General features: G+C 39.2%; 1 protein-coding gene across 1 annotated transcript; it reads right to left on the reverse strand.

The window, feature by feature from the left end:
• Window positions 1-18,626: 18,626 nt before the first annotated feature.
• On the reverse strand, window positions 18,627-21,817 carry LOC141620679 (protein neprosin-like). Its single transcript, XM_074437487.1, has 5 exons — window positions 21,602-21,817; window positions 20,784-20,954; window positions 20,528-20,581; window positions 20,249-20,395; window positions 18,627-19,079 (listed from the first exon to the last, which is right to left on the reverse strand). Exons 1-5 carry the CDS (start codon window positions 21,815-21,817, stop codon window positions 18,690-18,692), a joined length of 978 nt encoding a protein of 325 aa, XP_074293588.1. The 3' UTR covers window positions 18,627-18,689.
• Between the last annotated feature and the right edge of the window lie 50,272 nt (window positions 21,818-72,089).

The raw sequence follows: 72,089 nt of genomic DNA on the forward strand, positions 1-72,089 counted from the left end.
ATGCGCTTAATTACTCTCTTAATTGCTTGACTTTTATTACCAGATCTTCTCCATTAATGCTCCAATTATTATCCGAATATTGACAATAATATTATCTTTGAATTGGTCAAATATTGTCCTTATATTTTGACCGTTGTCCTCTCCTTGGTTGGCGCCTGTCTTTTGGTATCCTGATGTCCTGACACCCTGATGGTCAGGCCATGGTGAAATATTATCCTGAAATATGTGCGAATTTCCAGGCCTAACAGAGATCAACTCCCATTTCCATTCCGACACCTCAAGTGACTGAATCTTACCTTGTGTTCTTCATTGTTCTCCCTTTACCCTTTGACACGTTAAACACCTAGCCACGAACTCAGCAACATCTTTCTTAATATTAGGCCACCAAAAATTTTCTTTAAGTCCTTATAGAGTTTGCCACAACCCGGATGTACTGAATAAGGAGTGCAATGAGCCTCCGTCATGATTAACTTCTTCAAGTCAACGTCACTAGGTACACACCATCTCCCATCAAAACGAACACTTCCATCTGTGTGGATAGAAAACCTCAAAACTGTGCCACTCTCAACCCTTGACTTCCACTCCTGAATCTTGGGATCAAGTTTCTGTTTCCTCTTTATGTCGTCATATAAATCAGGCTCAATAGTCAAGTCACCGATGGCATCGCCATTTAGAATCATATGGACCCCCATCTTAGTCATCTCATCCCTCATTTTTATCAAAGACATAGCAGTGCACAACGAATGCACACTCTTTCTACTCAAAGCATCTGCCACCACATTAGGCTTCCCCTCATGATAGATGATTTCCATATCGTAGTTTCCAATCAACTCCATCCATCACCTTTGACGCATGTTCAACTCTTTCTGTGTATATATGTACTTCAAGCTCTTATGATCCGAAAACACCTTAAAGGTCGCCCCATAGAGATAGTGCCTCCAAATCTTTAGAGCAAAAACCACGTCACTCAATTCCAAATCATGAGTAGGATAGTTCTCCTCGTACGGCTTCAGCTGCCTTGAAGCATAAGCGATAACTTTCCTATTCTGCAGCAAGACACAACCCAACCCATTCTTCGAAGCATCGGTATATACCTCAAAGTTCTCACTTCCCTTAGGTAGAGCTAGAACGGGAGCTGTGGTCAAATACTCTTTTAATTTTTGGAACGCCGTTTCACAACTCTCATCCCAACGAAATCTGGTCTCCTTCCTCATCAAAGCTGTCATAGGTCCAACGCTCTTAGAGAAGTCTTTCACAAACCTCTTGTAGTAGCCAGCTAAACTCAAGAAACTCCGGATCTCAGCAACATTCTTCTGCTCTTCCCAGTTTGACACTGCCTCAATCTTACTAGGATCCACAGACACTCCATCTCTTGAGACCACATGTCCCAGAAAAGCCACTTTCTCTAACCAGAACTCACACTTAGATAGCTTGGCATACAACTGATTATCTCGCAAGGTCTACAGTACTAACCTTAGGTGCTCCTCGTGCTCTTCCTTAGTCTTAGAGTAGACCAAGATATCGTCAATAAAGACGACCACAAACCTATCCAAGATCGGAATGAAGATCCGGTTCATAAGATCCATGAATACTGCTGGTGCATTAGTCAACCCAAAAGGCATCACCACATACTCATAGTGACCATACCGTGACCAAAAAGCTGTCTTTGAAATATCCTCATCTGTTATCCTCAATTGGTGATAACCCGACCTCAAATCGATCTTAGAAAACACTCATGCGCCACTCAGCTGGTCGAAAAGATCATCAATCCTTGGCAAAGGATACCTGTTCTTCACGATGACATGGTTCAACTCCCTATAGTTGATGCATAGCCTCATACTCCCGTCTTTCTTTTTCACAAACAAAACTGGTGCACCCCAAGGTGATACACTAGGTCGAATATACCCCTTGTCTAGCAACTCATTCATCTGATTTTTCAACTCTTCCAACTCTTTAAGTCCCATTCGGTACAATTCGTTAGATATAGGCCCCGTCCCCGGTTTGAGTTCAACACTAAAATCGATGTCCCTTTTAGAAGATAACCCCGGTATCTTATCTGGAAAAACGTTACCAAACTGCCCAACCACTGATATGTCAGATGCTGATGGCTCCTCTACTCGCATATCCCTCACATGATAAAGGATTAAAGGACACTTATTTCTCAAACATGACTTTAAAGTCATTGCCTCGATCAGCTTCATCTTAGGCTTTACCACGAACCCCCTATATGACACTTTGACTCCCTTTGGTCTCTTTAAAGACATTCTCTTTTGACGACAATCTATCTTAGCCTCATACTTGCCCAACCAGTCTATCCCGACTATAACCTCAAACCCATCCATATGAAACTCTAACAGATTGACCGGTAAGTCCACTTGCCCAACCATCATGGATACCCCTCTATATAACTTGGAACATGACATTGACTCTCCTGAAGGTATAAACACGTTATCTTTTACCAACTCATATTCTCTCAAACCCATAGCTAAGGCATGACTCTTAGACACAAAAGAGTGGGTTGCCCCTGAATCAAACATAACAAAAGACGGTGTGTTATGAATAAGGAAAGTACCAGTAATAACATGAGCATCATCCTCAGCTTCCTGCTTGCCCATCATAAAAAGCTTCCCACTATTCTTCTGGCCTGCACCCTGAACAGTTGTTGCTGAAGTGGTAGGCTTGGCAGCCGAGTTCTGCATCACACTATTGTTTGGACGCTGGTATGACCCTCCATTATTGCGGTTGTCGCCGCCATTGTTGTTGCTTTGGCCTCCATGGTTACTCCACGACCCAGCTCGCCTATTACTAGCCAAATTCTGACTTGGAGCATGCGAAAAGTTCCCGGTATGAACTCGGAAAACTTCCTCATCCTCCTCTTGAAGCGCTTGTACACTCATACCTCTTGTGACCCGTAACACCGTAGTTGAAACACGTAAAGTTGGAGTTATCACTAGTACTCCGACTGCCTTCTCTTCCTAGGTTTGAGAACCCCCTCTATAGTTAGAGCCTCCAGAAAAGGTCCTAGCTTGATTATAGTTGTTCTTCTTGTGGGCCGACTGATTGCCACCCTCACTCTCAGCATTTCTCTTTCCAGCTCCCTTTTCTTTAGCCTCCTTGTCCAAACCACTAGTCTCTCAGCGTGCCCCACCCTTTCATAAACCTCTTTCAGATATGTGAGTACCTCAGCCGGTAGTCTATACATGATCCTCGGTGCTAACCCCTTCTCGAAACGAAGAGCCAAGCTCCATTGACTCAGTTGCATATCCTCCGCGTACCGTGATAGCTCGATAAACCGATGATAGTACTCGGTGACAGTCATACTATCAGCCATGGAAAAGGAATCAAAGTCGGCTCTCAACTTATGGCGAATGTGCTACGACACAAAGTGATCCCTTATAGCACTCTTGAATCCCGCCCATGGAATAACAGTTTGACCCAAATTCATGTAGTAAGCGCGAGCCTCATTCCTCTCATCCTGCCACCATACCCCGACCTCACCCCTTAGGTAGAACGCAACCTGCTCTACCACCATCTCTTCCGGACACGTAACTACCTTTAACACACTCTCCATCTCCCGATGCCAAATATCGAGCAACTTTGGCTCACCAGTGCTCTCATATGTAGTGGGATTGAAGCGAGAAATAGTGGTGCTCAGCCGGGATGCACCCACCGGTTTCTCTTCCCATTTCCCCACATTCTTGAGTGCCTCCATGAGCGCATCTTGCTGCTCAACCATTCTGGCAACCTCATCCAGCGTCATCTCAGATGCCTGAATGTACGCGGATGATCTCTTTGGAGGCATTTTGAGCTGATATAACCAAGATAAACGTAAGCGCATAGCCTATGACTCAAAATAAACAGAACACCCGCCAAAGAAGTACTCGACCGAGTACCTAGACTACTCGATCGAGTACTGAGACTACTAGGCCGAGTATCCTACTCCAGTAGCTGACCTCCAAAACACATAAAGCATACATGGTCGAGTACAAAAAGTACTCGGTCGAGTACGCCCCACTCGGTCGAGTGGTCATGACCAGTAGCTACTGTTCAAAACCCACGCACTCACACTCGGTCGAGTGCTTGGCTACTCGTCCGAGTATTCCCTACTTGGTCGAGTACCCGCCCTGCTCGGCCAAATCATGCCAAACGATTTACCCTTCGACTTTAACATTACATATACCTCTACTTACCCATTCGTAATCATGTTACTATCAATCAAAGCCAAGTAATTAACATTTAAACATGCTTCATATCATCCACAATACTCTCTAATCATGCAATCATAGACTTTCAATCCATCAAACAATCTCACAAGAAACATATATAACACATGTAACTGAAGAGTTTATGGATTCAAGTACCTAAGAGATGGATGGGGTGAATTAGGTACTATTTTAAAATTTCAACTTAAAATTTATTGGATTAAAGTAAGTTGTTTGATAATGTGGAGAAGTTGTGAATACATCGATTAATATTGACGAATTAAACGAGTATTGAAAAGTAACTACTTGCTGAACTGTGAGGGTAACAATGGTTCTGACTGTTGCTATTCGTCTCTTAGCATATGAAGTACAAGCTACAGAATAAATCTGACAGTATGTAGAACTGTTATTTCAAAGTAAAGCAAACAAAGAAGCTTGATAAGAATAAATGCAGCGGAATAAAAGTAAGCAAAGATAGTACACAAGATTTTTGAATTGGTTCGGCTAATACTCAAAAGCCTACGTCCAATCTACTTTTTATTGAATATTTTAGTGATCTACTCCGACTACTAAAAACTCGTACAATAAAAAGTCCAACAACCTACTCCGGTTGCGACACAAGTTCAAGGACTACCCCGTCCTAGAACTATACACTCTTACTTAGAACGTTTTACAAGGATCAAGTTTCCACGGACTGATTCTTAACAAGAATTGATATGGACAACTTACAAGATCAAACGGTTCATAAGTGAAAGAGTTCAATACTTAAAGTAACAGTTGTGGTGACGGTAACACTTGAAGACTTTGAAAGCTTTTGCAAAATGTTTAAAATGATTTTAAACTTGAAACCAATTTTGCAAACTCAAGAAAATTCTCAGGAAAGTCTTGCTTTCAAAGTGAGGAGTGGCGCTCCTTTTATATAGAAGGGACAAGAGGATGTAAGCTAGGGTTTCTGGTCAAGTTCTTTGGTCACGAGACAAGAGAAGTTGACCTTCCCAAACTAGCACCAAAAGGGCTTACTTCTAAGGAGCAAAAGAGAGAAAAGAGAGTTTGTATTTAGCCTCAAAATATCCGTGGCTTTTCAGAAACAAAGAGGAGATGCCATTAGCAAGAAGACAATTCATTGATAAACAAGGAAAGAGCCAAACAAGGTTTATGGAAAGTTAAGAAAAAGTTGTTTCATGGAAAGGGAAATCTTTTGAACTAGTCTCTACAAACTCTTTTTAACATACCAACTTTTCAAATATTTTAGAATGCCAAAACTGATTTGAGAGAGCCTATTCGTAAAATATTTGAAATAAAAATTTTGCTTCAAGTGTGACGGGTCAAACTAGTTAGTCAAGAACACCATTACCCATTACAGGTAACGGTATGTCAGACTGTCACTATTATAAGTATTCTACTCTTCTAACTTGTACATAATATGACCGGTACAAGACCAAATGACTCTATGTCTTGGTAGCAATTACTTGACAATCCTTAAATGATTAGAATAAGCAAATTGATCGATTAAGCCTGAAATAATAAACTAAAAAAACACAAGTTAAAATGGGTATGTCATCATCAATTAAGAGAACCCAACAAATTCCCCCTTTGATGATGACAAGCCCAAACAAAACGAATGCAAATCAAAAGTTTAAAATTTCCCCCTTTCATGTATAGTCAAGTATCACCATGAGCATGTAGATTAGAGAGAGTTAACCATATGAAAGCAAACACCTAAAGCAAGATAGACTAGATATAAGAACACAAACCATATATCAAGGATTAATCGAGAAATTTAGAGCAAGGCACGGGTTAATCAATTAGTTCTAAAAGATATGGCATGAGTTTTACCTTTTCCCCCTCTTGACATCATCAAAAGGGCAATGATGCTACTGTTCAATCATGGGAAAACACATGTTAGAAAACACAATCGTGAAAGGATAACAAAGTCAACACAAAGCAAAGTTTAAACATAGTTCAAACGTTGTTCACCATGGCAAGATCAAGTTTAAAGGGTACACCACCAAAACCAATAATACGAAGAAGGGAAGGGGTGTAACAAAAGAGGCAAAATAGGTTGAGAGGATAAGGGTTAGGTCTAGGATGAGGACTCATCATCAGAATTTCCCTCGGAGGGACCATCTTCCTTTTCTTGGAGGAGAGTAGAGATAATATCAACTTCACCTTTCAACCCATCTACAATCTTCTCAAGACGACCAATCCCAGCCAAGGCGTCCTCCACACGAGCCATAATAACATCCTTCTTTTCTGAATCCGCCTTAACCCATGCACCAAGTTCTTGGATTGCTTTGAGAATCGTTCCCAAAGATGGACCCGAACCTTTGCTAGATGAAGCAGATTCAAGACCCTTTCCCCGAGACTTAATTGGGTGCAACCCATCATCACCAATTCGAATCAACATCTTGCCAAACTGCCCATCACTCATCACATCATAACAGTTTACACAACCCACATTTGTCGAGAGTAGCACACCCTTAGCTTTCAAAACTTTGGAAACCCACATACAATAAGGTAGACGGATAACACTAGAATCTTTGGGGTCGTAAAGTTTTATGGCCATGGCCGAGAAACGGCGAAACATCAGACCAAGGAGGTTTATTTTGCGGTGAGTGTCAATGTGGTAAATGATGTATTGTTGGGCAATTGAAAGTTTGGTGCGGTCTCTTGAAGGGTAAAGGGTACAACAAAGCATTTTGAAAACTAAACGGAGAGGGGGAGGGATTTGAGTGTTCCCGACGCCACCACAAGTAATGGCCTTAGGAAAAACAGTTTTGGCAATGGTCACGGGTGAGGCATAATCAAGGGCAGGCCAGGTTTCAGAGGGTAGGTTGTCATAGCCTTCGTTGGGTATGTTAAGGATTTCAGAAAAATCAGATTGAGAAAGTTCTATGGGCTTACCATTAACTTTGGCAGTGAGGGTTTTTCCGGTTTCATCAACTCGTAAGGAAGCATAGAATTGAACAACCTCACAAGCATACACTGGTTCCCTAAGCTCGATTAAGCTTTCCCACTATTGAGCAGCTATCATTTCTCGGACCTTGGTGAAAGCGAGTCGGTCAAGCCAAGTTTTCTCATAGACACGGGTTGAGTGGATAACATCCTTAGAAATTAATCTCTTGCAATAACGATAGATTGAGGGAGGAAGATCCAAAGCTTCGATTTGAGCCCATAAAGTGTCCTCGTCCCATTTTGAAGTCAAGGGGACGAAATCATTTGGATCAATGAATAAAGGTTTCCTCGGTTCTTCCACTGTCATGGGTTTCCCTCGTTTCTTTGGAACCCCTTTTGAAGTCTTCCTCTATTTTTCTTAGGCTCCACACCCTTGTCTCCCTCATCAAGATCCGACTCCTTACCTTTCCCCTTATCAGATTTTGTTGGTGACCCGGTTTTATCCGGATTTTCTTTATCCAAAAAAGTATCCTCCTTTTCAACATTCACATCATCACCCTCGGCTTCTTCATTAATGTCGGGGAGATCAAGTTGTCTCTTTCTTTTACCCCCTCGTTGAGACTTAGCCGGAACATCTTCTTTTTTTCCTTTGATCCACTTCCTCCTCGAATTGTTCATCATTTTCCTCATCCAAAATAGTGACAGTAGCAGATGAAGATCCCACTGAGGTAGAGTTTTTGTGTTGTGAGTCTCAGGTTCTTATGCCAATCATAGAGGAGATCGGCGATTCAGGTGGTAAAGGCTGGTCAGGAGGGAGGGTGGCAATAGGTGGTGGTTCAAGGGGAGTTTCGGGTTCAGTGGTGTTAGTGGGATCAAGAGTGATTGGGAATGCATGTGATCCCTTTCGTTTAGCCATGACGGATTGAGAGAGTGAAGGGTCGTTGGTAGGGTTGGTACGGTTGGATGTTTGATTTGACATATGGGTAGGTTTTAGTTTAGTGTTGAATGAGGTTTTTACCATAGTAAAATGGTAAGGGTAAGTAGGGATGTGGATAGTTGGTAGGTGAGATTGGGTGGATTTTGGGAAGTTGGAAGGAGATGGACGGATGTTTTGAGGATATGGGTTTGAGTCATTGAAGGTGAACGAAAATGACGAGGTGAAATGGCCCAATAAATGTTGGATGGTGAGGGTAGGTTGGGCCAATTTAATGAAATGTAAAAAATTCATATTAAGATTTCAAAGTGGTGTATGTAAACATGGACCTTGATATGAGGTTGAGTGATTACCAATTCACAAAGACGATATCAATTTATGATTAACGAACAATATGCAAAACACGAGAAAGAACAATAACATATTAACATGTCCCTAATTAGTCAATCATTTAGGAGAAAAAATATAGTCATAGTCATGAATTTAGTAACAATTAATTAAGCCTATGTAAAGTCTAAGTTTCTCAAATTGTTTCCGTTCAAGTGGCTTCGTAAATATATCGGCTATTTGGTCTTCGGTTTTGCAAAAGATAAGTTTAACGTTCCCTTTTTCTACATGGTCTCGAATGAAATGATGACAAATCTCAATATATTTAGTCTTAGAATGTTGAATAGGATTTTTAGAAATATTTATTGCACTCGTATTATCAAACATTATGGGAACGGAGTCATAAATAATTCCAAAGTCAAGAAGTTGTTGTTTTACCCAAAGAAGTTGAGAGCAACAATGAGCGGTGCTAACGTACTCACTCTCGGCCGTTGAAAGAGCAATCGTGTTTTGTTTTCTTGAGCCCCACGAAATCAAGCAAGGCCCCAAGAACGTGGCAATTCCGGAAGTGCTCTTTCGGTCAACGCTACACCCGGCATAGTCCGCATCTGAATAACCTATAAGATCGAAAGGACAATGTAAGGGGTACCATAAATAAAGTTCTTGTGTTCCAATCAAATATCGAAGAATACGTTTAACCGCTTTGAAATGGGATTCTTTCAGATTTGATTAGAATCTAGCACATAAACAAACACTAAAAAGAATGTCGGGACGACTTGCGGTCAAATAGAGAAGTGATCCAATCATACCTCTATACACCTTATCACTAATACTCTTACCATTCTCATCTTTGTCCAATTTGGACTTAGATATCATAGGTGTAGGAAGTGAGCTCCCATTAATCATCCCAAATTTCTTAAGCATTTACTTAATATACTTTTGTTGATGGATCATAATTCCTTTTTTGGATTGTTTAATTTGGAGTCCAAGGAAAAATCCTAGCTCACCCATCATGCTCATTTCAAATTCCGATTTCATTAGTTCCGAAAAATAAGCATAGAGTACATCATTTGTTGCACCAAAAATAATATCGTCCACATAAACTTGGACAACCAACAGTTCATCTGTCTGTTGCTTCAAAAATAATGTTTTGTCAATTGAACCTCTTCTAAAACCATTTTCAATTAGAAATTTAGACAATCTATCATACCAACACCTAGGTGCTTGTTTTAAACCATAAAGAGCGTTGTCTAATTTGAAAACATGGTTAGGCAAATCATTGTTTAGGAAGCCCGTAGGTTGCTCTACAAAGACATCTTCTTCTAAATATCCATTTAGAAAAGCGGTTTTGACATCCATTTGGAAGAGCTTGATGCCCTTGTGAGCCGCAAAAGCAATAAGTAATCGTATGGCCTCAAGTCTAGCTATCGGTGCATAGGTTTCGTCATAATCAATACCCTCTTGTTGGTTATAACCTTGCACCACTAGTCTAGCCTTGTTCCTAACGATTTCTCCGGAATCATTAAGCTTATTGCGAAAGACCCACCTAGTACCAATGATGGTACGGTTAGGCGGTCTAGGGACTAGGTGCCATACCTTGTTCCTTTTGAATTGATTGAGTTCTTCTTGCATGGCAATTAACCGATCTGCATCGATCGTAGAGCGATGCATCACATTGCGCAGTTCAATTTGAGAAAGAAAGGCATTGTGGGCACAATACTCATCAAGATGAGCAAGATTGTTGAGAGATGATATTGTTCGAATTTCAGAGTTAATATCACTTGTGAGTTTGAGAGGGGATGAGAGCTTTGATATTTCCACTTCTTTGGAACGATGGTTTCTTGTTCCCCCTCAGCAGTGTCAGTCTCAGTGACTGATTCCTTCTGTGTGGAATGGTCATCATCAACACTGCCATGAGTTGCTTCATTTCTGGAAGTGGAGGCAATAGTCATTGGGTCTGTTGCGTTCTGAGAGGAAGCAGTGGCAGAGATACCACATGTTCCCCCTGAAATGTTGCTTTCCTTTGGAGGTGACAGTGCCTGAGACTGTTGTTGATCAGCGTCATTGTTCATTGCTTCATCCTCCTCAAACACAAAGTCCTTTTGAACAAGACCTATTTCGAACTCATCATCATCATCGTCTTCTTCCACATTTTGTACCTGTCCAAGCATACTAGATTCATTAAAAATGACATGGACACTTTATTCAATTAACATGGTTCATTTATTGTAGACTTTATAAGCCTTGCTATGGTCGGAGTAGCCAATAAACACCCCTTCATCACTACGTGGATCAAACTTACCCAAGTTGTTTTCACCATTGTTGTGAACAAAGCATTTGCTCCCAAAGCATCTAAAATATGAAATGTTGGGCTTTCTTCCACGTAGTAATTCGTAGGGAGTTTTATTGATTATACTCCTTATCATGACACGATTATGAATATAGCAAGCGGTGTTTACCGCTTCGGCCCAAAAGTTCTTAGGCAACTTAATACACAATAACATGGTTCTAGCCATACTTTCAAGGGTCCTATTAATCCTTTCAACCACTCCATTTTGTTGTGGGGTTCTAGGAGCCGAGAAATTATGGTCTACACCATTGTCATCACAATAAGCACCAAATGATGAGTTTTTAAATTCGGTTCCATGATCGGTTCTTATGGAAACAAGTTTTAAATTGAGTTTGTTTTGAATCTTTCTTAACTAAATTAGAAACTCATCAAATGCCTTATTCTTAGAGCCTAAGAAGAGTGCCCAAACGAACCTAGAATAATCATCAACGATGACACACATATAACGACTACCACCTCTACTCCTAGTCCTCATTGGTCCACATAAGTTGATATGTAAAAGTTGCAATGGTCGAAGTGTGCTCACAATTCTTTTAGGTTTAAAGGAACTTCTAACATGTTTACCTCTAGCACATTCATCACATACTTTGTCAAAGTCAAATTTTATGTTAGGAAAACCTTCAACCAAGTCAAGTTTTCTAAGGGTGTTAAGAGTTTTAGCACTAACATGTCCAAACCTTTTATGCCACAACCAAGGATCACTATTCATTACACTCATGCAAGACATGGTATGATTGGATAAAGTGTTCAAGTTGGTTAAGTACACATATTTGACACGTCTACCTTCGAGAATTAATTCATGAGTAATGACATCAAATATTCGACACAAATTAGCACTAAATTTGACAATATTACCCTTATCACATAGTTGAGAAATGCTAAGGAGATTATGCTTCAAACCTTTGACAAGCCGCACGTTGTCGACACAAAGAGATGGTAACTTACCGACCTTTCCAATGCCAATTACTTCACCCTTTTTGTTGTCACCAAACCTTACCGTGCCACCATTATACGCCTTTAGTGAGAGGAATTGGCTTCTATCACCCATCATGTGATGAGAGCATCCACTATCCAAGTACCAATTATGGCCGCCTCTCACCAAGCCCTACACAAGATTAGACTTTGAGTTTAGGAACCCAAACAAACTTGGGTCCCCTTTTGTGATCAACATATCTTACGGTGTCCTTCCTAATCCACATTTGTTTTACAACTTTAATGTTCTTGTTAATGTCATTGAATATTTTCTTGCAAGCATTAAGGACATGACCATTCTTACCACAATAATTGCAAATAATATATTCGGGAAGACCAACGTATTTTCTTCTCCTAAAGTTGGTCTTAGGCTTCTGGATGTAACAGTCTGTCTGACTGTTCCATTTAAAGCCCAAACCGGCAACCTTGTCATATCTCTTGGATTGACTAGTGAGGAAGTTTAACACGGTTTGACTTCCTTCCCATTTTTCAGTGACATTTTTGGCATTCACAAGTTCTTTAGTCAATTCATTGACTTTGGTGAGAAGATGCATGTTCTTTTCCTTTTCTCGTTTAAGTTCATCATTCTTCTCAACTTATATTGACAACCTTTTTTCAACTATGAAGTCATGAGTGTGAGCATTGAGTTTAGACACAAGATATCCAATTCTTTTCTTAGACTCCTCATACTTAGATGTCATTTCATCAAGACGCTTGTTTAGATCAACGAATTCTTCGGATCTTTGGTGAAGTATGGATCTAGAAGTACTACATTCGGGCATATCCTTTTGAAGGAAGGTAAGCCTTTCGTGAAGGACTCCTATTTCTTTCTTTAGATTAGCTACTTCACCCTTTAGACGCTCGTTTTCACTGACCAAATATTTGACGTTTTCATTTGACTTGTCTAGGTCTTTGTTGGATGCAACAGTTTCAGACACTGTTTCTCTCAAGTCTACTATTTCAACCATAAGGTCATATACTTCATTTTCGAGAGCATCTTTGTCCTTTAAAAGATCATCACGCTCCTTGGTTAGCGAGGAGACTTGCATCACAAAGGTGGTGTTGACATTTTCAAGGTCAGAGACGTCCGTGGGGGTCATCTTAAGACGCTCTAGTTCCTTAGTCAACTATTTGTTTAGTTTGTTGACTCTTTTTGCTTCCTCGTAAGCCTCAGAGGTGACAGTGACGCTGTCTGTTGCTTTTAGTTCGTTCTTAAGGTTAAAGTTCTCTTGAGCAATTTCCTCAATCTCACTTTGCATGTCATCAAGTTTATCATTTTGAAACCGACACTTATCAAAAAGTTGGTCAAGAAGCTTACATACTTTCTCTTTGGAGTAAGTTCTAGCCTTGGCCTTTAGATGATTTACCTCATTGTCGGAATCGGATTGGAGTCATCGGGATTAGCCATGAGGCATCTAAGGTGTTCGATTTTTGAAGTTTTTGAAACTTTGTCCTTGAGATGACTTGTAAGACACATTTTAGCCTCTAGTTCCTCCTCGATGAGTTCCTCATCTTCCTCGGAGTCGGACATTCCTCAAATAGCACTCATGACTCTATGTTTGTAGTCCTTTTTAACTTTATCTCGTTTTTCCTTAGATTTGATTTCATCCCACTTGGGACATTCTTTAATTTGGTGAGTTTTATCACCACACTTAAAGCATCCTACGGTGGAACTAGGTCGTTTCTTAGGAAAGCGTTTTTTCGATTGATTATTATTGAACATTTTACTACCTTGACCATTGACTAACCCGACTAAATTCCTAGAGAACATAGCAAAATCGTCTTCCTCCTCGTCTTCTCCATCACTTGGAGAGGACGCGAGGGCGAGACTCTTTCCCTTTGAAGACTCACTAGAATGCTTGTTGAGATTGAACTCGTGAGCCATTATTGATCCCATTAGTTCATGAAGAGATAGGGTTGACAAATCTTTGGCTTCCTCTATGGCGGTAACTTCGGGTTGCCATTTAGAGGTTAGACTACGAAGGATTTTTCGAATGATGTCCTCGGACTCGAAATTCCTTCCTAGACTCTTTAGCTCATTAATAATACAAGAAAAGCAAGAAGAAAAGCTATTTATGGACTCTTCCTTTGACATTCTAAACATCTCATATTGTTGCATGAGAAGGTCAATACGGTGTTTTCTAACTTGGGAGGTCCCCTCATAAGCAAGTACGAGAGAATCCCAAATAGATTTTGCCGTAGGACATCCAGAGATTCGACTAACTTCCCCCTCACCAACACAACGTTGAAGAATCGACATTGCTTTGGATTTCTTTTCGGCAAGTTTGAAGTCATTTTCATTGTAATCTTTTTCCTCTTTGGTTTTGGTGAAACCGTTTAGTATGTCGGTTTCCTCAATAACGAGAGGTCCATTTTGGATGATGTTCCAACATTGATAATCGATACTTTTGATGTAATGTTCCATTTTGAGTTTCCACCATCCAAAATTCGCACCGGTAAAGACCGGGATCTTGGAGTGTTTCTCGGAATCCATTACCCACGAATAAAACTCTAAGGCGATTAGCCTCGATCAAGAGCACGAGGCTCTGATACCAATTGAAGAGTTTATGGATTCAAATACCTAAGAGAGGGATGGGGTGAATTAGGTAATATTTTAAAATTTCAACTTAAACTTTATTGGATGAAAGTAAGTTGTTTGATAATGTGGAGAAGTTGTGATTACATTGATTAATATTGACGAATTAAACGAGTATTGAAAAGTAACTACTTGCTGAACTGTGAGGGTAACAATGATTCTGACTGTTGCTATTCATCTCTTAGCATATGAATTACAAGCTACAGAACGAATGTGACAGTATGTAGAACTGTTACTTCAAAGTAATGCAAACAAAGAAGCTTGATAAGAATAAATGCAGCGGAATAAAAGTAAGCAAAGATAGAACACAAGATTTTTGAATTGGTTCGGCTAATACTCAAAAGCCTACGTCCAATCTACTTTTTATTGAATATTTTAGTGATCTACTCCGACTACTAAAAACCCGTACAATAAAAAGACCAACAACCTACTCCGGTTGCGACACCAACAACCTACTCCGGTTGCGACACAAGTTCAAGGACTACTCCGTCCTAGAACTATACACTCTTACTTAGAACGTTTTACAAGGATCAAGTTTCCACGGACTGATTCTTAACAAGAATTGATATGGATAACTTACAAGATCAAACGGTTCATAAGTGAAAGAGTTCAATACTTAAAGTAACAGTTGTGGTGACTGCAACACTTGAAGACTTTGAAAGCTTTTGCAAAATGTTAAAAATGATTTTAAACTTGAAACCAATTTTGCAAACTCAAGAAAATTCTCAGGAAATTCTTTCTTTCAAAGTGAGGAGTGGTGCTCCTTTTATAGAGAAGGGACGAGAGGATGTAAGCTAGGGTTTGTGGTCAAGTTCTTTGGTCACGAGACAAGAGAAGTTGACCTTCCCAAACTAGCACCAAAAGGGCTTACTTCTAAGGAGCAAAAGAGAGAAAAGAGAGTTTGTATTTAGCCTCAAAATATCCGTGGCTTTTCAGAAACAAAGAGGAGATGCCATTAGCACGAAGACAATTCATTGATAAACAAGGAAAGAGCCAAACAAGGTTTATGGAAAGTTAAGAAAAAGTTGTTTCATGAAAAGGGAAATCTTTTGAACTAGTCTCTACAAACTCTTTTTAACATACCACCTTTTCAAATATTTTAGAATGCCAAAACTGATTTGAGAGAGCCTATTCGTAAAATATTTGAAATAAAAAGTTTGCTTCAAGTGTGACGGGTCAAAATAGATAGTCAAGAACACCATTACCCGTTACAGGTAACGGTATGTCAGACTGTCACTGTTATAAGTATTCTACTCTTCCAACTTGTACATAATATGACCGGTACCAGACCAAACGACTCTATGTCTTGGGTAGCAATTACTTGACGGTCCTTGAATGATTATAATAAGCAAATTGATCGATTAAGCCTGAAATAATAAACTAAGAAAACACAAGTTAAAATGGGTATGTCATCATCAATTAAGAGAACCCAACAGTAACGACTACCCAAGACACCCCATAGTGATCGACTCAAAGTTGTAAGGGCCAAGATGCGGCTTTAGGACGTCTCCCAAGCCTTTGCGGTAGCTCCAAACAACTCCTACCTGGGTTCATTTTAATTAGACACCCTATGTTTATTTTGTTTATTGGTTTTAGGTTCCGAAATAGTCGCTCTGATACCACTTTGTAATACCCCCACATACCAAGGTGCCTTACCAAGGACCACCCCAGCATATAAAGGTGCTACCATCTCGATTACCCGAGGCAAGTATATCAATAGGGACCATCAAAGAACAATTATTAAAGTATAAAGTTAACTTATTACATGTCTCAAAACCCAAAACCAAAGTGCAAAGCAATATAGATGGGATACAACTCAAAAAGTATCAAAAGACTCATGACAGGGGAAGCTAAGACTCTAGGTGATGACACTCCCATCCTCGATCCCGCATCTAGCATAAGCTAATCACCTGGAAATATCTTCTCACCATCCCCGAATGGATCACCACAGTTTTATAAAACAATAAACGGGGTCAGTTCACTGAATAATCGAAATAAGAAATCACAAATACAACCAATACAATCTAATTCAATTGTAGAACCATCCTCCAAACTCCATTAGTTACCAGTAACCGACTACGCACCTAAGTGTGTAGCCTTACCAGGTTACCTATCGCAACAGGTAACCCTCACCGCCAATGGGGGACCGCAGCCTTGCCCACCTAAGCCCCGCTCATCGCAACGAGCGAATAACCCAAGTCCATTAATGTGCACATCCTCCTTATGACAGGAACCACAAGGGGCGAATCAAGGGCGTGAAGCCATTCCCGATGATGACTCCGTGAAAAAATGAGCTCAATAATTTCCTTATAAAGATAACATGATTAACCTTAAATCAGTTTCTAAGTTAGTCATAGATGAGAAATTACTGAACAAGGTTTACTTGATATCATCCAATTACTAGAATGGACTAAGGATCCAAAATCCCTAGAGTGTCCATCCAATTCCAGACTTAAATGATTGTCATGAGACTCATGATAGTCTAAACCTTATCTTAAGATGAGATTGTCTTGAGCGTAATGTAGATAAACCCTCACCCTCAACTACAAAACACCAAAACGCCAAGATAAGAGGGGTTAGTTCCATGGCTCCTCATTACTTTAAATATTATTGCAACAAAACCGAATTAGCCATGTTTCATGACATCCTCATATATCATTCGTTTGCAAAACATTCTTTGTTTAAGGAAGCAAACACAATACATATGACCATATAACAAAGCATACCTCAATAGTCTTACTCTAAATTTTTTTTATTGTTAACACATCAAGGTGACAACTCCAAAATAGACCATCCAAAGGATAGTAAGTGGAGATTCTTCACAAAATAAAGCGTGTGTTTCAAGAATTCAAGCAGATTCAACTCTCTGAGGTTATATGGTAGTCCAGTAATAATTTCTTCAGCTAATCCTTGTCTACCATAAGCTATAAATTCCAACATAAAAAAAATTATCCATTTTTCTGAGAAATTATACATTCGTACTACCCTTGAATTAGACTGATCGAGTACTACTAGCAATAAGCAACTATTTTTGACATTTAGACAAAGAATACTTAACCAACATAAATCAAACGCGAAATCGTGGAGACAACATATGTGACGAGAGTCGCAATAAGACAGATCTATCACCAAACATTTAAAAATGTTTGTTTTCTTCGGAAATGTCTTGAGCATAACAACCCACAAAGTGTTGACTGATTCCACCCGTATGGACAGAAGTGAGCATCATAATAATCTAGTGGATTGAACAAAGATACATCATAGTTATACCAAAATTTGAGCAAGTTTGGAGCATTAATTCAATTGAAGCTCTCGCCAATTCTAGGCCTTCTATAATGAAAAACGTATTCAATGTAATGCTTGAGATCTTTATGCATAGCAACATGAAATGAGCACAAAACTTTGCAAAACTACAAGTCCAGACATCATCTAACAAACTATATTAATATTAATATCGGCAAAAACAATTTACGCCTTTGTGAAGTTCCTCAACACACCCCCATATAGTTTTCATGGCCACAAGGAATACTCACAAAGGTCATGATGAAAATTTTTTTTGAAGTGGGGATGCTTTGATGTAGCCTTGCATTGTTCCACTTGTCTTAACTTTTCTCGTCCGAGGAATAAAAATATTTCCAAGGCCGCCTTTACTAATATTTAAGGTTATCAAGGGACGGAACGCGACGATTCTATAAAGCATATCCACATTTACAATTTTAGCGACTAAAGTCGAAGATGCATTAGATATAAGCTCGACGTCCTCATAACATGAGATGTTCACCCTCTCACAATTTAAAGACTTTTAGTGATATTGGAAAAAAAAATAGAATAGTCCTAAAACCAATAGATGGGATAAGGGGCAAGGAAAAGGGGAACACTATATAAGTCAAATCACCACCTTACATAGAAGGGAAGATCTTGAGTCGGCCTAGACTTGGCATTACAACAAACCAAGTCCCATTATGGAGCAAAGGAGAAAAAACAAACAAGGGGACAATATGGAATCCCTACCAATTTAATTTACAGTAAAATCAATACGCCATTTCTTCACTAAAAGGTATCTTAGCTACACCCCCAATGAAATATGGTACACTCTATCCTATCAAAAGTATCCTACTTACCATCCATTTTTTTCTAATAAGAAACTTAACTTCAATTTCTATCACAAAATCTATGAAAAATTTCCAAGTGAAACTTGTCGTCTTTAGAAATCAGAAAATTATCAAAGTTTTATTGTAATAGAAAAGCGAAGATTCACGATAGGAAGTCCAAAAATAAGACACAACATAATGCTTTTATTTCAATTTATGCTATTTTTTCTATGTAACTCCTTAAATTCAAACAATTTCATTATATTTCTCAATATATGCCAAAAGGAATTTGAGTAACGAAATTGATTGAAAGGATTCGATACTATTTAGGTCCTCCAAACAAGAAGGTGTACTCTCTTTCCGGATGATGATGTAAGCTTGCATCTCCCAAATAATCAGCCTTGTAAGTATCCGGAATATCAGCGGCGAGTTGCATTGGCACCGTTTTTGGAATGTGAAACATGTTGTCTGAGTTAACAAATTTGATATTAGAAGCATAACATGTTCTTAAGAAATCATTAACGACAAAAGCTCCGGATCCCATTGGTGTATATTTATGCAAGTTGGGAGGACTGTAGACCTTCCCTCCTAATTGCACCACCTTTGCTCCATATTTTAGTGTTGGAAACAACTCTTTGGGCCAATAACCCATTGGTTCGTTTTTTCCACTCATGAAGTCCTCAACTAGCCACCAATTACCTGATTTCGAATCCTACAAGACATGATTAGTTAGTTTCTCTTAAAGACCAAAATGATAAATAGTTTAGTATTGATTTGAATCTGTTAGAGTTAGGAGAGTGTTATTACCTATTCATGACAAGTTAGCTCTCATTGAAAATTTGAAATATATGCCTATACATATCCGTACATATCTAATTTATACGATACTATCAAGTTTGTACATGGATCCGAACATTTTGGCCCAAGAAAGCTAGCGCTATAAAATATCTATCACATATCTAAATTTGAATCCAATAAGATTTGGTTTTGACTAGACCTACATTAAAAAGATATTTACCATACTAAACTCTAACATGAGACTATTTCAATATAACTGGTTTGGCATACATAATATGTTACTTCCTCCACTTATTTAAGATGTTTCAATTTCCTAAAATGACAAATTCACAAAATGTTCTACTTTCCTTATTAATCTATAATTTGTGGTTCTCACATTCTCTCCAACTTTCATCTTCCTCCCCATATTTTCCTCCCTTTAATATGTACCTCTCCAATGTAATGTGAAACATCTTAGAAAATTAGGAGTATGCTATTTTTATAGAACTAGCATAATAAATGGTGTTGACTACTAAAGTGTGAATAAGCTCATTTCTTATAAGAATATTATGATGGTATGTTTGGGATCAACAATTGGAAGTGAAATCCGTAATTGAGACATTTTAAACGTTTGAAAAACCTTAGAACTTGGAATTTGACTCAACTTCTTATCAATTCCATCCTAACTAAAATTTGGGGCACTCACGTATCTATCTTATAGTAGCCATCTCAATTCCATCACTATTAATTATATCTCCTAAAATAAAGTTTTTTTGGTGATACAAATTACGTCGCAATATTTTTCTTTATAATTCCAATTGCAAATATTTTCCCTCACAACATTTTCTTTTCTAATAGAAAAACATTTGGCAACCTCAATCCCAACTTGTCTCGCTTAACTCCAATTTCAGGGGTTTTCCAAACACTATTCAGAAATCGAAATTCAGAAATGAATTCCACGCGATCTCTTAATAAATTTATGGAACTTGATTTAGAATTGAATTAAAACATCTTAATTTCTATAATTGAATTCATGAAAATTAATCAATTCCGCGTTTTCAAACACTAGCCCAAAGAATTTGTAAATTATATTTGAGTACTTACCTTGAAGATGCTAAATACCATGGCGAATACTTTTTTTCCAGGATCAGATACAGGATGGGCAACTCCCCCCATAATCCTCTTTTGGTTTACATGCACATAGCCTGGGCAAAGTGCATTGTAGCATCCTGTCGTGTGCTTATCATCTACCTGGAGTTTAACAAAAGAACACCAATTAGCAAATGAATTAGAAGACCCATTATCATTCTATAGGTTTCAATTTGCACAAAATAAATAAATTTATTTTCTAATTTTTCATAGTGACAAAGCGTTAAATCTTACCGTCCATAAACTGTATGTTCGTGGTTCATGGTCCCCATACAATCCTGGATTGATCTGAAAAATACCAAAAAAATCTCATTTAACATTTATAGTTATAATTTATAAGACTGTGTTTTGGAACATGAATTAAAATCCTGTGAAATTGGTATTTCTGTTTTAACTATATATGTGCAACTAAGATGATTTCATGATGAGACATTAGACAAAATTAATTTCAAATGAGACTAAAAAAGGAGATAGATGTTAAATGACTCACAGTCCATCCGTATTCTACACTGCCGTACGGACCATCGACGCCAATTCCAATCCATAAAAAAACTTCACTTATCTGTTGAGGGTCTACCGTCAAATTATATACACTTAGTGATGTTTTTGCTCCGAAAAATTGTAGAAACACATTATTCTCCGGAGTTGTGATTGCTGCATACTGTTCGCATACAAAATTGCATGATCATAGTCAATAACAGAGCTTAGGATTTGTGCTTGTTAGCCGAAACTCAGCAGAAACATTAGAAAACAATGTTATTAGAATTAGTCGTAAGTTGTGTAAATTCATTTGGAGTGGCTACCCTATTAATTTAGCCTTTTCTTCGCCATTGATTATAGTAACTTACATTTTAAGAAAAATAGTTTTGAAAAATTGAGTTCCCAATAATATAAGCTAGCGATTCCACGATTTTGAGTGTTGGGCATGACATTACTAAAATTAGTAGACACAGAGACAATGTTCTAAATTGAGGATACATGTGCAAGGGACACGTCTTCAAAGCAATAACGCACTTCTAAATAGAAGAAAGTTTGACAAAAAAGACTTAAAAATTATTAAATATAAATACTAAGATGAGTTATATAACTCTCTTCCACTATGCTGGTTGTGCGAATCTCAGTAGTATAGCGCTCATATGAAAAGTATCAGACTAAGAAGTGTCGAGTACGGAATTTATACCTATATCCATGTCGTGTGTTGTTGGGAGTGGTACCGTCCTAAAAATGTGTAGTTGAAGGAAAATAGATAATTAAGCATACATTTTACCACTTAAAGGTGACATTGTTGTAAAATGTGATCATACTTACATGCGTACCGGCCGGAAGAGCTTCATTTGGAGTTCCAGGTTTAGGGTGTCTTTGATTTAGAAGAGCATTTCCTCTGAGTAAATCATCCTTTTGAACTCTTTTGAATGGGACTGTCCCATTAGGACATAACAAAACTTCATCTCTCAACCCAACTGTTAATCTTGTCTTCTTTCTAGATAGTGGTTCCGTTGATTTAGGTAGCGAGCTAGGTCTCATCTGTTCACAGGAGTAACATATTTTATTAGTCAAAACTTAAAACATAACAATTATGATTGAAAAGGAATAATGCAACACCCCATATTACTAAACTTAATTGATTTATTCCCACATGTAATAATATAATAATGTATTATGATATTATTATAATAATAATAATAATAATAATAATAATAATAATAATAACGAGTAAAGTATATTCTAAGGACTCAAAGTATACAATAATATAGTTTTAAGGAACCGAAGTATAAAAGTTAATCACCAAGGACCCGAAATATGGATGGCGTCAATTATTTAACAGAGTTAGGCAAAAGTACGAAAATAACCCTATTGCTCTATTCACACCAATTACCCACATAATCTCCACCACTTTTATCCTAAAAAAAACCCACCCCCTAGGCTTCCCTGTCGTTCTTCAATATTTTTCATCAGACCATTATACAATTCCAAATTTTGTGGGGCTTGCTTGTAGAATCTTCAAGGTATGTATACTGTATTGACTACTTGGTTTTTTTGTTCTTTAGTTATTGAATATTGATGATTGATCCTATAAATTTTACTTCTTGGTTTTTATGGAGTACGAAAGGCAATTGATTGTTGTGAATTGTCTATTATTATTGCAAATTAGCAATAATTTTACCAAAATTTTAGAATAAGACGGTCTTGAACACTGACATAATAGTTTGTTATTAATTTAAATGAATGATTTTTATATAAATTGACCGTCTCACACAAATATTACCGATTGTTTTATACTTTGTTTACGTTTGTACTAGTCGAGAACTAACATAATAGTTTATTATTGACTTAAATTGCATAAAGTTTCATTCTTTAAAGTTTATTACTGATTTTAAATTGCATAAAGTTTCATTCTTTGATCAATGTGTTGATTATTTTGTATATTTCATTAGATGTCAGCTTCAAAAGGTCGCATCGTGATACATCATGGAGGGATATGACAAATGACTCCTCATGTGTCCTATATTGGAGGTAAAGTCGACATCTTTGATAATATATCCGATAATCTGGACTACATATATGTTAGCAATTTGGTTGATAATTTAGATTATCCTAATGTTATCAAACTTCATTATCTTGATCCAAGAATGACTCTTGAGAGTGGTATCAGATTCTTAGGCAATAATAAGACCTTTGAAACTTTTGCTCGCTTTTTAGTCGAATATGGGGAGGTTCATGTATTCTGTGAGCATGACGAAAACGCATACTGGCCTCCATGATTCCATTTCATCCGCCATTGTAAGTATATTTTATTTAACATTTCTTCATCATTCTCTTTTATTGTTACTAATGTATAATGAAATAGATGATGCGGCCGAGGAGAGTGGCGTACTACATCGATCATGAAGGCCAACAAACCTTGCAATCCATGACCAATTACCAAGGTACTGTACCTGATATGTTTTCAGAAAGCTCAATTCAATCAAACAATTTGACAGCTTCTTTCGCGGGGTTAGATGGTAGAATGTGTATCACTAGCCAAAGATTGCAAGTAAGTTAATTTCTAGTCTCATTTCATGTTAAATGTGTGTAAATTTTACACTCACTAATTTATATGTTTTGTATATTTGTTCATTAGGATTTTGTTCGCAACCGGAGAAACCAGCATTAACATGGTACATGTATGTCAGTTTGTACCCAAATTTATGTGTTTTTGTGTTACATTAAGCTATATACATTGCATTCATTTTCATCAAGGTAAAAAAAATCTCTTACTCTTGTTAACAAATGTTACAGGTTAATCTTTGACAATTTTGGGGCACATCACAAAGTTGAAGTAAAACCAGAGAGGATAAAGAAAATATGGGACAAACAAGAGAAAGAAACTTGTTGATGCAAAAAGAGTTTTGATCTAAAGATACTAATGGTTCTCTTAACCATTGATGAAACTAGTAATGAAGAAAGACGTTGGAGTATTTGACTTTATTTATTTACTTTTTATTTTTATTTTTTAATTTAGTGGTTTGAAACAAGGGTACTGAATTGATGTAAGTTTGTTCTCGGGTCCTTAACGATTAGATTTTGATACTTTGAATCCTTAACGATTACCTTAAAATACTTTGATTCCTTAACGATTAACTTTTGTACTTCGGGTCCTTAAAGCTACATTATTGTATACTTTTGGGTCCTTAGAGTATACTTTACTCTAATAACAACAACAGTAGTACTAGTAATCATCTAAAATTTACTAAAAATAAAGACGTGTTAGAGAGAGAAAGTTTTCTTCTTAAGCAATCTACTTTTCTGTTACATTAGATCGTCGTCTTCTTTGATCCTTTTCTTTCTTGCTTACAAACATGGCTATAGCACCTGGCAAGCTACTATTGGCTAATGGATGAGCTATTACGGATGTTATGATGGAACTAGATATGGAGAAGACCGAGGTTTTAAGAACACATGTTACTATTAACTCTTTAATTTTTTCGGATGTTCATAATTCACCGCTAAATTTGCGATCTACTCATAATCTGATATTTCACATAATGTTAACCCTAAAAGTAATAATAGAATTAGAGATAAATCGACTACTATTGCCATGCTTGAATCTGATATGGTTTATATTTCCAATATTGTGATTGATCCTGTTGATGTGACCACTATTTCACATAATGTTGTTAATCCTACTAGTTTGCAATTGGCTAATTCTGTCGGACCTCAACCGCGGAACAAAGTTGCTAAATCGCAGGAGGGCATCAACTTGTTCTTTTGTGAGAAATTTGCTAATGCAAAGGTTGATACATGTCCTTTATATGCGATTATTATTATATTTTGGCACACATTTCAGCGCATTTTATATGCTATTTCATTGCTATATTCCCCGCGTTTGCTACTTTGGGTACATGTTTTGGCTTTGACAGGTTATTTGCACAAATGTAAAAATGTAAGCCAAATCCTATCGACAAAGGTGAGATGAGCTCCCGTTCCTAGTCTTGATGTAAATGGAGCATGGAAATCATTCGTTTGGAGTCTGTAGTGAAGTAAGAAAGATTATCGAGCAAAAGAAGAGCTTCACATTACTAGTGCCTACTTTAAAGAGCTATAACTCGAGTTCTACAAATGATAATCAAGTGATTTAAATTGAAGGTGAAAGCTTATCCTTTAGCTTTCCAACACCACCAAAAACTTTTGATATGACTAAGTAACGAAGAAATGATGGCCTTTTGAAGTTCAGTGCGCGTTGCAGGAATAAATGCGCGATGAAAAGTCGATCGACTAGTCCTTTTAGTCTATCGACTAAATTCATCTCGACATCTTTGATTTATCGATCGACTGGCTCACTTGAGCGATCGACTAAAGCTTGTTATCAGACGGTTTTATTGTCATTGTTGTTATTGTTATCAATCATATCATGCGTAACTAAATTATTTGTTAGGATGACTATTGGTTATTAATCGGGTTATTGGATTAGTCAATTTTGATAGTCTTTATTGTTAATTGTAACATTTAATTTGCGAGTTATTGATTAAAGGCCATAATTGATTATTTGAATTGGTAAATAATCTCGACCTAAGATCGAGAGCTTGGTGAGGATTAGAGACCCGTTGCAAACATTAAAGTGCCCTATATTACCACTATTCTTATATGAATTCTCTTCCCAAATTTGGACTAATGCTTATGGTCTAGTGCTACTCTAAGTATACTTGCAAGTAAAATTGGTAGGCCTCTTTTTGCCGATCTCACCACTACTTATAAGGAAAAGTTGTATTTTGCCTAAGTAATGGCTGAGGTTGATATATCACAAAAGCTACCAGATGAAATTATCCTTACTACACCCTATCATGACCTTATTTCCCAAAAGGTAAGCTATGTATGGATGCCTTACTATTGTGAGGGGTTTAGAGAGCTGGGGCACACTAAGGATTTATATAGGTTGAATAGGACTAACAATAAACAGAAACCAACGTAGGTTTATCAACCTATTGTCAAGACACCTAATACTGCTTCTTTACCAGCTATTGAGACCTCAGAATCCTCTAAGATAGACCCAACTTTCTCTTGGAAAGGATATGCAGGATAAAACCAATAAGACTAAGGTAAGCTCAGAATGCTTACAGCCAGGATCAACCCCCTCCCACCACGTCTCTAACTTGCATCCTCCTAGGACTAAAGATGATTTAGAATGCCAGCTGACAATAAGAAGCTAGTACATGGGTGGAGTGCATTATAAGAGTAAAATGGTGTGAGGACACACTGGCAACTACAAATAAATGTGATATCCTCTAGCAGAATTCAGTGGGATAGAGGTTCGCTTAGTTGGTGCTGATATGGTTATTTCTAACGAGGTCCCCCTGATCGTCTAACCTTCTCTTTATAAAAATCCCCGCCTGAAACATTACGGGATTTAATGATCTAGTAAAGCGCTAGGAATTTCTTGACTACCAATAAAATTGATATTTTTGGCTTATTGGAAACTCGCGTGAAGGAGCATAATGCTAATACAATCATTCAAAAATGTACTAAATATAACATCATTAGTAACTACTAACTACCATTACCATTATAATGGAAGAATTTAGAGTTTTTTGGAACCCTGGGACTGTCACACCCTTTTGGATATCTGCTTCCGATCTGAGATTTCTGCTGATAAGGAGGTGGATTTTGGTTTAATTGATGGGCATGACAAGCCCATGCTTCCTGCAGATTTGTTGCTTTATTCTTGGGATAAGGGGCGTGATGTGTGCGTTAATCTGACTTCGTGCCAGACGTGTGGTGCTCGATGCGTCTCAGCGCAAATCTGCCAAGTATCAGGGCTTATGCACAACGATGAGTTATAATTTCTTACCTTTCTCCTTCTCGTCACTTTAATAATAATAATAATAATAATAATAATAATAATAATAATAATAATAATAATAATAATAATAATTGTTGGGCCCAGAATTATCCTGCCTGACCTGACAGAGGCTAGGCAATGATCAAAGCCAAGACTCAAGCAAAGAATACCTAAAATCGGGCATTAAGAGCATATGGACAGGCACCAAGCAGGGGAAAAATACAAGACATGCAATTACTAACCCTAGCCTGAAAGGAGACCACATCAGACACAAGAAAAACGTTGTACAAGCTAAGCAGGCAACAATCAGGCTATTTAAGTATAGTCCCTACAAACAAGGAAGACTAATTCAAAAGGAGAAGATAAAGGAAAGAGTCAAAGACAACGGCTGAAATGCTGTTGAGGTTAATCAACTACCTCCGGGTAAATAGGCCATTTAAGTATAGTCTCACGCCGGCCCCTTTACGCCGTCGGTAGTGGGATCATCGGTGTAGGATTGTTTAGGGTTTGTGCGGTGTTGGTTTCGCGTGAAATTAGGGCTGACTATCGCATGCTTTTCCGTCGTCCTGCCGCCGTAGGCTGCCAACCACCACTTCACGACGACCTTTAGACCTCACGTCGCCGGTCAGGGGTGGTTCTTGTTGGTGGTTTCTGTGGTTGTTCGCGTTTGATGGAGTTGTGCGAGTGTGGCGGCCGTTATTTCTGGGATTCTAGCCGCCTGCCTGCGGTTGGTGTTCCACAACACCACCACCCTTTGGCCATCAGACCTCTAGTCGCCAGTCATTGCTGTGGTGGCTGACGGCGCTGCCCTTGGGTACTTCCACTAGTGAGTTTCTCATTTGTTTTTTAAAATTTGTTGCTTTTCTCGTTGTAAGGGTTTTCTTTGCTGCGGTGGTCCGGTGCTCCTGATCCTGTGTGCGTGTGGGTTCAGGCTGTAGTGGGTGTTGCGGATTGCTATGTGGAGTTCGGGTTGTATGGTAGTGTGGGTTGTTTGTCAACCACCACCGGAGTGGGTGGTGTGTTGGTGGTCATCTAGGCTGTCTTCCACGCCACTGGGTTGCTGTCCTTTTTTCGAGCCTCGAGCTGCTTGTGCATGGGCCTGTGTAGTGGTTTTCGTCCGGGTGGTTTGCTTGGTGGCTATATCATTTACCGTGCAGGTAGAAGGAAGGGTTTTGTTTTATTTCTTCTTTCATGCCTGATCTTGTGCGGTTTCATTGTTCTTTTTCGAGTCGACATGCGTGTCCGGATGGTTTTGGTAAGGGCCTTACTAAGGCCGCATGGCAGAAGCATTTTCAGAACCGATATTGTCATGATGGTGCGTTGGGACTTACGCGTCAAACTCTTACTGATAGTCTGACTGTTTTTTCTAATGCCGAGAGTACTTTGAGACAGATGGGGCTCTGGTTGTGTGGGGTGTGCTTTAAAACCCGTACCTTTCGCGCTAGATGTCGGAATATTCGGGGTGATATTGTGGTGCCTCCGGAGTGTGTTGACGGCCTCTATAGTTTTGTCATTCAGGGTATCCCTAGACCTCCGGCTTCGTCTCCATCGGTTATTTCGTCTGATGATGGGGTTGAGCTTGTTCAGTGGTCTATATCTTCGCTTGATCGTTTGTTATCTTTGGGCCTTCGCACCGTGAAATCTATACATCCTAAGTGTCGGCTTGGGTTTGCTCGGGCTTTGAAGGGGGTCTTGGATGATGTGGATGGTTCTCCTGGTGACCTCTCCTGTTGGATTCGTTTGCTTGTGTTGCCTCTTTGTTTGCTTAGGACCTTCGCTCCTCGGAGTAATCTTGAGTATAGGACCGTTATTAGGCGCCAACGTCAGGAGGAGAGTATTACCAGGGCTATCCTCGCTTGGGGGGGGGGGGGGGGGTGGTTTTCAGCTGTTGCAGGAGTGTTTGGATGAGCGTCCTTCTTCGTTTCATGTGGAGGAGGATCTTGATTTGAGTGAGCTTAATCTCCGTCAATGTCGGCGGAAGATTTGTGATGGTCACTATACTACAGCTGTTCGGGTGCTTTCTTCCTCTGGGGTCGCCCCCTACTCCGATGCCACTCTTGTGGCCTTGCGAGAGAAGCATCCTATCGCCCCACCTCCTTCATTGCCTCCTTTGTTTGGGGATCATCATCCTCTGGTTCCCTCTTCGACAGTGGTTTTGGATATGATTCGGAGCGTCCCACGTGGCACTTCTTGTGGGAGGGATGGGTTTCGTGCCCAACACTTTATGGACTGTTTGAGTGGCGCTGCTGTGGCTATTTCTGATGATTTGATCACTTCTATTACTAGGGTGGTTAATCTTTTTCTTGAGGGCTGATGTCCTTTAGCTGTGGGTGAGTACATTGCCAGCGCCCCGCTTACGCCGCTTGTTAAACCGGGTGGTGATGTTCGTCCTATTGCTGTTGGCACTTTCTGGAGACGGCTTATCTCTAAGGTTGGTGCTTTTTTGGTTGGTCCTTCTTTGTCTTCTTATTTTGCTGGTCTTCAGTTTGGGGTGGGTGTGTCCGGTGGAGGAGGGGCTATCTTGCATGCCTTGAATCGGCTCATTGAGGCCCGTGGTGCTGAGGTGGGACTTTCTATGTTGCTGGTTGATTTCCAGAATGCTTTCAACCTTGTTGATCGTGCGACCATGCTTCAGGAAGTCCGCCGTCGTTGCCCGGTTCTTTCCCGTTGGGTGGAGTTTTGTTACTCCATCCCCGCCCGTCTTTTTTATGGGGAGCATTGCTTGTGGTCGTGTCAGGGTGTCCAGCAGGGTGATCCTTTGGGTCCTTTTCTTTTCGCTTTGGTTTTGCATCCCTTAGTGTGCAAAATCCGGGACTCTTTTGACCTTACTATGCAGGCGTGGTACTTGGATGATGGCACCATTGTTGGGGATACTTTGGAGGTGGGTAGGGTTTTGGATTTGATCATAGAAGATGACCCTCGTTTTGGACTGCATCTTAATGTCCCCAAGACTGAGGTCTTTTGGCCTGTTGAGGATCCTCAGAGTCGGCTTCCCGGGGTTTTCCCCCCTTCTATTGCTCGGCCCTTTCATGGTGTCTCTGTTTTGGGTGGATCTGTCAGTACTTGTCCTATTTTTGGCAGTGAGATTGTGGCGAAGAGAGTGACTAAGACCATTGAGCTTATGGACTTAGTCGCAAGGATTGAGGACCCGCAATGTGAGTTGCTTCTGCTTAGAGCTTGTACTGGTATTTCTAAGCTCTATTTCTCACTTCGTACTTGCTCCCCCCGTATTTTTGGTTCGGTTCATCTCCCTTTCGATGTTGCCCTTCGTTCCAGCTTGGAACGTATTGTCACCGCGTCCGGACCTGGTTTTGGGGATTGGCAGTGGCGCCTTGCTACATTCCCTTTTCATCTTGGTGGTCTTGGTGTTTATGCGGCGGGAGATGTTTTACACTATGCTTTTCTTGCATTCCGTTTGCAGTCTGCTGATTTGCAGGCTAAACTCCTACGACTTTCCGGTATTGTAGATTCTGGTCCTACTTTTGACGATGCCGTGCGGGTGTTTACTGAGACTACAGGTTCTGCTATTTTACGTGACCCTAGTGAAATTGCTGCCCCCAAACTTATGAAGAAATTGGCAGACATATATTTCGCGACGGTTGCTGCTACTTCAGGATCTGTTTTCTCTTTGACACCGCGTCAGCTTGCGTTGTGGAAGTCTCAACGGGGTGCCCACTCCTCTGATTGGTTGTGTGCAGTTCCTATCTCTGGGTTGGGTCAGACTATGAACGGGAGGACTTACCGTAGTGTGCTTGGATATGACTGGGTGTTCCGTTATTCACGGTATATAGGCCTTGTCCTGCTTGCTCTCGGGTTTTTGCTGATGATGTTTACGGGGACCACGCTGTTTCTTGTACTGGTACTGTGGGTGTTAAGCATCGGCACAACCTCGTTCGTGACACCTTATTCGACATCTGCTATAGGTCTGGTATTTCTACGGGTAAAGAAGTTGATATCGGTTTTGTTGGCGGACATGGTGGCTCTCTTCGTCATGCGGATTTGCTGCTTTATTCCTGGGACAGAGGGCGTGATGTGTGCGTCGATTTGACAGGGTCTTCTCCCTTGATTCAGACTGGGATGATGGATTTTGTGCCCGGCCGGGTTGTCGCTGATGCTGCTCAGCGTAAGTGTGCTAAGTATGGGGATTTATGCGCGGCAGCTGGTTATGGTTTCCTTCCCTTCTCTTTCTCTTCGCTTGGGGAGCTGGGTTCGGATGCGGTTGCCTTGCTCAAGCGGATCCAGAAATTCTCGGTATCTCAGGATGCGGGGGCTCGGGTGGCTGCTTATATTTTTACTAGACTTAGCTTTGCTGTTGCTAAAGGAGTGAGGGCCTAGATTGTGTATGGGCTCCCCACCAATTTCATGTAAACTTTTATTTTTCTATCTATAATAATAATAATAATAATAATAATAATAATAATAATAATAATAATAATAATAATAATAATAATAATAATAATAATAATAATAATAATAATGTGGCATTTGGTGAGCTAAGTAAAGAGGCCTTAATTGAGCCTAATGTATGATGTGAGCCCTTATTGAGCCAATTTTTTTCATTGAAAGACAATATCTAAGGTAAAGTAATGTGAAATTCATATGCATTGAAAATTCGACATGAGAAAGGAAATACTATGTACGAGTTGAAATTTTGACATTCACACTATGACCTGAGATTCATAGTGTGCAAATAATGAAAGTATGACCCGAAATTCATAGTGTTAACATATACTGAACTATGACCTGAATTTCTTAATGTTTACAGATGTTAAAACCGTGGTTTGAAGTTCACAGTATTTGCAAATTGCAATTCACATTTTTCATACGGTGAGATATATTTTGAGTATTAAAACAAGAATAAACTCGTGGTTTATTCATGGATGTCAAAAGCCCATAAAACAATGGCATATGAGATTTATTAAGTATGAACCATGCATTCGAAAGTTTAAGTTGAACGTATGTCTTATTACAAATTGACTGCTCATATTGATGATGCAATATACTTTTCATTTCACTCATATAATGTATCTTGAAAACACAATTTAGTGAAAAATTGATTTAAACACTTTATGAGTGATATCTTGTCTCCATGTGAAATTATGATTTTATTAGAGGAAATTATGCCACCAGTAGTGATAAAATACAAGGACGTAATGTGTGTTTTTTTTTTAAAACAGTAATATTCCCTTCAGAAGTGGATATTTATTTGACTCTTGAAATAAAAGTGATAATGTCACCAACATATGATATATTGTGAATTAAATGTTTGAACAGTACAACTAATTTGAAAGTTGTTGAATATTTTATCAACATCGAACGGAATAATAATTGATTCGTACGTTGAATTTTGATCAACTTACATGCATGATCATGCTATATAGCACATTAAAACGTTGTGATAAGCATGCGTATGTCATCATTGTATATGTTGACGGCTATAATTTATATTCCCTATTAGAATATTTAAAAGTTCTACATATATGGGACACCTATTGTGTCCTATATCACATTACTTATCTGGCCGATATAAAATTTTCATTTGAGATTATTTGATACAAGTATTGCTATTTAGAAGATTAGCATGGGAAATATAGTCAACTAAAAAGGTGTCGTGTGATACATGATATTTTTGAAACACGAATGATGTATATGAAAGATTGCCATAGATTGTGGGCAACTGAGAAAGTTGACATGAAATGATTCAGATGTGACAAACTAAGGTCATCCGGGTTCTACTATTCCCGTTTTGATAAACCTTGAGTGGAATTCTCTCGTATAGAAATTTTAGTAAAGGCAAGACACTACATTGAGATTGAGCATATATGATGTTGGAGATCTAAACAATACTCGATATTGAATAAAGAACTTAAATGTTCATGTATGGATTGTCGCTCTTTTGAGTGGCTTGTAGCTACATAAATATTTTTCTGAGTAGTTTTCGTGATTAAAAAATACATTTTGATTTTTATATGAAATCATTGATCTCTCGAATTGGGCAGTGTAATTCGGAACATTAAAATCCAACTGCACCATATACTCCCCGAAATAATTTGTTATTATACAAAAATGTCCATGTAAAGTCTCATTGATGATATGAACAATTGAAGTCTAAGGTGGTAGTGATAAATTTTGGACTATGCATTGATTATAGTATTTACCACCTTAAGGGGGAAAAGTGAGTTAAAAGATGGTAAAAACAAATATGATCCCATATTAAACCAAAAGTTCAGAGAATTTTATACATTAAATTCATTGAGTAGAGGTTTTTGAATTTTATATAACCATATGTTTTACCAAAATTGTGAAGTGTAATATATAAAAGCAAGATAGACGAATCCAATGATTAAAATGAAATAGCAAGATGAAGCAGTTGGTATGAATTCGCTATATTTGAAGTGTCCCTGAAGTGACATTATAACAACCCGACCCGCCACCGTCGTAACACAACCCCAATAAGATGGGATGTGCACCTTTTTAGGCCTGTTATTTTTCCTCACTTAAGCCCAAAAGTACAAGGCCTTGTTACTAGGTGGTGGGTGGAATCCCTTATAAACATATCACAAACTCCATATTTTCCCGATGTGGGACAACTTTACTCTCAACTCTTTGGGTGTTACAAACTCCCCCACTTAAATAACACAACGTCCCCGTTGTGCCCGGAGGCTGACCACAGCCAAGCCCAGAATCCTCCCCCGCTAGGTGGGTGACCCGGGTACTCCCGACCACAGGCTCACCACATGGTCGTAGGGTTGCTCTGATACCATTTATAACAACCCGACTCGCCACCATCGTAACACAACCCCAATAAGATGGGATGTGCACCTTTTTGGGCCTGTTAATTGTCCTCACTTAAGCCCAAAAGCACAAGGCCTTATTACTAAGTAGTGGGTGGAATCCCTTATAAACATATCACAATCTCCATATTTTTTCGATGTGGGACAACTTTACTCTCAACTCTTGGGGTGTTACAGACATGGATATCTGAATAATAATAGATGGCCTGAATGAATATAATGGTACCACATACTTATTCAGATTCAGATATCATTGAACAGTACTGATATTATCAAGAGATGATGTAATTATATCGATATATTTATGGAACTGATTTAAATGTGCGCGCGATATTTTATGGACTCTGTAAATGGGGATCTTAAATTTAAGTCTATTGTGATTGTCGACACATAATCAATGATTATGAATGAGGTCATGGACCTGAAGTCCATCCATTGACATAAAGTCTATCTATACAGTTTGTATTATTGAGTCATCATCATGTGCATTAAGAGATTAAGTTCATCACTTGCATCTTAGTTTTAATATATATACATTATTGCATTGTTTTAGAATGTTGTTTAGAATTAGTTACATATCATATGCATGCACATGATTAATTATAGGGTAAATTGATATCTTATACCTTACATAACAACACTTTTCATATCATATGCCTAACATAATTTTTTTAAACTTATACCAGAGATACCCAAATCTTATATACTTAATACTAAATTACAACTCCGGTGGAAAATAAATAAATAAAAGTGACTGTTTTGCCCTTCTAGTAAACCATCAGCCACATTTACTCTAAACTAGTTTGGATGCCCGTGCGTTGCAACGGGGTAATTAACTTAGTTAAAAAAAAATAGTTATAAGGTCTTAATATTTACATCCTATGTCTAATCATTTATTTAGATATATGATCAAAAGTCAAAACATCTTATTTAAGAGACGCAAAAGATATTAGGTTGATACCTAAGTTCCAAGGATGCCTCATATTTATAATCATAAGACCACTACATCTTATGTTAATCTTTCGATGTGGGACAATTCTATTATTTTTATATAATGCTACATTATTTTTCAATGTGGGACATATAACATACTAAGAAATACACAATTTTATATATGTACAAATTATTTGAAATCTATACGCTAATGATATCATTTTTAGCACGACTCAAATTATGTTATTTTCATAATTTTCTTAATGATATTTTTTTGCCAAATGAAATGTAAAATTTTTTATATAAAATTTAGAAACAGCACTTGAATATAATATAGGAAATAAATTTTATAATAATTAAAATATTCTCAACTTTATTTTTTACATCAAAAAATATTATTTGTAATACTTTCCTAAATTATTTTTTAAGATCACCCCACCTTATGATAATTTTCTGATGTAGGACAATTCAACTATTTATATGTAGTATATTTACCACACCTAAATTATTTTTCAATGTGGGACAAATAACACATGAAAAAGTACACCATCTTTTTTGCACCTATTTCGATATCCAACCTGATTTAATAATCAGAAAATATTATACTATCTATTTATATTCGTACGTTTTTTTCCATTTTTTGTCATAATTAAAATATGTACAATGATATGATTTAAATTACATTTTTTTTCCTAATACGACTTTTAAGATGTAATTGAGGGAGCAATAGAATGTATAAACAAATGCAAAATATTTTCTTTTTCTGGTGCGATTTTGATTAATGGTTAAAAATTATGATGTATTTTAGTTACTCAAATGTAATGAGGCATAATAATTACCTATATTTAAAAATTAAAAAGATTTAATTCTACTATTTATCAAAGTAAAAAAGCTCATTATTGATTTGTTTGTGGATTAAGATCTTTTTATGCAACACTTGATTGTATTATAATTCATAAATTTTCTATTTTAGTGCAGAGATTATCATTATATGACACAAATAAATTTATGTATATTTAGCACCCATTTTATTTTTTAATTATGACTTTGTCTTAAATAAAGTTATTATACTATCGATTGTCGTAAAATAAACATTATAATATCACTATTATAGTAATATATGATCGCTTTTATAAATATCTACGTGATTAATATTTGTGTGGTATTGTTGTAACTAAGGTTTGTCGTTAATATAAACTCTTATAAGAACTCTCTAAAATAATTTTTAAGCGATTCAAAAGATTTTGGGTTAATACCCTTAAGTTATGACTCATATTTATAATCATGTGATACCTCACCTCATGGTAATCTTCTAATGTGGGACAATTCAACTATTTATATGTAGTATATTTACCACACCTATATTATTTTTCAATGTGGGACAAATAATATACTTAGAAATACACCATCTTTTTCACACCTAATTCGACATCTAACCCAGTTTAATAATAATAAGCAAATACTATAGGAGTACTATTTATTAATATTCGTATAGTACATTTTTTTTAACTTCTTATCGTAATTAAATTATGTGCAAATAATATGATACTATATTCTAATGCTAGCATTTATTTACCATGAATCTAATTATATAATTTTTCAGAAAAAAAATTATGTTACTTTTTTGCTAAATGAGATGTATAAGGTTTTATATAAAAATTATAAACATTACTTGGACATAATATAAAAAATATATATATCATATCGTGGAGTTAATTAATGATATAAATTCTTAAGAGCTCTCCAAGACAATGCTTAAGAGACTCGGAAGGTTTTGGGTTGGTATTTAGGTTCTAAGGATGCCTTCTATTTATAATCATATGATCACCCATCTTATGCTAAACTTTCGATGTGGGACAATTCTGTTATTTATACGTAATATATTCACCACACCAACATATTTTTCAATGTGGGACAAATAACATACTTAGAAATACACCATCTTTTTCGCACATAATTCGACATCTAACCCAGGTTAATAATAATGAGCAAATACTATATTCCCTCGATTCAAGACCAAATACAACATTCCTTTTTTACACTATTCATGAACAAATAGAATCTTTATGATTTCTTGGAATGTGTAAGACAAAATATGGTCATGTGGGATCTTATTTGATTCACCTATAAAGTACAATGAGAATATCAAACTTTAAATTTTTTATAATGTAAACTTAAAAGATATTTACATTGTAATTTGTGTCTTGGCAAGTGTGTAAATGAAAATGTTGTATTTGGTCTTGAATGGAGGGAGTACTATTTATTAATATTCGCACATTTTTTTTATAATACTTTTTTGGCAAATGAGATGTATAAGTTTTTATATAAAGATTATAAACATCACTTGAATATAATACATAATATAGAAAAAATATGTATATATCATACTGTGAAAATAATGATATAAACTCTTAAGAGCTCTCCAAAACAATACTTAAGAGACTCAAAAGGTTTTTGGTTGGTATATAGGTTCCAATGATGACTCCTATTTATAATCATAGGATCACCCACCTTATGTTAATCTTTCGATGTGAGACAATTATATAATCTATACGTATTATAATCACCACACTAACATTGTTTTTCAATGTGGGACATATAATATATTAAAAGAAGTACACTATCTTTAATACTCGTATGTGCAAATCATATGAAATCTATACTCTAATGAAAATATTTTTTACCACGAATCTAATTATATTATTTTCATAATTTTTATAACAACATTTTTTTGCCAGATGAAATGTCAAAGCTTTTATATAAAAATTAGAAACTTCTCATGAATATAAAATAGGAAATATAGATATTATAATAATTAAAATATTCTCCACTTTATTTTTATGTGGAAAATATTATTTATGAAACTTTCCTAAATTAAATTTTGATGATGTGGACGCTCTAGAATCGCTCGAAAAAACTCTCTTATATATATATATATATATATATATATATATAGAAACAGGATCTCGTGCGAACCAAATGTTCGGTGCGAACTTACGAACTGATTAATACAAGTAACTAACCCCCTCCACCTCACAAACTATTGCACAAATGACAACCCCAATGACGGAAATTCCAAATCACTCTCTTCCCATATTCTCTCTCCACCCTCTACCACCCAGCAACCACCCACCCTGCGACGCTTACCGACGAGAACGACGACCAGCCCCTCCACCGGCAACGTCATTCTAGAGTTACGAGCTTATTCTACCTTATCTCTTCTTTTTCTCCTCTTCATATCCACTCCGACCTCCGGCGACGAACAACATCAGCCGCAACAGCTGAATACATCATTAACGCACAATCTGACGAAGATCTCAAGTGCATTGAATCGTCCCCTTAGCTTCAATCGAAGTTTCTTCAGCAAAATGGAGAGTAACTTCGGAAATTTAAGGATGTCGGGACTCGTCTGATATTCGAGAACCAGAAAATATTCTCACCAACCATAATTAACATAGTCGGCGTTAGAGGTGGTTGTCGTGGGTTGGTAGTCGTCTGATTTTCCCGACAACCTCCCTGGTGCAATCATTTTTCAGGTATCACTTCGATATTTGTAGATCTAGAAATTAGATCTGAAACAAACAACGTGAGGGAAGGAAAAAGGATAGGTGTGAGGATGAAAATGGGGGTGACAACTGTGGCCATCTCTTTGCTGGCGTCGTTACTTTGTTGTGGTGTCGGACATTGGGTGTGTGTTGTCTACGGTGGTGGTGCTTCGGATGAAGAGCGTGATATTAAGTGTGTGGGTGTTGGTGGTTGTGAGAGTTAGTGGTGGTGACGAAATTGTGGACAGTCAGGCGGCTGTGTGTGGTGCTAGCAATGCTGACGGTGGTGGTGGTGGTTGGTGATGCGGCCGGTGTTCTCTGTGGGGTGGTAGTGGTGATGTGGTGTTATTTGGGATCAGTTTGGTAATGGTGATGATGGTGGTGGTGGTGGCGGCGGCGACGGTGGTGGTAAAATGGCGGTGGTCGTGATGGTAGTGGTGGGCTGGCGGTTGTGATGGTGATGGCTATACTGGTGGTGGGTGGTGATAGGCTGGCGGTGGTGATGATGACGGCACCACCGCCGGCAATGGTGGTGACAGGTGGTGGTGGGCTTTGTGGATCCTAGTGGAGCAGTAGATACACATAATACCGGCCCGGATACACATGGTATTACTACAAGATACATGTGTATCTAGTAGTTATACCATGTGTATGTGAGAGTAGTAGTATGTGTATGTGGAAGTACTAACTTGTGTATCCTGAAGTATTATATTGTGTATCTGAGTAGTTCGCACGGTTCGCACCGTACTTTAGTTCGCACCTGACCCCAACCATATATATATATATATATATATATATATATTGATTCACATCCTCTTTCATATTATTATCCCTGACTAAAGAAACCCCCACATTTCAAAAATAAAAACCCTAAATCAATCCCCTACAATTAACCAATGTTCTTCAATATTACTTCTGGGATCTAATCAATACTTATTAACCTTCTTATAAGGTGCACCTCAGATCAATACTTATTAGATTTGTTCATTTAAGATTGAATTTTCTTGTAGTTTGGTTATTTACTTAGTGTTTTCTATTATTAATGTTAGATTATTTTGCCCATAGTTTCTTCCTTAATCCCTACAATTTGTGTAAGTTTTAATATTTATTGAATGGGTGTGTTCTTGATTTTGCAGGATATCTACTATAGGAAAGCTAAGGAGGAAGGATGGCGAGCTCAAAGGCATATCAAACTCCTTCAAATTGACGAGGAATTCAATATTTTTCAAGGTATCACAAGTTGCTATCTTTAATGAAAATTAGGATTCATAAATGTAAGCTATTGGTTTGATTATTGGATTGATTATCCATTTAGGAAAATTGTGCATTGTTGGCGTAAATTACAGGGGTGAGAAAGGCGGTGGATCTTTGTGCAGCACCTTGTAGTTCGAGTTCATGTAATCAAAGATGAGAATTTAGTTCTTTAATTTGATGAAATCTGGAAAAAAAAAAGAAGAAAGAAGGAAGAAAGTAGACTAAATGAAGAGTATAGAGAGTGTCTTATATAAACTACAAGAAAGGTAAACTTGAAAAAAAAATTATATTTAGTGAGTAACATTTGAATTTGCCGGAATCCGTTCGTTTTTTTCAACGGAGTTGTAATTTGGTATTAAGTATATAAGATTTGGGCATTTCTGGTACAAGTTTTAAAAAAAACTTATGTTAGGTATAAGATTTGAAAAGTGGTGTTATGTAAGGTATAAGATATCAATTTACCTTTGATTATATTATTATACTTTGATAAATGTTTAAAAGGAGAAATATATTTCTCCTATGAGGATAACTTCCTGTAAGAGCCTCTTATGAATGATCATCAATTGTTAATGATTGATCAATTGAGTTTGTGAAAACTCATGATAAAATATATAATCCTTTACAATACGTTTGGAAGATATTGTGATTAGTTCCAAAATGGAACATCAAAACTCCTATAGAGTTTACTTGAAAATTTACTCTGAACTTGAAGTTTAAGCATATTGGAATTCAGATTTGAATTAGTTTCTTGCTAAACATGTGAAATTAGTTTATGGTTTAGAAGTACCATAACGATTAAAATAATGTAGCGAAAATCTATAATGAAAAATGCCAATCCATACATATATGGGTTAGCAAAGAAAATCGCTCAAAGGTATTGGATGATTTATTCAATAATTATCGGATTGATTCTTCTCAAGAAAATGAATTCAGGAACGATAACTAAACTTTTTTTTTTTCCTTCGACTAGGTTCTTTGTCCTATTAAGTTTTTTCTAGTAAAGGTTTTAACGAGGTAGCATTATAAGCACATTATTACGCTACAATCATGTCATCATGATTGTTGAGAAGACAATTTGTTTAGAATTATATAATGTTATATCATCTATTGAGAAGAATTGAAATTCTCTATCACAAGGAAGTATCATTTGAAATGAAGATCCAATTTGAATGAAGATCCAAGAGTTATCATGAATGACTATATCCTAATTTTGAGTTCCGATGAAGTATGATGATTGAAATTATCAACATTTTTATTGGTTGACGTCTCAAGTTTATCAATTACGAAGGATCAGTTTTAACGACCGAGAAGTTACGTCAAAGCATGGATCATTTTAAGATATATCAAGTTATGTAATAATTAGAGGGAGTAGCACGCGTTTTACTCTTTTTCTTTATCCATGGTTTTGTCCCACAGGCTTTTCATGGAAATGTTTTAACGAGGCAACTTGGTATGCGTGTGAAGATTAGCTTACTCTTTTCCTTCACTGGTGTTTTTCCCACAGGGTTTTTCTAGGAAGGTTTTTAACGAGACATCTTTTTTTAGTAATGGACATCCAGGGGGGTGTTATGAAATAATACTATTGTATAATATTATATGGATGTCCATATCTTAGAATATTCTAGAGTATATTATGGAAACTCTACCCCACTGTATGTGTGTGTGCTCGCGCGCGTGTGCGCGTGTGTGTATATATCCCTCATAATGGAATAAGAGTACACTTTTTGATTCCCTTATTTTCTCTTTATAATTATCTCACCCTTTATTTTACAACAATTAAACACATTTTCAACAATGCATATTTATATTCAATTTTTACATAATTGAGTTAATTTACTCGTGCAACGCACGGGTCTGCAATCTAGTATAGGAATATACTACTAACAAACGTAACAGGGGAGGGCCTTAGAAGGGTTGGTCAACCTGACTCTCCTAACTTTTAGGTTTACAATAATTGTATTAGAGATATCCACATTTGAGTTCGATATCCTCAATTCTTTTGTCCAAATTTACCAATACTGCAAACTAATTATGGAGTATATACATAGAAAATGTACCTGAAGTTTGTGATTCTTAAGCGAAGGATGGTCGAAAGCTGGCTGCTTATAGATATCAATGCAATCAATTGTATCACCATTTTTCTAAAAAAAAAAGTAAAACAAAGTGACAAGTTCAGAAAATGGCACGTGTTTAATATAGTGCACAACAAAAGAAATCTCCAAAACGAAAGACATACAATTGAAAAAGAAAAGGTCATATGCACATCATGTGGCCATACATAGGTAATACATGTAAGCTTATTTCTGTTCTAGAACTAATTGAAAAAGCATCAGCAGTAAAACGAAAAGGTTTGGGGCATTCGTATCTTTCGTCTGCGAGGTGGGTTGAAAGTCATTGGTTTACACTCTCCTCCCTCATCCGAAAGGATGAGATAGGTTAGTCCTACTTCAGTCTACAGGGAATCAACCTAGTTTACTTTATCAAAATAAATAAAAATAAAATAAAATGGAAAATTTATTGGCTAAACAATATATATAAACACTTGTAGGTTCTAATAACTTAAAAAAAGAAAAAATAATTTAACCATGAAACTCTTAATTGGTGGCTTGTTCAATCTGTTAAGCTGCTCTTCAAGGCCTTCATCTTTCTCATGGGATCTTAACTTTTTATTACTCCCGTCGACTCCATGGCTTACCATACTAATCAGAATGATAACATGAACTATTTTTACTGGAAACTTCATGTCTACAAGTAAGATAATTAACTTTGCGTGGATTGTTATATCTAAAGAACAAAATGGGTACATGTAAATATGTGCAGATTTTTCTAACTTAGGATGACTAAACATGTTATTTAAAAAAACAGAATTGGAAATATATATATGAAAATCCATATTTCCAATAATAACCAGATATCTTTCCATAATCCATAAATAATCCTAATATCCTCCTTTCCACATAAATAAATAAACCTTTCTTTCTCTATATATACATAAATAAAAACCATCGAAAGAACATAGAAGAAAACTTCCTGTACTGCCACATCCCGTTCCCCTAGCTTCTCCCACTAACAACCATAATTATCTTCACCGTCTACCGCCATCATCCCTACCAGAATCTATGATATCGTTAGCTTGCCCCTGACTGCGATCCGATGTAACATATTCACTTTCAAATGTAATAGATTTTAGTTTCTAAAGATTAACCAAAAATAATTTGTTTGGTGAAAATGAATTAATATTAAAGAACATATGTATTATCGTGAGAGAATGTGGTATGTTATATCATATAGGATTATAATAATATATGAGATCTAATATATTATTATTTTTTATTATTGTTTTGGGTGGAATGTAAAAGTTATATTAATAATCTTTGGGCACAAACACCATACAAGCTATTATCACCACATATCCAGCCTCCTACATCTATTCTCAAAATCTGACATCTTTCCTACCAGTTCGCTTCAGTACAAATTACATGAAAACAATTGATTGTAACCAGCTAACATGCATCCTATGTTTGACAGACCAACATCTCTTTTGAAGTCGAATTTTGACATCCTACTGAATCTCTTGTACGATAGCAACATGATTAATTAGGAAGAAAACTTTTCATCCTACATTTGTTTCGAGCCTTCTAAACCATATAGATTAAGCCACACATAGCAGCAACTACAATTTTCTTCTTCATGAGCGACCTACATCTAAACTATATGTGACAATCTATAGGATGATCCATTGGTATACTCACTCCCAACCAGGCATTAAGCAAATCCAAACACATCTTACAGTATCTACACTAAAAAAAGATATGAGCATGTGTAACACCCCATCTACCAAGGAGCCTTAACAAGACCTTCCCTAGCAGATAAGAGCGTTACAGTCTTGGTTGCCCGAGGACAGTAATAATCAAATGTCGATAATAGAACGATTATGTTATATTACAAGTGATTTAAACCAAACAAACGATACAAAAGATACAACTCATGACAACTACCAACTAGGTGAGACTATCTCTACCATGACTCGTGATAGACTCGTCCCTCTAAGCACCCAGCTATGATCCATACACCAACCTGCTAAGACTGACTGCTCACCATAATGGATCACGGCAGACACGACACAAGAAGACAACACAACAATACCACACAAGGTCAGTAATTGAGGTAACAAGTACAAAAGCACACACAAGGAAATACAGTAACACACATACATCACCACCTCCAACAAGATACACATCTCTGACTGCCCGAAGGTCCAGTCCTGCCAGTGGGGGACCGCAGTCGTTCCCACCTAAGCCCCGCTCATCTAATCCGAGTGATAACCCATGTTCCTTAATGTGTACATCCCCTCTGTGGCGGGTTCCACAGAGGGCGAATCAAAGGCGTGAAGCCACTCCCACAAGTGACTCCACTCAGCCGAGGATGCACCTCGAGAACCACGGACAAACAATCACAATGACCAATCACAACCAATCCACTGCACCAACCACAATACCAAAACCAACTACACAATACAAACGACACGCTAGACAACCAACAGTACTGAGTAGGAAAGCCTACCTTTAGCAAATCGCAACGATTCCGCACACAACCACAAGACAACAAGCAACCACCATAACCACCTATACAACCAGCATAACCAACTATTACTACTACCATAACCATAACTGAAATCAAGGGAGACGATGATGATGATGACAACATACCTATACAAAGTAATTCAGCGTCAAGACCGCAATCCGACTCAAGCATCCCATCCCTAAGGTATAACCGTCCTCAAAGACCTCAAAGAGATGAACCATGGTGAAGGAGAAGTGAAATGGCGGCACCTAGGTTTAGGAAGAAAGGTGGAGAAATAATTTGGGTTTCACGATTTTACGATTTATAATTCCCCGCTAAACTCACGTTACTCGATCGAGTAACTCACTTACTTGATCGAGTGGCCTATACTCGACCGAGTTCCCAAGCTAATGGATCGAGTAGCCTCCGCTATATCGAGTAACACGAACTCAAAGACTCACACCGTCACAAGGTCATACTCGTAAAGTTTCCGAAGATCTAGATAGGTGTCTCAGGTCAGTCAACGTCAGTCAACGGGTCTCTAAAAGGACGGTTATTACAGTCTTCCCTCCTTAAAAAGAACTTCGTCCCCGAAGTTCAACTCATCCTCCTCCACGGCCTAAGGCAAGAATAACTAAGGCAACCTACCACTATCCATCCCAACAAGGACCAACACAACCGTTCATGAATACCACCACGATATGAATGTTCATCAACTATCATCATCATCTACCTTAGCACACATCACTCCACACGACTTTCTCTCAAATCATCAAACTTCCTATTAACTCACCAAACATGCATTATATAAAAGAACAACCAACTCGACAATCACTTGCACTTATCTCATGTCATTACTCAAATATAAACCAACACGACTATCTGTTTATTCCTCCACCAATTACCTTGTCAACAAACATCAGTTATCAAACACCCAAAAGCAATAGGTTATCGATCATTTACACACAAACAACATAGCATTCATTTACATTAATTCCTTTAAGTCATTCCCATTACTCAATCATGCAGCAACAATTCAATTATATAACAACATTATATAACAACATTGTGAACAATTACTTGGAAACGAAATACAACATGATAATTTAATCAACAATTGCCAACAATTACACAATAATCACTACTAATTACTCACACAACTACTCAAAATACCATAAGATTATCATAATTAAGTCATTTTCCCATGCGACATTACTCTTCCCCTCTTAAAAGGAACTTCGTCCCCGAAGTTCACCATCAAAACAACTATAACTATTACACAAGGCGATAAATTTTATTCCACATTGATATTATGAACAATTCATATTATACATTGAGACTCACAACGACCATGATACTTCCTTGACATTACATAGATATGACTTTTTATATGAAAACCATCAGAAAAGTGAACAATACAATTACGCATTCTGTTATCCATTATCATACATGACATTAAATAATTTCTTATGCAACCATACAAATTATGCAACAAGAATTATAACCACCATACGACATGTTACTTGCAGTAATTCGATTTAGTATGCAAAATGTATAAACCATACCTAAATTGTATAAACCACATACTTATATACAATCTCATAAACCACACTTGAGACTCGACGATGCTGTCTCCCACCAAAACAATGAACATTTATCACAAGGACCACAAGCACGGAGACCGAAAACAAATTTAGAGCGGAATAACCATCATACAGGGGTACTCGATCGAGCTCATGAGTTACTCGATCGAGTTGACGTTACTCGATCGAGTTCATCAGCTACTCGATCGAGTACGTCGAGATCAGAATGCATTTCTAAATCACTCCTGCAGTTACTCGATCGAGTGAGGGGCACTCGATCGAGTAGCCACAGGTCGAAATTCTCCAAACGCATACTTTGCATAACCAAGGACACACATGTAAGTCGGAATTTCATTTCCGACAACAACTACCTGCATAACAAGTCTAAAAATAATCCAAATACGGCCTTATGGCCAAAATACAAACCAAAGTATAACAAATGTATCAACCACAACAAGTGCCAACTAACTATAAATCCATGAAAACAAAGAGGAGACAAGAGAAACATCATCACTCCAAGGTCGGCTCCTCCATCATCTCATCGCCACCACCTCCACTGGATGTGCCAACTTCTCCAGTCTCCTCGTCTGTGGTAACGCCTATGCGTGCATCTGCTCCCACTCGCCAAGGTGCCAAGCAACCAAAAAGGGTAACTCTGAGGCTCTCCCCAAGTAGTTCGATCCACCCCAAAAGAGTGAAAGACTCCACTGTCATCACCAACACCTCCCCACCACACCGGTTGGGCCGAGTCTGTCCTGATGGCCTGCACATAAGCCATCTCGTGTAGGTTCCGGAGTGTCTAGGTGGCAGACACCCTCGCTGTAAGCTCGCTCACCCACATCTCAGGACTGAAGGGCGAAGGGTAGCTGGAAAATTGATGCTGTGGAGGCACGGGCTGCTTTGGTTGGGTCTCAGCAACTTTCTCCCTCACTCGTCTCGGACCCCTCCCCACCCTAGGTTGTCGATCCTCAGGTCTAGCCTAATCCCTCTTTGTCGGCTCTGGCATCAACTCCAAAATATCGGCATCAATGAAGTAGTACTTCCGAGTAGGAACCTCCTCATCATCATCGGAATCCGATGCCACTACCGCCGCCGTCAAGGGCTTAGTCGCAGGAAGGTGCTCGGGGTCAGGAATCCTCATCCAGCTTATTTTAGCAGGAATTCTCACAGAGATATTGTCCTGCCAGGGAAGAATTTGCAGGGTAATCTAACTCAAAACAAATAGCCTGACTAGTATGACAGAAAGAGTAAAGGATTAAATACTAAAGTAAGACGCAAAAATTTATACGTGGAAAAACCCTGGGAATAAGGGAAAAAACACAGGCACCAAGCCAGGAGGGATTATCACTATGATTTTAGGTATCCTGACAGGGAATATGTATGTCAGGCGAAGAACAGAATGATGTTGCTCAGCAATAATGCTAAGTAATATTTTGATTACAAGAATTAGAGTACAAGTATGAGTGGGTGAGTGAGTAAGTAAGTGTCTCTTCTTTTCTTGTTCTATGCCCTTTATAGTAGCCTTGCAACACTCCTTTTTAGGTTAGTTTAGGGTTTCCTGGTAAATAGGCCTCGTGCCCTATTTATCCGGGGGTAGTTGGTTGACTCTTGTAATCTTCCTGCCGTTATCTTTGCTTAGTCAAATGCTCCATGCTCTTCGTGTAGAATGTTGAATAGGTGTTCCTTGAATGTAGGAGCTGTTTCTCTAGGTTTTAATTGCACTTTAGTTGTTGCCTGACTTGTCCTAATGATGCTTATCTTGCGGCTGGTGAGATATTCCTTCAGGCCTGGCATAGTAGATGCATGTCCTATCTTTCCCTTCTGGTTGGTGCATGCTGAGGTGCTCAATTGCTTTATGAAGAATGTCTCTTGTTCAGGCTTGGCCTTGGACATTGTCTGATTCTTGCCTTATCAAGCAGGGGTAATTCTGGGCCCAACAATTGCCCCTATCTTCTTCTCCCTATTGGATCTGGTAAGGGATAAGGAGATAAAAATTCGGGCCAGGCAAAAAATTATATAGGGATATTTTACCGTAAAAGAGTTTGAGTTCCTTTTAACTTCTATAACGGCTAGTCTTCATAAATGAGGTAGGTTCATCAAACCGTAGGAGAGTCATGATTGGATTTGTACACTTGTGCTATCCATTATTTTTGCGGCTATAAATATCTTTGCACCGTTTATTTTGCTTCCATATTCCCATTCTCTAAAAACTTCCTTCTCTTCTACAATTCTCTTGTGAAATAAATCTCTTTCTGAAGAAATCAACTTCTTATTTCAATCATCATAAAAAATGGCCGGAGGAAGGAGGAAGACTGTTGCATCCAAGGCTGCTGCTGGGGCTGAACAGGCTCCGGCTGTGGTTGATGTTCCTGAAATTATTCCAGAGGATAAGGTTGTGGAGATTTCTACTCCTCCAGAAATTCTGTCTATGTCATACAAGGGCGTTGCTTTTACCCCTGTAAAATCTTTGTCTGCTTCTTTCCCTGAGGCTAACCAGTTGAAACCTTCTTTAAAGCATTTTTTGAAAGGCAAGGGTCTTCTTCCCTCTGGTGCTGAGGTCTGGATCCCTGAGAATGGTCCAGTCATGGCTAATTGGTGTAGCCCTGATTGGTTTTATATCTTTGAGTGGGCGTTTAAAGGAGGCTGGAAGCTTCCAGTTTCTCCGTTTATGACTGAAATTATCAGGGCCATCAAGGTTCCCCCTTTCCAGCTCATGCCAATGGTTTGAAAAATTGTTCATTTTGTTGAACATCTGTGTGCCAAGCATAACTTGGTAATTACCTTTGAGGATTTTAAGAATGTTTACCATTTAAAGAGAAATACCACTGGGCGTTTCAATCTTCGAGTCAGGGCAAAGATGACTCATCTGATTACAAATTTCGATTCAGGCAATGACAAGGGTTGGGCACAGACTTATATGTTTATCAAGGCAGATTATGTTGCCCCTGATCTGGATTATCTCAATTATCTGGCTGTTGAAGGAGGTAAGTTCTTTCTCCTGCATTCAATTCTGGTTATAATAGTATGTAGATTAAATATTAAAGATAAACTTACTTGAATTATGTTTGTAGTGGCTGATTGGGCGAACAATCCTGATGTTGAAGGCTCGGCTGACCGGATTGCTGCTTTCATGGCCCTTCCTGATGAGGAGAGGGCGTGGCTTGCCTGCCTTGATCAGAAGTCTATGCCTCGTTTCAAGAAGGCTAAGTTGAGCACCTACAAGGCTGTTAAAGGTGCTAAAGCTTCAGGGGCTTCTTCATCAGGAAGTAAGACTTTTGTCTTTTATTTGTAATTTTATTGCCTGAGCACACGTTAGTATTACTGATATAGGGTCTCGTCGTGTAGCTACCAGGGCTTATGCTAGGATTGCTAGTTTTGGCATGTCTTTAGTGAAGGCAGGCATTTCTCAGATCACAGGGGAGAAATCATGGAGCAATGAGGCTACAGGGAGTGATAGCACATTGCAAGTTTAGGCACCTACCCAACAGGCTCAACTGGTGTCTCCTCTCAAGGTTGTGGTTGATGAGTCTAGTCGTGCTGATAAGAGGAAGATGTTGGATAAAGCTTCAGAGGGAATTGGTGAGATTAAGGAGGATAGGGCTAGGCTTGATGAGGTTTAATTTACTAAGGAGCAGATCCAGGCTCATTCTTTCATGGTTGATGATCCTTATTGCAAGTATCAGGCAGAGGATACATCTGCTCGGGCATTGGCTACTTTGTATCGTTCTAGGGATTGTGCTGCTAACCTGGTTGCTATGCTGCAGGAGGTATGATTATCTTTTCCTTACTTTTATTTTGGTTGTGTGTTTTCTGCCTTGCATGATTTGTAATTTTTCTTATAGAATGTAAATGATATGCTGAGGGCTACCTGTCAGCCGGAGTCTTCAAATATTGTGAAAGACACTTTGGACTGGGAGGTGCAATGCCTGAAGAAGGATGCTGAGTCTTTGAAGACTGACATGGAAGTGTTGAAGAAGGAGAACGAAGCAAACAAAATAAGGTTGGTTGTGGAAACATCAAAATTGGGGTTTGCTCAGAACGCTGTGAAGTCTATCCAGGCCAAGCTTGTCACCGTCTAGGAAGAATTGAAAGCTGAGAAGCAGGCTATGCAAGAGCAGTTGAAGGTAAAGGAGGAGCTGGCTGCTGAGAGGGACTTGGTGCATGGCAGATACAAAGATGCAGCTATGTATTTCTTTGGCAAGGGTCGTGTAGATGCCATGAAGGAGCCTGTTGAAGTCAGGCCATACTGGAATCTTGATAAAGAGATGGCCGACCTTAATGCCACCTATCCTGACCTTTGCAAGTTGCATGCTGATGATGAAGCTGATTCTCCCCTGTCTAAGGAAAAAAGTGGCGAGCCTGATGATGAAGAGGAGGAGGAGCCAGTTGACAAGGGCATCAGTTCTGCTACCGCTTCCAAGGCAGGTTGATAGCTTAGTTTTTATAGTGACTGTTTTTTAGGAGGGACTGTTTTTTGGCCCATCCGAGGGCGAGGGGGGGGGGGGGGGATGTTCCCTGGACAAACTATTTTTAGGTTTGCTGGTATTTTATCCTACCCAGGAGGGATGTTCCCTAGGAAACCTTTGCATTTGTTGTTTTTTCCTTGTTGGAATTTGAAGGTGTCTTCTTGTTCCTTTGTGTGTCTTGGTTTGATTTATGGGTACCTGTAAAAGTGCAATTTGAACTAATTTATTAGGGTAATGCCTGTCAGGAGGGCTTATGGCCCTCAATCCTTTTTCAGGAAATCATGGCTTTTTGCCTGTCAGGAGGGCTTATGGCCCTCAACCTGTTAGGAGGGCTTTTCAGACAAGTGATCTGGTCTTTTCCACCATCATACTTGTCCTTTTGTAATGAGCTCAGTTTTTTTTATGTAATTTTTTGGATGGGGCAAAATGCCAAGTTTTGTGAAGCATTTCTGAGATGTTGTTCAGGTTGGGTGGAGTGGCCCTCAATCCTGAATATTTGTTTAAGCCTGTGATAATAATGATCTAGATAAATTATAGAAAAAGGCATAAAACAAGTTTTCACGATTTTAACATAATATCATGGTAGAATTTGTACTTCGTATAAGAATGTGACAAGCAGATATTCAAGTAGAATGACAGTTAGCAGGAAAGCATGGATTCATAGCATAAAAAGGTCATATGATTTTATTCAGGGGTTTTCCATATAAGACTTCAGCCAGATAAGAGACAAAGTTAATGGTCTTACCTGATTTGGATCATATGATATTGAGTTTATACATGGAAAAGTTTTAAGTGGAAGATGTTCCAGGATCTGGTAATCAGTTCTCCGTCCAGGGTTTGTAGCCTAAAGGCTCCCTGCCCCACTATTGAGTCAATCAGGTAAGGTCCTTCCCATACAGGAGCTAGTTTGCCAGCATTTTTGTCTTTTGTGTTTGGGAAGACTTTTCGTAGGACTAGGTCTCCTTCCTTGAATACCCTGATGTTCACATTTTTATTGTAAAACCTGGCTACTGTTTGCTGGTAGGAAGTGTAGATACCTTTTTTCTGCACCTCCCGCAAACCACCCGGTGATGATTGGGCCGCATGTTTGGTACGCGGAACGATTTGTGACAGTTTGTAAGTTTATCAACAAGTGATCGCTCAAACACTTGTGTCTACCTCTTAAATGTCATCTACGTGCCGATACGGTCGTTTTGGCAGTAATTAGAGTACATTTGGAGTCCGGGTCATAAAACCGTCTTCATTTTCTAAAACCGAGTCAGAATGTTCTGAAATGTTCCGGATATATCTATTCCATATTTTGCAATCTTTTAATCTTTGGCAAATAATTTCCCGTAATATTCACACAAAATATTAAGGAAAACAAGATTAATCCGTTATTCCATAACCTAAACACGGAAATCTTTCTTCCGCAGGGGGAAACCACTTGGGAAAGGACGCAGCAGTGTCTTGCGCCTCTTCCAAGAGACGCATGTCTGCCGCGCGCCTCTTCCCAAGTCCTTTTCTGCGTATTTTTCATATCTTTTCATATCTTTTCGAGATTCACTTCCAAAGTTTCTCCGAAAACCCTACTTCCTCCATGTGATTAGTATAAATAGAGACCTTAGGTCTCACATATTTCTCACGCGAGTGTCCGCCCTTCTCTTCTCCCTTTGCATTCTAGACCACGTTCTTACTTTTTGGCGTCTACGTGCTTGAACATTCAACCACGTAAGCTCTGATCTTTCTGAGTACCAGCCTCGTTTTGCATGACTGACCAATTTGACCAACTCTACCATAATCAACATTAATCAATCTGTTTTAATTCCTCTTACGAGGGCACTTTCGTCTACATTCGAGTTGAGCATCACTAAAACGTTAACTTAGTTCATCTCGTTTCGTCAAACATGTAAGTCTGAGGGTGTAAATCCCTATTTTATTATTGTTCTTTACTTTTGTAATCAATAATGTAAGGTTTATGTCAAAAGTAATTTTAAAACAGATTTATAAAACCATGTTTAAAAACCCTTTTTACGGATTATCAGAAGATGACCGTCGAGAAAGGACGCAGCAACTGCTGCGCCTCTTTGTGAGGCCGCCGCAATTCCTGCTTCCTTTCTTCTTCCTTCGTCTTTTGTCAATTCTTTTCTTTTATTTTCTTTCGTTTGTTTTTTGATTCTTTGAACATAATAATTTAAGTGTAATAATTCTAACATGTAGCATGTATTATTCATCATCATTAATGTTAAATTCATCATAATTCCCGACTTAAATCCCAAGTAATTCATATTTGCGGGTTTTCGTCATTAAAGTCAATCCGGGTTTTAGAGGTTCGATTCATCCATATTGAGTCTCTGGAATTCGTCGTTGATATATTTTTCACCTTTTGTTCACCGTCACCATCATTAATTCATCATTAATAATATGTTTAACCTATTTAATTTGTTTTATTTGTTTAATTTAATAATTAACCTTATTAAACCTTGTAAATAATTCGTTTTAATTAGTTTCATCCATGTTTATTATTTTTGTGACCCTCAATCACATGTAAATAATCTGTTAATCACTTTCACCCGAGTCAAATAATATAATCAAGCCTTAAAATCACCAACGAACAATAACGACTTGCAATTCCGGCTTCACAGCCAGAACTGAGCCAAGGAACGGACCCAGCAACTGATGCGCCTCTTCCAAAGGACGCAGCTCTGCTGCGCCTGTTCCTGGTTGACTTCCGTCTCTGAACTCCCGTTTTGCCTTGACCTAGTTAGTAGCTTACGTATTAATTAACTACTAATCGTATTACCACCTTAATTCCTTTTCGTTAATTTGTTTATTTATTTCTTTCTCAAATTATCCGTTTTAGAAGTATTTTCGACATAAATCATTTCATCCAATGTAATTATTGTAATTTTTATTTGTTGTATTTTTATTATATTTCCTGTATTGTATGGTATGCTTTCACATGTAATTGAACTTAAATCTTAACTTTGACCTAATTGCATGTTAAACTACGTGTTAACCGACTTAGTTAATTCTCACATGCTAGGATTAATCTAATGGATGTTGCATTGCATGCATATAAATCGAAAATATATCGAGTATAGACAATTTCCCTAATCATTAGTAGAGGCCACTATCGAGGCGGGCGGGATTAGGTGTTCGATCAAAAGAGCTTCCTAATACATACCCTCACCCCTTACTCCAGGTCTCTGTGAACATCCGTGTTCATTGGCATCCACGAGAGTCATTCTAGACATAGAATGCTAAGGGTAACGAGTTCTTGGTGTTCATGTCACTACTTTGTGTCTTGACATGGCACGAGGTATTCGAACGGTTTCTAATTTTCCACAATAAATTGGTGGCGACTCCACAAATGCAAACGCTTGTTCTCCCCCAAGCGCCCCCGTGGGCCCGCGTCCACAGTTTGGCGACTCCGCTGGGAAAATACACTTACGTGTAGCCAAAAGGGTGAAACTTGAACAAGGTTAGGGAATAGTTTGTACAAGACAATTGTCGGTTTTCATAACTCGGTCTTCCTAGATCGTTTATTCGGCCTTCCTAGGCCTAACCTAACCCATTCGACCAATCGTCCCGTCCAAACGGTCCTAATTCTTATTTGGGCCTAAGGATGGATAGCGATTGACGTCATCCATACCATGGTACTTACTCTTGTTTGTATCAAGGACTTTCACTATTTGAGGAAATGGACTAGGTATCGGCCTTACTCCTGTTTGGTACGAGCCTCTCCACAGACTTCGGGTTTGATTGTTCGGTATGGCAACCCACCCTTTAAGCCAAAACCCTTCTAAATACACTCAGCATCCCTTGTAATGCTTGTATATTGTTTGTACCATATGTGATCACCATTTTCTAAACGAAACCATGACGATTTTTGTAAAATCAAAATCCTTCTTCAAAATGTAAATTTTCGAAACTTGGGCCTAATATTAGCGCAAAACAAGCCGAAACTCTGTCCAATTGTTGAGTCAAAATTCGGGCCTCAAAACCCATATCAAAACCTCACTTCGAGTCCACTCCTACAACTACACTAAAGTTGACTAGGACCAACATTTTTCAAACTTTGTCATTTCGTCAAAACTCACTGACACAAGTGGCACACTCCCACTTCACGAGTAAAAACATTTCTTTTCAAGTAAGTGTGCTAGAATGGTCGATCGTGTTTTGATTCGTTGTCGATCTCTTATTCAGTTCCCAAGATGCCTGAAACAAGCGACGCGAACTTTAATCAACTCCAGAATGGTAATGATCAAATCCTAGCCGCGCTAGCTCGTCTCCAAGTTATTCAAGACCAAGTGTATGATCGCCTTGATACCATTGAGGGTCGAATATATGCCGTAGAAACGAGGATGCCTCCTCGAGAAAGTGAAATAGCCGACGACTTCGTGAACAACTTCAGTGACGAAAACCCTCCCATAGGTATGACTGCAACTGAGAAATAACTCCAATACTTGGAGGAACAATTGATGTATCTCAAAGGGGATGACATTTATAGGGAGAACAATCGCAAATATGAGGTTGTGAGTTCCAAGTTGCCAACCAACTTCAACATGACGGATATCCCTAAATGCAAGGGGCATAAAAACCCTTTGAACCATATCCGTGCCTTCAAGGATTACATGTTTATCAAAGGCATTAAACCCGATATGTTTTTAAGGATCTTTCCTTCATCTCTTGACACCATCCCAAAACAATGGTTCTATTCACTAGAACACAAGAAAATCGCTACTTGGGATGATGCCGCAATCGAGTTTGCTAAACAGTATGCGGATAATGCTGAAATCCAAGTCAACATGCGCACTTTAGAGGTTCTTACCTAAAATGACAAGGAAGGTTTCACCGACTTCCTAAGTCGGTGGAGGAAGACTAGTACTCAACTTGTTGAACGTCCGGATGAAGCCACTCTCGTAGAGAAATTAGTGGACAACCTAAAACCCATTTATGCAAATCATTTGTGGTATCAAAACATCAAGACCTTCAAAGATTTGACCGTACTAGGGACAAGGATCGAAGATAACATCCGTAAAGGGCTCTTGTCCAAAACAATAGGTCGTGGATATCAAGGCTCAACAAGTCGTTCCTACGGCTCTAATAGCAAGACTGATGAAGTTAACCTCCTCGAGCCATCTAAGAAGAGTACCCCTCCAAGGAAATTCACAAATCTAGGGGACACATATTCCAACACTCTGAAAAGGTTGATGAAGCTGGGTAAACTTCAACCCATAGGCCCTACACCCGAACCAGAAAAGAAATCCAAATTCTGGGATGAGAATTCGTACTGCGAATACCATAGAGGTAAGGGACATGATACAGAAAAATGCTACAAATTGAAAAATGTACTCCAAGATATGATTGAAGACGGTCGTCAACCAATACCACCTGGGGGTAAACCTAATAACACTCAGAATCCTCTTGGAGTTCTGATGATCACAAGGGACGAATCTACCTTAGATTGCTCACATCTTATCTCCCCAAAAGAAAAAGTGATCAACGGGATATGGACGGATAGCGAGGAAGATTTCTACCTCCAGGATCTTCCCTCAATCAAGAGCGCTGAAAGCATCATAGATGAGATCATTGCCACACTGGATACAGAAACTAACACCAATCAGCAGAAAGGATGGAGAAAATCGATCAAGTGGACAAACAATGAAGGAAGACTCTTCAAGCTCACTACTGGAGAAGGAGAGGTGTTCAAAGGAGAACCAGAAGACGATGAATTCGAGTTAGAGTCAGAGTCGGAGTCTAGAGAAGTTCCTAGAAAGTCTCCTCCTGTTGTCATTCCAACTCCCCTCGTTTCTCCTAGCTTAGTGTCAAAATAACAAGAGTTCGGGAAATGTCCCAACATTTGTCCCCTTTACCGCCATCGACCACGATCGATGACTTCTTTGTTTCAACTTTTCTCAAATCTTAATATGAATAAATCAGGTTCTGCTTACTCTTCTTGTTATCTTGAATGCAATTCTGTTTACGATGATAACGAGAATGACCCAGACCCTGACTCAATCGAAATACCTCCCACTTAGCTAAAGAAATACTACAAGAGGGGAAAGGGGCACCAGTGATAGAAAATACTGAACCCATCAACGTAGGAACTGAACTACTCCAAGAACTTAGGATAGGGACAACCTTGAGCCCCACCGAAATGGCCAATTTCATAGACCTCCTGCACGAGTTCAAAGACATTTTTGCTTGGTCCTACAAAGATATGCCAGGGATCGACAGGGACATTGCAGAGCATAGAATCCCAATCAAACCACGTTTCAAACCCGTGAAACAGAAGCTTCGACGAATGAGGACAGAATGGGCTCTCAAGATCAAAGAAGAAGTCGATAAACAATTCAAAGTCGGGTTCATCAAAGTTTCCGAGTACTCAGACTGGGTAGCTAACATAGTACCCGTACCCAAAAAGGATGGGAGAATTCGTGTTTGTGTTGACTTTAGAGACTTAAACAAAGCAAGTCCTAAGGACGACTTTCCTCTACCACATATCGACATATTAGTGGATAATACGGTGGATCACGCATTGCTATCCTTCATGGATGGATACGCAGGATATAACCAGATCAAGATGGCCTTAGAAGACATGCATAAGACCGCCTTCGTCACTCAATGGGGAACCTATTGTTACACGGTTATGCCGTTTGGGTTAATCAACGCCAGAGCTACATACCAACGAACCGCAACTACACTCTTACATGACATAATGCATAAAGAAGTTGAGGTATACGTAGATGACATGATTTTCAAGTCCAAGGAAAGAGAGGGACACATTGTGAACCTTCGCAAATTCTCCTCAAGGCTACGGAAGTACAACATGAGGCTCAATCCTCAGAAATGCGCATTCGGAGTAACATCTGACAAATTCCTAGGATACGTTGTTAGCCAACGGGGTATAGAAATAGACCCTTCCAAAATCAAAGCTCTAATTGAAATTGCCGCAACCTCAAACAGAGAAAGAAGTTAGGGGATTCCTAGGCAAGGTACAACACATAAGTCGATTCATATTGAAACTCACCATGATCTGCGAACCTATATTCAAGAAGTTAAAGAAAACATATCACACTATGTGGGATGATGACCGTTAGAAGGCTTTCGACCGAATCAAGGAAATACTAGCCAAACCACCAGTGCTCATGCCACCTAAATGAGATCAACCTCTTGGTTTATATCTCACGGTAACTAAAACGGCCATGGGCGCCATGTTAGCTCAAACTGTAGGAAAAGAAGAAAGAGCCATTTACTACCTTAGTAAGAAGTTCTTGGAGTACGAGTGCAAATACACACCACTCGAGAAGACATGCCTCGCTCTTGTGTGGGCAACGAAGAAGCTGCACCATTACATGCATAGCTACTCTGTCAAAATATTCTCCAAAATGGATGTTGTCAAATACCTCTTCGAGAAACCCGTTCTCAGTGGACGTTTAGCGAGATGGACTTTGATGCTCTCAGAGTTCGATCTCAAGTATGTGCCTTTAAAAGACATAAAAGGGCGCGCCGTTGCCGAATTCTTCGCAGAAAATCCCATCAATGATACACAAACGATAGACACCTGGTCGTTTACGGATAAGGATATACTCCAGACGGATGTAGACTCCTGGGACCTCTATTTTGATGGGGCATCGAATTTAAGAGGATTTGGAATAGGAGTGTTGCTCATTTCTCCTGAAGGCGAGCATACACCAATCTCTGTCAAACTCGACTTCGAGATGACAAATAACATTTCAGAATACGAAGTCTGTCTCATTGGATTTCAGGCGGCAGTAAGTTTAGGCATCAAGAATCTTCGAGTACATTGGGATTTGTCTTTGATCATCAATCAAATTACGGAATCTTGGAAAATCCGAAGCGAAAGCTTGGCACCCTATCAAGCCAAAATAGACCAAGTAGCCCAATTCTTTGAACAAGTGACCTACCTACATCTACCTTGAGAAGAAAATCAATTTGCAGATGCTCTTGCAAAACTTGCATCTTTGATTAATATGCCAGATGACATGGTGGAAATGCCTTTGTGCATCGAACGACGATCAGAGCCAGCTTATGTGCACCAAATCACCGTTGAAGAGGAAATTACGGAGGAGCCTTGGTTCCAAGAAATCCTAAACTTCAAACTCAATGACACCTATCCACCAGAATGGACAAAAGGGGACAAAACGCTATCCGCTTGCTAGCTTCCCAATACATTCTCATGCAAGGAGAGCTATACAAAAGAACACCTCTTGGTGTAATCCTACGTTGTATTGATCATTCACAGGCACGAAAAGTGATGGAAGAAGTCCATGATGGAGAATGTGGCCCTCACATGAGTGGACCCATGATGGCAAAGAAAATAACACGTTTGGGGTATTATTGGACCACGATGGAGTCTGATTGCATCAAATATGTAAGACATTGCCTGCCAAATCTTTGGGAATGTGCAACATGTTCCTCCTTCATTGCTTTACACCATGACATCTCCCTGGCCATTTTCTACTTGGGGAATTGACATCATCGGTAAAATCACCCCAGCCGGAACAGGAGGTCACTGTTTCATCCTAGTAGCAATCGATTATTTCACCAAGTGGGTAGAAGCGGCTTCCTACACTAGTCTTACGGCCAAGAACGTAGCAAAGTTTATACAAACCAACATTATCTGTCGATATGGTTGCCCACATGAGATCATCAGTGACAATGGGTCACATTTCCAAGCTGAGACTGAACAATTGCTAGCCAAGTACAAAATCAAGTATCACCACTCCTCGCCATATAGACCACAAACCAATGGCGCGGTAGAGGCAGCAAACAAAAACGTTGTCACGATTCTCAAGAAAATGATTGACAACTATAGAGGTTGGCCAAGCAAGATACCCTTTGCTGTATGGGGATACCGTACATCCGTTAGGACGCCCACTGGGGCTACTCTTTTCTATTTGACCTACGGCATGGAAGCCGTACAACCAGTCGAGCTAGAAATACCATCCTTGCGTATTTTACTCGAAAGTCAAATCCCAGAAGCCGAGTGAAAGAGGGATAGATATGAAGAACTCATCCTCCTGGATGAACGAAGGTTGCGTGCATTACATAATGTGCAAACATACCAGGCGCGTATCAAACAAGCCTTCAAAAAAAGGGTCAAGCCAAGGAACATCAAGGAAGGAGACTTGGTCCTCAAATCAATTAGGGCTCTTTTACCTGTCGATCCACGAGGAAAATTCAAACCCAATTGGGCTGGGCCTTTCCTAGTAAAGTCCATACTTCCGGGGGGTGCGGTTAGGATCACAGACCTAGATGGGAACGAATTTGCCAACCCAACAAACCTTGACCAACTAAAACGTTACTATGCCTAGAATAGGAGCAAAAAACGCGCCTCACGTGACCTAACGTGTCGCTCTTGTGGCACGAAATAAACGGCCCCTGGCCAAGCTGAATCAAGCTAATGTCATCTTGCTTTTGCACTTTGACAATTTGTCATTCTCATATCATCAAATAAACTAAATTGCATTTTAGGAGTAAGTAAAGCTCATGCTTATTTTCTAAAGTTCATTACAAGCTCTTGCTTAGAACAATTATTCTTTTACATTTACTCGAACTACGCGCAAGGGTTTGATTTCATTTTTTTAATGAATACGTAGGCAATCCTTCACGGGATACAACCCATTTAATTATTTTAAATGTAAATAGAAGGACATTTGCGAATGCATTTGAAATTCGACAAGAATAATGAAAAGAAAATCACAACGGTTTCATAACCAATTAACCTTTTTTATTTCATTAATAATAATAGTACGCACATAATAAAAATAAATAGGCTAGGATTCTAAAAACCCCACCTTCTTATTACAATAATAATAATAATAATAAATAATAAAGACTTAGGCTACTCTTCCATTTTCCCTTTGCCTTTGTCATTTCTATCATACTTCTTGTCCCGACCTCGAGTCGGACGCTCTTGCGCCACTTCCGACCTAATCACCAATGGTCTTTCTCGTGGTCTTGCTTCCCCATTTTTGTCAACCACCATCTCGACGGCAGGAGAAGTCTTCGGTTTCTTCGAAGGATGAACAACTCGAAACTCGGCTTCTTCCTCTCTTTCAGTCAGATGCTTCTCCTTCTCCTTTTCCACCTCGCGAAGCTTGTAGTCAAAAGGTTCACGCTTCCTTAACCTCTCGCGCTCCTCCGGAGTAGCAGCTTTCCTCCATCGCAGATAGGAGTCTGACACCCATAGAGCACTGACACAAGAATTCAAGTACCAAATATTCCTCTGAGCCCATTTGATGGCCCATTCCCTTCGACTCTCAGTAGTAAGCGCCACGGCAGCCCGCGGGACAGTGTCAAGCTTCGGGATCCTTTGCTTCAATCCAACCTGCCTCATCTACCTCTCCGGGAAAATGCATATCATAAACTCGAAGCCGAGAATGCGAACAGAACGGGTAAGGTCCAAGGAAGATACTCCAATGACAGATTTGAGATGCCATCATGGTACGGTCCATCTGATTAAGGGGCCATCTTCACTCTTCAATTTGTTCTCCCAGTAATTGCAAACTCGAGTGAAGTCCACCATGTAAAGCCTGGTCCTCATTGCAATTGAGCGAGCATGATAAACAAGAACATTAACTGGGGGCTCGATCAATCGAAGACGCTCCATAAGCCAGACCTACCAAAAGCAGGTATTAAAAACGAAAAAAAAAAGGAAAACGAAAAAAAAGAAGAAAAAAGAAAAAAAAAAAAAAAGAAAAAAAAAACGAAAAAAGAAAAAGAGAGTTCTTTTTACCTGCAAAATAATGGGACTTTCTACATAAGGTAGGTCGCGATTGGTTTTCCTGTTGTCTAAGCCCAATAAGATCTCTCCTAAACACAGACAAGCTGGGCTCCTGCGCAGCTCCATTTGCTCAATCACGCTCAAGAGACGAGGGTCGCCTCTCATATCCTCATCAACATGCCCTTGAAGGACATACACATGTAATAGGCAAAATCCGAATGCCCTTCGCCTCGCAACATAAGAGACAGTGGGATCAGCCCTATTGATAAATCGATCGATGAAATCCAACATTCGCACTCCCTTGGAAGTCATACGACGGTCAACATTAACTCTGGCCAGTCCAAGCAAGTCTCTAAACTTGTTCTTATACCCTTGAGAAGTGGAGGGAATAGCAGACAAATGTTCCGGGTCCCAACCACCAATCGCAGCAATCTCCTCGGGAAATGGGCAAATGTCGCCTCCAGGGAAGGCAAATACATGATAATTCGGGTCCCAATAGTCAAGACAAGCATCTAGAAACGGTTTGACTACCTTGATCAACTTCAAGCTCAAAAGCGATCCAAAATTATAAGCACCCATGTCGTGCTTCTCCACATTGGAGAACTCATTTGTCCATTCTTTTAGACGAATCTCAAGAGTATTCATGTTGTATGCTTATTTTTGGAGATTTGTGTAATAAGACGAAGAAAGACGGAAGAATTATTTGAATAAAACCTCCCTCGACGTCTCTATTTATACTAAAAGCTGTTTCCTAAAATCCGCCAGGACGGACGCACTGGGGAACAGGCGCAGCAGGTGCTGCGCCTCTTCGAAGGGACGCAACTCCTGTTGCGCCTCTTCGAAGGAACGCAGCTCCTGCTGCGCCTCTTCCTCAGCACTCTTTCTGAGATTTTCGGCGTTGGATCTTTCCTAAATTCCTCAATGAATAATTTCCTATTCATACGGGTTATTATTTTGGTAAATACGACAAGTTACCATATTTCGTATTTCCTAATTTCACGGACACGCATTTCGAGATGATATCAACATTCTCGTTATTTTAGCACACTTATATGTTTCTCTTTAAATTTTTCTTTTTTGGGGAATCATTTCACTCTCCTTCCACATCACATTTCAAACTTATATGTTTTTATTTTTTCTTTTTTTAGGGGGTAACCCTCTCTACCGTCCGGTCATTTCCGACCAAATTTTTGCATTTTCATTTCCGGTCCAATTGTTTTTGCATTTTCGAGTCATTGTTTCGCTCTAATTTAGGCCATATGTACAAATACATGTTCTATGTGATTTCTGTGTAAATTTCGGCAGCATGACGGCGCAAACCGTCATCTACCAAACCTATTCAAAGCTAACCTGCAGGTACAAACAAAGCAACCCAGCAGCAAAGGCACTCAGGCCATCATATACACAACAAAAAGGGATATGTACACCAAACTGGGGGCTCGAGCCCCAAAACATGATCCAAATGTCCAGAAGTGGGTCCTAAAATGTATAAATGTACAAAAATACAACCAAAAAACAGGAAGCAACACGAAAGCTACTGCAGGTCGCCGTCTAGCTCAGCAAATCTCGCCTCGAGAGCAGCAACCTCGGCGTCGCGGACCTCGAGCTCCCTCAGCAGGCGAGCTGTCTTCTCCCGGGACTGGGCAAGCTCTCGCTCCAGCTCATGCTCCCTCTGCAAACAACAAAACTGGCTCATGTCCATCATTTCAAGCGTAAAGGAAGAGTAGAAAATTCGAAAAAGAAGTAAACGGAAGGTTCATACCTGACGTCCTCGGCCACCAGCAAATGCCTCGACGGCAGTAGCCCGCAGCCGGTTGGCTACCCTCGACAAAGCCACGAACCGGGATGGCGCAACCTGCAGGAAAATTCTTAGCGATTGGACAAACTCGAGCAAATGTGTTCTTACACAAAACAATACGAGTTAGAAGACTCACCCTCCGAATCAGATGCTGCCACTCGTCTAAGCCAGCATCTCTCACCGCCACGTCAAAGTCACGTAGCTCAGAGATTATCGTCATCCCCATCGTGTCGGTGTACTCAAGAGTCTCGGGGTACTCTGGGGGCTCGATGCCCGCCGCCTCGACCTCCTGCAAAGTCAAATGATTTCCGTTAACCGATGATCTTTCATCGTATTCTCAAAGAATAAAAAAATGAAATAGGATAAGACACTTACCACAATCGGCCATTACACCGACCTCCCATAGAGGAACGCCGAGTAGTCCTCGCCAGGAAGAAGGAGGGCGTCTCCACCGACGCCAGCGAAGTCGGCCTCCCTCTCAGCCTCAGAAGGCTCCCTAAACATCGTCCGAGGAGAATCGATGGGAACCGTCAAGACGTCCCGAGAGCATTGACGAGCCAAGCGCTCACCCAAGTACCACACAGGACCCATCGACGTCCTCAGCAGCAGCCGGCTCGAGCTCCTAGGTCGAAGGACCTCAGCCACGAAAGGGGGAGCGCCAGCGTACTCCTCCCAAGGCCTGGGCACCCACTAGAAAAGAAAACGAAGGATAATTCCTATGATTAGTTCTAAAAGTAAGAAAAAGTAAGACGAACAAATGTAAGGTGAAATACTCACACCGTCCAGCTGAAGAGCGTTCACCTCCCGCCGACAGACGTCGTGGAAGGAACTTCGACTCCTCGTGCGGCACATCACCCAATCCCTTACAACGGGATAGGCCTTCTCCGCCGGCTCCATCCTCTTGGGCGCGAGGCCCGGAAAGTAGGAGTACACCCACGCCTGTAAGTCGAGATAATCAATAATGATCTTTTGTGATTTGATAAGAAAAGAAAATGATCTTTCATGAGAAGAAGTGAAGGTTCATACCTCCAACAGCAGTCCAGGGCCGACAGCAGCAGGAGAAGTCCCCTTCTCCATTAACTCCGGATGAACCATGGCCCTCATGAAGCGGATGAGGACCGCAAAACCAGCAGTGACCCAGTCCCAACGGCCTAGGTCGCTCAGGTCAGAAAGAAAGGGAAGAAGCTTCGTCGAAAGCCTCTCTCCCTTGTCTTCGAGATAGATCGAAGACAAGAACCACCAGAGCCACAAACGGACTCTCTACTCTGCAGTGCAGGTAGGAGGAGCTATCTCCCTCCCCTCGATCACCACCGACGCCGGAGTCTTCCCCGCGAAGTAGTCCGGCACGTAAGAACTAGGCACCAAGACAGGTACCGCAGCCGCTTTCGGTGCCAAGTTCCAGCCAATCAGCCTCCTAGCCTCCGCCGAGTCAACCCTCATGGCTGTCTCCGGCCACTCCACCACCTCAGTCCCACATGGCAGACCAGAAATCATGCCGTAGTCCTCCAACATGACCCCCACCTCACCAAAAGGCATGTGAAACGTGGAGGTCGTGTCCCAAAACCGGTCCAAGAAAGCTCGGACGAGACTGAAGTTAGCCCGAAGCTTCCTCCTCGCAATATCCCTCCAGGCCTGCACCAAGGCGCCAAACGCTACCCGCTCGATCATGGCTCACTCCTCACTCGACGGCCTCTCGTAGCACCCCATCGCCGTTGTGTAGCCCGAGAACGACCTGATGTTCTCGGCCTCCTATGTTGATTTGAAGCAAAATCTATCTTTAGCTCAGATGAAGAAGAAAAGGAATGGCAAACAAAAATGAAATAAGATGAATGAAGAGTGATGAATTCTATTTACCAAGCTCTTCACCGTCCTGTAGGATAGGTGACCCTCCGCAGCCCAAAGCAGGTGCCTACTGTCCCAGGTCTTAGCCCACGCAGGTGCTCCCCTTCATACAATTTTTAAAAATTCGTTATGAGTTCGTTATTTTGTGGGCCCATCTTTGGTGCGCCTCTTCCTTGATGCCATATCACATATTTGGTCCGTTTGACGTATATTCTTCACCCGGATCCACACCTTCCAAGCCAACAGCAAATTATCGCCTTATTTTTATTTAAAACCTAGCTTGTCACAACGAGCGTTCTTTCTTTGACAGGTGTTTCGACACACGTTTATTATGTTCCCCCAGCGAGAGTACACGGATAGACATTCCCTCTCGAGACATGGAGATCAGTTCCCGATTATGTTCCCCCAGCGAGAGTACAGGGATAGACATTCCCTCTCGAGACATGGAGATCAGTTCCCGATTATGTTCCCCCAGCGAGAGTTCACGACTGACAGTCATTCCCTCTCGAGACATGGAGATCAACATCGACCCCGAATCCTTCCAAAGTTTGTTTGAAGCCGACCACAAGCAGATTTCTCCCAGCAGTTCCAGACTGTGTCCTGCTGTCTTCTCCCAATATCGCGTTTTGTTTTCCCTGAAGTTTCAAGGAATTTCAGGTATGGTCTTTTCTTATGGCTGGCGAGCTTCCTTACGTAGTCTAATGCACTTTAAACGACCCTCCCCAATAGTCGACAGACTCTAAAATGGTCCCGACAACAGGTCCTTGGCTCAGACCCCTTGAGCCGCCTTGCGTCGCCATACTCGTCAGGTTTTAATCTTCGATTGACCTGATGGCTATACTTTGACTTTCGCCTTGTCCAAGCCTCAGTCAAAGTGGGGGCTCTGTAGATACCTCATTTCTGCACCTTCCGCAAACCACCCGGTGATGATTGGGCCGCATGTTTGGTACGCGGAACGATTTGTGACAGTTCGTAAGTTTATCGTCAAGTGATCATTCAAACACTTGTGTCTACCTTTTAAATGTCATTTACGTGCCGATACGGTCGTTTTGGCAGTAATTAGAGTACATTTGGAGTCCGGGTCATAAAACCGTCTTCATTTTCTAAAACCGAGTCAGAATGTTCTGGAATGTTCCGGATATTTCTATTCCATATTTTGCAATCTTTTAATCTTTGGCAAATAATTTCCCGTAATATTCACACAAAATATAAAGGAAAACAAGATTAATCCGTTATTCCATAACCTAAACACGGAAATCTTTCTTCCGCAGGGGGAAACCACTTGGGAAAGGACGCAGCAGTCTTTGCGCCTCTTCCAAGAGACGCAGATGCTCGCTGCGCCTCTTCCCAAGTCCCTTTCTGCGTATTTTTCGTATCTTTTCATATCTTTTCGAGATTCACTTCCAAAGTTTCTCCGAAAACCCTACTTCCTCCACGTGATTAGTATAAATAGAGACCTTCAGTCTCACATATTTCTCACGAGAGTGTCCGCCCTTCTCTTCTCCCTTTGCATTCTAGACCACGTTCTTACTTTTTGGCGTCTACGTGCTTGAACATTCGACCACGTAAGCTCGGATCTTTCTGAGTACCAGCCTCGTTTTGCATGACTGACCAATTTGACCAACTCTACCATCATCAACATTAATCAATCTGCTTTAATTCCTCTTACGAGGGCACTTTCGTCTACATTCGAGTCGAGCATCACTAAAACGTTAACTTAGTTCATCTCGTTTCGTCAAACATGTAAGTCTGAGGGTGTAAATCCCTATTTTATTATTGTTCTTTACTTTTGTAATCAATAATGTAAGGTTTATGTCGAAAGTACTTTTAAAACCGATTTATAAAACCATGTTTAAAACCCCTTTTTACGGATTATCAGAAGATGACCGTCGAGAAAGGACGCAGCAACTGTTGCGTCTCTTCGAAGGGACGCAGCACCTGCTGCGCCTCTTCGTGAGGCTGTCGCAGTTCCTGCTTCCTTTCTTCTTCCTTCGTCTTTTGTCAATTCGTTTCTTTTATTTTCTTTCGTTTGTTTGTTGATTCTTTGAACATAATAATTTAAGTGTAATAATTCTAACATGTAGCATGTATTATTCATCATCATTAAAGTTAAATTCATCATAATTCCCGACTTAAATCCCAAGTAATTCATATTTGCGGGTTTTCATCATTAAAGTCGATCCGGGTTTTAGAGGTTCGATTCATCCATATTGAGTCTCTGGAATTCGTCGTTGATATATTTTTCACCTTTTGTTCACCGTCATCATCATTAATTCATCATTAATAACATGTTTAACCTATTTAATTTGTTTGGTTTGTTTAATTTAATAATTAACCTTATTAAACCTTGTAAATAATTCGTTTTAATTAGTTTCATCCATGTTTATTGTTTTCGTGACCCTCAATCACATGTAAATAATCTGTTAATCACTTTCACCCGAGTCAAATAATATAATCAAGCCTTAAAATCACTAACGAACATTAACGACTTGCAATTCCGGCTTCACAGCCAGAACTGAGCCAAGGAACGGACGCAGCAACTGCTGCGCTTCTTCCAAAGGACGCAGCTCTGCTGCGCGTGTTCCTGGTTGATTTCTGTCTCTGAACTCTCGTTTTGCCTTACCTAGTTTTTAGCGTACGTATTACTTAACTACTAATCGTATTACCACCTTAATTCCAGTTTGTTAATTTGTTAATTTATTTCTTTCTCAAATTATCCGTTTTAGAAGTATTTTCGACATAAATCATTTCATCCAATGTAATTATTGTAATTTTTCTTTGTTGTATTTTTATTATATTTCTTGTATTGTATGGTATGCTTGTACATGTAATTGAACTTAAATCTCAACTTTGACCCAATTGCATGTTAAACTACGTGTTAACCGACTTAGTTAATTCTCACATGCTAGGATTAATCTAATGGATGTTGCATTGCATGCATATAAATCGACAATATATCGAGTATAGACAATTTCCCTAATCATTAGGAGAGGCTGCTATCGAGGCGGGCGGGATTAGGTGTTCGATCAAAAGAGCTTCCTAATACGTACCCTCACCCCTTACTCCAGATCTCTGTGAACATCCGTGTTCATTGGCATCCACGATAGTCATTCTAGACATAGAATGCCAAGGGTAACGAGTTCTTGGTGATCATGTCACTACTTTGTGTCTTGACATGGCACGAGGTATTCGAACGGTTTCCAATTTTCCACAATAAATTGGTGGCGACTCCACAAATGCAAACGCTTGTTCTCCCCCAAGCGCCCCCGTGGGCCCGCGTCCACAGGAAGCTATTTCGATCTTGGCTGCGTCTCTTAATTCTTCAGCCAGGGTCAGGCTATCTTATAGTAGTGGCCTATTTTCTTCTATAGTGTTCAGGCTGCTTCTGGTGGTTGGTACATGGATTTTTGCTGGGATCACTACTTCACAGCCATAGACCAGGGAGTAAGGGGTCTGGCCTGTGGATGTCTTGGGTGTGGTGATCCTGTCAGCCCAAAGGACTAAAGGAAGTTCTTCAGCCCATCTGCCTTTTCTTCTCTTTAGTTTTATCTTCAGGCAGCTGATTACCACTTTGTTGTTGGATTCAGCCTGGCCGTTGGCTTTTAGGTAGCCTAGTGTCTAAGTTACCAGGTTGATATTCCACTGTGCATAAAAAGCCATTGTTCTTTTTCCCACGAACTGAGTACCATTGTCACAAACTATTTCTGAGGGGATGCCATATCTACATATGATATTGCGTTTGATGAATGATATGACATCCTTCTCCTTGACTTGCCTGTATGAGTCAGCCTCTATCCATTTTGAAAAATAGTCGGTCATGGCTAGCATAAAAAATTTTTATCCAGGAGCTTTGGGTAGTTTGCCTACAATGTCCATTCCCCACTTCATAAACGGTCAGGGAGCTGAGATAGAGTGTAGTAGCTCTGATGGTTGGTGGATGAATGGAGAATGGAGTTGGCGTGCCTTTGTGGAGTCGCCACCAATTTTTATGGGAAATTGGAACTGTTCGAATACCTCGTGCCATATCAAGACACAAAGTAGTGACATGAACACTAAGAACTCGTTACCTTTAGCATTCTATGTCTAGAATGACTCTCGTGGATGCCAATGAACACAAATGTTCACAGAGATCTGGAGTAAGGGGTGAGAGTACATATTAGGAAGTCCTTTTACTGAACACCTAATCCCGCCCGCCTCGATAGCGGCCTCTACTAATGATTAGGAAAATTATTCATATTTGATATATTGTCGATTATATGCATGCAATGCAATATCCACAGATTAATCCTAGCATGTGAGATTAACTATGTCGGTGAACACGTAATTGGCAAACAATAATGTCGAATTGGGGTTTAGAATTAATTACATTGCAAACAACAAGCAAATAAATCATACAATAAACAATAAATAACGATAAACAAAATTAAAATTACAACGAATTACAATGATTTAACTGATTTACGTCAAAAATACATTCAAAACGAAAATTTGGAAAAGAAAATAAAAAGGGTTAGAAATTAAAGAGACTAAATAAGACAAATTAAGAGTTATATTACGATTATTAGTCAATTAAACACGTATTTAAAGAATAGGTCAAAGCGAGAACGGAAGTTCAGAGACAGAACTCAACTCAGAACAGGCGTAGCATCTGCTGCGTCCCTTAGAAGAGGCGCAGCTATTCCTGCGTCTGTTCTTGAGCTGACCTCTGGCTGTGAAGTCAGAACCGCGGGAAATTAATGTTCATTGGTATGTTTTACGATTAATCATCAATATTAGACTCAGGTAAAGGTGATTTAGCATGTTTATTACATATGGAACCATCATAAATGCGATAAACACAAATTAAAACGATTAAAACGGGTTAGGAATGAATTAAAACGAATTAAGTTAGACGAACAAACCTTGAAATAAATTGATAAACTGAAGAATAAACGACAGAAATATGAACAATGGACGAATTCCAGAGACTTGATATGGACAAATCAAGGCTCTAAAATCCGGGTTTGATTTAATGACGGAAACCCGCAAATATTGATTATAAGGGATTGAAGCCGAAAATAAAACGTAATAATCGAAAGGAATAACTAAAATACGGTTTAATGTATAAAAGAAAGGAAGAAAATAAGAAAGTAAAAGAAGAGAACAAAACTACAGAAACCCGAGGAAGAAGAAGAAGAGCAAGAGCAGCGGCAACCTCTAGAAGAGGCGCAGCAGGGGCTGCAACCCTTAGAAGAGGCGCAGCTGCTGCTGCGTTTCTTCTCGACGTCTGGTAACTGCTGTTTCGTAAAAAACAGTTTTGAATAAGGGTTTTTAAAGTCGGTTTTGAATGTGTTTTTGACGTGAACCTTACATTAATTGGTACAAAAATAAAATACAATAAAAATGTGACACCCCTAATTATAGAGTTAATTAAACACGTAAATTCTACAGAAAAACTGACAGGATATGTTTGTAATTGGTTCAACTAGACAAAACCTGTAATTTTTAAAACTTTTCTAAACCATTCACAAACATTTCCAAGAGGAGGGTGCCAAAACCTGCAAATACTAACAAACTAATTTACATAACTATGCTAAAGGCAAGGAAATATAGAGATACAAACCAAAATAGAAGAGGGAGACATATGTCCCTTCAAAATATATACACAACCAAAAGTTTAAAGGTTTCTACAAAATATAACCAAACTAAGTCCAAGGTTCTTTTGCTCACTAGCTCGTCTGTGTACCCCATCTAAGCACCATCAACCTGTCAATCGCATTTTATATAAACACGAAAGCCACAATTCAGTGGGGAGTAACTTCGAGTCCTCCCAGCCACGAAACGTCATATTTAATGTAACATGTAATGTAACATGTTAACAACATCATAAATCAATTAACTATCGAGTATTCTAACATATGAACACTAAACTGACCAATTAAACTATCATGTGAAACATATAACAAGCAGTAATCCAAACTTTATCAATTGTAACCGGCTTACATCTCACCTATTACAATTCATAAAATCACCATACAAGAAAGGGCAATATATCAAAGACAGGCATAAGTTCTTAGCACCGTCAATAGTCACTCAGAACTCGAGTCTATACCACGAGGTAGGGAAGGTAATCGAACCGGTATCTTGGCTCGAGGTTCTATCAAAACATGGCCAAGACACAACACAACCCTAGCCTAAAATCTGCAGAGACCTAGACATGCGGATACACACCACCGCACCCAAGACCCACAATTTTTCTAAAACAAAGTGAGTACCCTAAGGAGTCCACCAAAGGGTTGGCTAGTACTTAAGCTGACCACTTACTATCAAAATAAGTAACGAGGTCATGCCCCAACTTGGATATATAAACCCACCAAGTCAGGAACACAAAGGCTATTAAGCAGTGAACATATACTCGTCAGAGACTATAAAGACCTATCTATGACAAACACAACAACCTGCAAGAAGTATTCATTACCAATTCTAGCAATATTAACAATATTAAAGGCTTCAGGGAATCTAGGGCCGTTTCTACAATATAAGAAACTATTAAATTCAACCAACTATACATGTGAACTAAAAACTTGATAAATGGCCTAAAACAAGAAAAAGGCCGATTATCCAATTCATATAAAATTTCATCCAACCGAATTTTTACCCGCAACCCCACTGCGACAGTGCGGGTTAAATTGCGGCCGACAATCACTCAATTAATCGACATCGAATCGGTCAAAGGGACTAAGGCTCGCTTTTGGCACAATCATCAAAACATTACAATTATCGCTATAAAATTCATTTTGAGCCTAATCATTACAATTTCATTTTATAATCTACCCTAACATGTGCAACTACCAATATAAACATAATTTTTACCATTAACATAATTTTTACTACTAATATGATTCAATTCAAAAGTGTACTCATATGTAACTTATACTAACTATAACATTAATGAACCCGAAATGGAAAATATTGCATGAAAAACCGCGAAACAAGCAACGGGCTGACCCGGGCCAGCCGTGGGCCTGCACGGGCCTGCCGGGCCTGCTGGCCGCCACCCCCACTCCTCCATTTTCCGTTTTTGTTTATTTTAACTCCGTTTTAAGCATTACTTAATCGTTCCCATTCCATTTCTATACTATTATGAGAATTTAAACTAACAAAAGACATGCATGCAACCCATTTTATCATGTGAAACAAATTACTCAAATAAAAATCACAAAAACATACAAAAAGCAAAGAATGTGACGATTATTCGTCGAGTAACTCGAAATATGTTACCTTAAGCTAGAAAATGAGCAATTAGCACCTTGAATACCAAACCCTAACATACAACTAGCCACTATCTTCAACAATATACGAGTCCCCAAACTCGTCTTCCAAATCTTCACCTAAATAAACAATAAAAACACAATTATAAGTATAAAAACCGAAATATGCCCAAATTCGTCTTAAAAAAACATCAAGAAAACTGAAATTAAAACATACTAGGTTGTAGATCTCGAAGAGAGGATTCCGAAAATATAAATTTTGTGAAAATCCGACTAGAAATGAGAAAGTTATGGTGAAATTTAGCTTAAAAAGCTTAGTTTTATGGTGTTTTTGGTTTAATGGCTTAGAATGTTCAAGAAGAAGAAGATAGACAAAGAAAAATCAGAATGAAGGGGGAAGGGGAGGGGGGGGGGGGGGGGGGGCGGGGTGCCGCAGAAAGGAAAGGAAAGGAGGAGACGGGTTTTAGGCGGGATTTTACGAGTCGGTTTTGGCTCGTTTCGATAATAATTTGAACCGTTTGTCAAATGCAAATTCCGACAAGACCAAAGTTCTTAAACACGAGATTACAAGAAAATTGAATACTCATACGACCCATTTCCAAAATCGTTTGCCCAATTTTCAATAGAGTTGTCATTTTTCCCCGATATGTCCTTATTTCGAAATAAAAAGTTTTTACACGGTTTAAACTATTTTTTAAACATTTCGAAACTATCAAA

This window comes from Silene latifolia, chromosome X (assembly GCF_048544455.1).
Source record: "Silene latifolia isolate original U9 population chromosome X, ASM4854445v1, whole genome shotgun sequence".
NCBI lineage: Eukaryota > Viridiplantae > Streptophyta > Magnoliopsida > Caryophyllales > Caryophyllaceae > Silene > Silene latifolia.

Coding starts and splice junctions, on each gene's coding strand:
- LOC141620679 (XM_074437487.1), bottom strand. CDS start 21,817: ATGAGACCTAGCTCGCTACCTAAATCAACGGAACCACTATCTAGAAAG. Junction 20,582..20,783: donor GTGTAGAATACGGATGGACT/GTGAGTCATTTA, acceptor GGTATTTTTCAG/ATCAATCCAGGATTGTATGG. Junction 20,396..20,527: donor GAACATACAGTTTATGGACG/GTAAGATTTAAC, acceptor GTTAAACTCCAG/GTAGATGATAAGCACACGAC.